At 32.2% G+C, this 72,089-nt stretch overlaps 5 protein-coding genes and 1 long non-coding RNA gene across 6 annotated transcripts in view; 4 read left to right on the forward strand and 2 right to left on the reverse strand.

The window, feature by feature from the left end:
* LOC146940148 (ethylene-responsive transcription factor RAP2-4-like) overlaps positions 1 to 284 on the forward strand; it is a 1,824-nt gene extending 1,540 nt beyond the window's left edge. The window contains exon 1 of the mRNA XM_085753769.1: positions 1 to 284. This exon is cut by the window's left edge and continues 1,540 nt beyond it. The gene's annotated coding sequence lies outside the window, so the exon portion shown is untranslated.
* Positions 285 to 16,632: 16,348 nt separating this feature from the next.
* Positions 16,633 to 26,554, forward strand: LOC146940149 (uncharacterized). Its single transcript, XR_015031898.1, has 2 exons — positions 16,633 to 16,782; positions 22,181 to 26,554. It is a non-coding gene; the product is annotated as an uncharacterized LOC146940149 (long non-coding RNA).
* On the forward strand, positions 19,404 to 20,383 carry LOC146940150 (NDR1/HIN1-like protein 13). The gene has a single exon (XM_085753770.1). The coding sequence runs from the start codon at positions 19,518 to 19,520 to the stop codon at positions 20,286 to 20,288; it is 771 nt and encodes a 256-aa protein (XP_085609896.1). The 5' UTR covers positions 19,404 to 19,517; the 3' UTR covers positions 20,289 to 20,383.
* A 3,037-nt stretch (positions 26,555 to 29,591) lies between the features above and the next one.
* Positions 29,592 to 32,125, reverse strand: LOC146940151 (putative trehalose-phosphate phosphatase J). The gene is made up of 10 exons (XM_085753771.1): positions 31,751 to 32,125; positions 31,508 to 31,648; positions 31,334 to 31,405; positions 31,127 to 31,219; positions 30,968 to 31,030; positions 30,767 to 30,868; positions 30,510 to 30,657; positions 30,090 to 30,160; positions 29,898 to 29,990; positions 29,592 to 29,786 (listed from the first exon to the last, which is right to left on the reverse strand). Exons 1-10 carry the CDS (start codon positions 32,003 to 32,005, stop codon positions 29,718 to 29,720), a joined length of 1,107 nt encoding a protein of 368 aa, XP_085609897.1. The 5' UTR covers positions 32,006 to 32,125; the 3' UTR covers positions 29,592 to 29,717.
* Positions 32,126 to 61,919: 29,794 nt separating this feature from the next.
* On the forward strand, positions 61,920 to 63,505 carry LOC146940152 (nucleolar GTP-binding protein). Its single transcript, XM_085753772.1, has one exon. The coding sequence runs from the start codon at positions 62,077 to 62,079 to the stop codon at positions 63,151 to 63,153; it is 1,077 nt and encodes a 358-aa protein (XP_085609898.1). The 5' UTR covers positions 61,920 to 62,076; the 3' UTR covers positions 63,154 to 63,505.
* Positions 63,506 to 69,955: 6,450 nt separating this feature from the next.
* Positions 69,956 to 72,089, reverse strand: part of LOC146940153 (inactive TPR repeat-containing thioredoxin TTL3-like) — a 3,537-nt gene continuing 1,403 nt past the window's right edge. Inside the window, exons 3-7 of the mRNA XM_085753773.1 lie at positions 71,758 to 71,930; positions 71,118 to 71,451; positions 70,816 to 71,020; positions 70,627 to 70,727; positions 69,956 to 70,518 (exon numbers count right to left, since the gene is read on the reverse strand). Coding sequence (XP_085609899.1) covers positions 70,366 to 70,518; positions 70,627 to 70,727; positions 70,816 to 71,020; positions 71,118 to 71,451; positions 71,758 to 71,930 — 966 coding nt within the window. The 3' untranslated portion in view covers positions 69,956 to 70,365. The remainder of the gene's footprint in view (positions 70,519 to 70,626; positions 70,728 to 70,815; positions 71,021 to 71,117; positions 71,452 to 71,757; positions 71,931 to 72,089) is intronic.

The raw sequence follows: 72,089 nt of genomic DNA on the forward strand, positions 1-72,089 counted from the left end.
AGTGAAGGGTCTCATCTCATGCATAATTATTATATTATATAATATGATTAGGTTTTAGTTTCTTAGGTTGGTGGCTACTGCAATGGAATTTTTGACAATTGTAGTGCTACTCTTGTAGGATATTATTGTATGATAATATCTTCTTACCTTGGTTCAAAGCTGAGTTTTTTCTTGCTTTGCCTTGGAGGAGAATCTTAGTTATGTCTGTTCATATTATTAGTAGAGATGTAATCTACATGCATTTTATATTATGGAATATAAATATTGTAGTATCATTTTGTGTACATAGTTTTTAGTTATGTTGCAGTTCTATTTTGTTTATGCAAAAACTAAATGTTAAGATCAAATATAAATCAGATCCATCAGTGAGTGATCGGTGAACACCCATATGGTATTATAAGCCTTAATCTAAGAAATTGACAACCTGTATAACTATCAGGAATTAAAAGCTGTTCAATCAAATCCGTAGAGAATTGATGAGAAAAAGTAATTATTAACAGAAATTTTGTCTTCAAAGAAGTAATCTGTAATCTTGGGTTTATATATGTAGGAGGTTGGAGTTCAATCCAATCCAAAGTAGTTTCGAACAACAACAGCGGACCTTAGCCTAAGCAAAACAAATTCACAAGCAAAGCAATAGCAAAGGATAAACCGAGTGGAGAGACAAAGATTTGGTTACTCACTTCGAGTTTTAGTCTGACTGAGTAACCAAATCCTTTTTAATTTTTTTTTGTGTGTTAACCATTTGAATTATTGTTGTGCATGATATGTGTAACTTAATTATTTATTTACCATGGAAAAGGCTAATCATTTCCCATCATGGAAAATGTGATTTATTGACCACACCTAGATTCAATAATAAAAATTTGAATGGTTGAGATTTAAGACTTGCTGCCCTTTGTAAATTTTTTGTTTTGTATCAGCCACAAAAATGAAGACCCCACACACAAATTCAATATAGTTTATTTGTTTAGGCTGTTTTTTATTTTATTGAATGGGGAGTGAATCATCAACTTCGTCCCTGAATTTTCACTGGTCGGCCAACTTCGTCCCTCAATTATGCGAAATATCAATTTAATCCCTGAATTTGTTAAATGTCAATCAAGTTAGTCCTTCTGTTCAGACGGAGCGTTAACAGGGCTGACGTGGCCGTTAACCTCTCAAATGTAAGACGCCACATAGGCAGGGACTAATTTGGCCGATAATAACAAACATTTTGAAGAACTAAATTGATTGATTTGCAGAAAATGTTTTGGCTTTCTTCTCAAATGGCTCTTTTCTTCCCCAACGGCTCTTTCTTCCCCAATTGTATAAAATTGGAACCCTAATTACACAATCTGCACTCTACACTCTAAAATCACCAAAATTTTCTCCAATAATAAGTGGTTCAAACCCTAATTTTTTTCGTATTGAATCTGAAAGCCAAATTTCTCAAAATTTCTTGAAGCAAAACTATTGAAATTGAATCTTAAATGATTGGCCGGGCGGGGGGGGGGGGGGGGGGGGGGGGGGATATGGGAAAAAACAATTATGAAAGTCGAGCTTCATCTTCAAGCTTCAAGTTTAATGGTGTTGTGAGAGTGCTTGAATGTTGGTGTCCTAGAATTTGTGTTGTTAGAAAATCCAATACTTAAAAAAATCAAGAAAGGTCATTCTATGCTTGCCCTCTGCCAAAGGTTTGTTTAACTAATGAAAAGAGATTGAAGATGATTGAGAAATGTAATCTTTCTCTAATAATATTACCATCAATTTGTTTTGTTTTACGTTATTTCAGAAATTGCAATTCATTCTCTGTAATATTTTTAGTGGTAATGGAGATCATTTGTTAATAATTTCAATTGTATCTTAAAAAAAAAAATCTAATCCCTTTGTGATTTCCTGCACCTCTTCTGTTAATGATTTCAATTGTATATGAAGAAATTCATGTTTCCAGTTAATGAAATAATATCATTAGCTAATACAATCCAATCTATCCCAACAATATTATATTCCGGCTAAAATGCAAATAGATATTAAATTAATAAGCAAAATTAAATTTCACTAATAAGTTACGGGTATAGCAAGTGAAACATAAGCAAAATTAAATTTCAAATATAGAAATTGACTAGAAAGCATAGGAGGTGTAGATAGTAGTGTTGTTGGGAGGTGTAATTCAAAGTTTAATTTAATATTCCATTATTTATTTTTTGTCAAAACTATCAAACCAAAAAAAACCTTTTCAACCTGTTGAATGGCATTTGTAGGTTAAAAATTACATTTCCCATGCTGGAAAAAGATTAGCCTTTCTCGTGGTAAATGCCACCTAAACAATATGGTTGTTTGTGATATTTGTTTTAGGATTGGTTCTCGTAATACTCAATATACCTAGTTGAAGATATTTTGTAGATTCTGATAAGTTTATTTATTTTAGGCAAAACTCGATGATAAATTAAAAAATTTAGACAAATATTAACAAATGCGTTTAAGGTAAATGTTAACAAATTAAAGATAAAGTTTGCATGCACCAAAAAAAAAAAAGATAAAGTTTGCTATGCGTCAATAAAATACATGTTAGCAATACATAAAATCAAAATCACAACAACGAGCATGTTTGGCAGTTGAACAAAATTGTGGTGGTACATTTTTTTTTTTAATCAAAGGAAGATAAAATTAAATAAAAAGAAAGAGATATTGTGGTGGTACATACACCGTGATTTTGTTGAAATAACAAAACAACAAGGTATATATCTTTTGAAGAAAAAAAAAATGACTAGTCACACTTCTTCCAAATTCAAACCAGTAGCAAACACACAACTTTTTTTTAATTGTTTTTACCGTAAAAATCAATAGACACCAACTTCAAGCTAAATACAAGTATGGTGATAAACACGTCTACATGATTTTTCAAACACACACACACACACACACACATATATATATATATATATATATATATATGGGTTATGATAGAAGACACCTTTTATGAAGGTGTCTTTTATCAAGTTACTCTATGAACATTTGCGAAAAGACACCAACTTACTTTTAAGAAGGTGTCTTTTATCAAAGTTATAACTAAAAAGTGAAAATCACACCTTAAGGTGTGACTTGATAAAAGACACCACCAAAGGGTGGCTTGTAACATAACCTTATATATATATATATATATATATATATATATATATATATATATATATATGGCAAATGATACATTGACCCAACCTGTTTTCCATGTCATATGGAATTTAATTAAACTTTCGTGCTTTCTGTGCAATTTTTTTTTAAAGAAACTAAAATGAATTATATTAACACAACCAAATGGCCTTCCTAGCACTAGATGTGGTAAGGAAGAAACACCAAAGTTCACACAAAGTCTGTACAATAATTACAAATCACCACAAGTCAAACCAGAAAGAATAACTATTAACCAATGCCGCAAATCGCAAACGGGCTAAGCCACCAACCATGGTAATTGGAAGGGAGAGTAACAAATTTCCCTTTCAACCACGAAAAAGTCGACGACTTTATTTTGTCCACCACTTGCAATATAGATGAATTTTTATTCTTGAAAATTCTGTTATTTCTTTCTTTCCAAATTTCTCACACTGTTGCACACCATATTACCTAAAGGATGAACCGCCTTGACTTGGCCACTCCCCCAACGTAAATAAACTGATGAAAAAAACTTGATGCATCATTAGGCATAACAGTTGCAACATTAATCCACCTGTAAATAAGGTTCCAAACAAACTAATCACGTTATATATAGCATTACAGTTTTTTTTATTAATGAATTAAAGTTACTTGTATGTCATAAGTTGCTACATAAATTTACAATTTGATTTTTGTTGCAAGAATTGATTTTGAAACCTAAGTTTATATATAATTTTTTGAGTTGTGATATTTGTACAATTATTTTGTGATTTTTCTCTTGTTATTAGTCAAAAACAATAGAAAGAATAAAAAAAAGAGAGTAAAAGCATAATAAGAATATGAGATAAAGTTGTCTAAAAATTATCATAAAACAATTTTACAACAAGAGTAGTTTAATTAATTTGAACACGGGAAAAGCACTCAAAATACTCAAAGGATTACTTTATTTATTGTGTCAAATAAAAATTCAAACGCGTCCTCTTTGTGCATATATACGTTAATTTTTTTTGAAGGAACGCTAATTCTTTGTTGGAGTATACCTTAGCTTATCTCTTCTTATCTCCCCTCTTTGATAGATGTGTGGAATAGGTTAAAGTATTTTTTTTTTATTAATGAAGCAGGGCTAATGCAATATCCAATCTAAAGATAAGAAGATAGCGTTATTTATTATTAAAAAAATGATAGCGTTATTTAGCAGGGAAAGTTTACATCAAGTTTCTCCCAAAGGTTTTTTTTTTTTTGGAGAAATGATATTTGTACAACCACTTTATAACAACTTTTTGATAACTTTTTCTCTTATACTCACATTATATTTTTATTTTTTTTTCTTATCCCAAATGGTTGTATATATATCACTACTCTTTTTTCTGTGTGTTTACAAGTTCTCCGGTAGATATCTGTCAAACGTTTTATAGGATGTCACATAGGATGTAAAAACTATCACTCATTTATACTTTAGTGTAAGGAACCATATTTGTGTTCATTTATTACTTTTTAGAGTATCACAATTCATAATTTCTGCTTTCCCTTTTTAACTTGTCTTTTTATAGTCCCCAGAATGTCTGCTTTCCCTTGTTCTTGGGTGTTTTCTAAGGAGAACTGTTCTCCAAAGTGGCATTCACATCATTCCTCTCCAATGGACTATAAAGTAGGAACACATTTTTATTCCATCAAGAAATGTGCATGGAACATCGCTGGAGATGCTCTTATGATATACTCTCTATATAAAAAGTAGAGTAATTATTGGTTGACACCTTTTTTTAGTGTACCACTTATGTACACCCCTATGTGGCATGGGCATCTTGGTAATTTCACCTCAAAACCACAACCTCTCTTTCATCCACTACTTCTCTCTCTCATATCCTTAAGGGTGGTACAAAGGTGATATGTCACCTAAAGATGTCAACCTATCATCACTCAAAAATACTATGTAGTAGAAATGAAAGAAAAAAATTGTCACCTTAAATTAGTGTAAAATGATTTTTTTTAACAGTAAATTGGGAGTATTGTTATTTGAACATTGATTACGTTTGACCCTTTTTAACCTTTGATATCTCATTTTTTCTTGGGAAGGGAAAAAAATAAGCAAAACCCTTGAGAATCGAGGTCCGGAAGTTGTTTTCGCTACGGGAAGGTGTTAGGCACCCATAACAACTATAGTAACCTATAAGAATCGTCTTTACTTTCTACGCGCGCGATTTATTTTTAAATGCTATTTAAGAAATGATATTTACACCTAAGAGTTTTCTAAGTGAAGAATTGGAGGGAGAAGGAAGCGTTTGAATTTTTATTTTATTTGAATTGAAGGAATTTTGATTCCTTGCCTACGTACCCGTTTAAGGGATCAAATCCACCGTAGTTCTCTTCAAAAATGTTTTTGTTTTTGTTGGTTGATTTTAAGTTTGAAAATTGGAATTTGAAGAATGAGAGAGAGACAGAGGCCTCAAGGGCATAAGATTGTGAAATTGTGAAGTTGAATTAGTTATTTTGCAAAAGAAAGTCAAAGTATGATTAAAATTCATTAAAATTTTGTAAAAGGAAAATCAATGGGATTTTGATCCCAAAGTTTATTTAGAAAATGATTTGAGTGATATTGTTCATATTTTTTTGGAAAAAAGATTTTTGGCTAAGTTTTAAAGCTCCTAGACATACATCTAAACATACATTCCCTAAACATACATCTAAGGCATCCATGTGATGTGTGTGCATGTGTCGGTGCTTGTGTCGGTGTACATCATTAGAGTCCATTGTCCTTTTACATCATGCCCTAGATACATGCTATGGTCTTGCAAGAATTTTAAAGGCATAAAGTAAAATACAAAAATTCCTAAGTGTTACATACTAAGTCTTGTATGAATTAAAGTGCAAGAAATTAAAGTGAAGGAGGAGATGAGATATGGAATGCTTATGGTATATAAAGCATGAAACAAAAAGGGTTGGTAGCACATGATAACATCAAGAAATAAAAGCAAGGAAACATCACTATAACAAAAGTAAGAAAAATACTACAAAACATGGCAAAAATAGTGCAAAATAGGCCTAAAGATTCATCAACAATGCAAGGCTTGAACAAGACCTATAATCCTCATATTTTAACAAATTCCCAAAGAGTGTCAAATCAGTTTTCACAAGGAGGATTAAAGGAGTGTAACATGTCAAACATTTAGGACAAAATTAGGCTTATTTCACATTATTTATTCACACACAAAACTTGTAAAACAAGTAATAAAGCACGAAAATATTCACATGCAGTAGCATACACATTTAAACAGTAAAAAAAATATCACAAAGTCACACATCATGGATCACAAACACATATCAAGCATGGGAATTGAAATCAAACAATTTTCGCAATTTTTTAACATAAAACTTCAAAATTAACGCAAGAAACTAACACATTATTTTTTTTATCAAGTTTTTCAGTACAAGATTATCATGAAAACATCATAAAATTAATAAGAAAAAAAACTATGAATCTTTATGGAATTTCCTAAAACGTTTTAGGCATGGCAGGGGTGGAAATAGCAAAACAGCATGAAACGCAGGAAAGGGGGGGGGGGGGGGGGGGTGTGCATAGTACTGAGGCGCATAGGCATGGAAATTGGGCCTAAGAAAGTTGGATCGGTTAGATCCATGGGTTAGGGTCAAAGAAAAATGGATCATGTATAAAACCAGGATCAGCAAGCATTGTTACACACAATAGAAGTCCACTTCTGTTATCTCTGTAAAAACAGCGCCCAAGGACTTTCTTCTCCGACGGGATAACATTTTCCGGCACGGTGACCGGCGGTGGATCACCGTACCGGAGTTTTAAAACTCCGCCAAATCAAAGAGTTTTCACAGAATCGGAAGCAAACGTCTTAAATCTAAGGTTTAAAATTCGGTTTCACGCAACATCTTCAAACCAGAAACATCAATCACATCAGAAACAGTTTACAAATCGGAGAAGAGATGAGGAAGACGGCTCACCTTGGTCTAAGATCGGAGGTATGTCCGAGGAGGGAAAACTTCAAGCTATTCGCTCTAAATTCCTCATTCCTTGCGGTTATGATCTGGATCCTCCCTTTCTTCTTTTCAACGATTCTGTTTCGTTCTTCTTCTTTGAATTGGATCAGCTTCAATTTGTACAGCACGAACTCCTGCTCTTGATTCGTTTTCGGGAAACGATTGCTTATGATGTTCAAATCCGAAAATGGTTGATTCTCGAAAATGAAATTTGAGTGCTGGATTTGTGTTGTATGTGTGTTTATGAGTGCCGATTTGAAAATGCAAGGCTATTGTGATGGATGATGACGATGATGATTGAGGTAAGATGAAGGTGATGATGAAGGTTTTGGTTATGGAGATTTTTGTGGTGGTTGAAGGTTAGTTAGGGTGGTTTAGGGTGGAGGAAGTTAGTTAGAGGTGAGAGAAAATTGAGAGGTTGAAGATGAGTTAGTTAGATGAGAGAGACAGAGGGAGAGAAATGAGAGAAAACGTTTGTGATTTTTTGTGGAATTTGTGAAAAAATGATTGGGTGTTGACCCTTTGACCTATGGGAACCCATTTATAGGATGCCATGTGTGATGCTTGCCCAATGATGTGATGCCATGTGGCACTTGGACTCTAACTAACTTTGACCAACTTTGACCTGCAAAATAACAAACTACAAAGGACCAAAATGCAAATAACAAGACTTTGAGGACTAAAATGCAAAATAACAAAGGGACTAAAATGTAATTAAAATAAAATTGGTAAAAAATGTAATTTGAAAATAACGTAAAGTGAGACGATTAAAAATAACAAAACGGACTAAAATGAACCAATTACTTAAATGAGGCACTTCAAAGTAACCTCTCTCTGCCAAAATTTTATGTGAAATGACCAAAATGCCCCTAGGGATTAAAACGACTCAAAATAACTCTGATGCAATTTTAAAATGGATTTTACCATGAAATTAAAGCAAGAGTTTATTCAAACCACTTGAAAAGACTCAGAGACAATTTTTAGAAATTGAACAGAGTATTTAACACATGAAAAGACTAAAATGCCCCTAGGGGCTAAACTGACTCAAAATGACTTCAAATGCAATTTTTGAGATGGATTTTGACACGGAATTGAAATAAAGACTTATTCAAACCAATTGAAAAGACTCAAACAATTTTTCAGAGATTGAAAGAAATTTTATCATAGGAAATGACTAAAATACCCTTTTTCATGAATTTTGCAAATAATATAGAAATAAGATGCAGAGAAAGATGCAATTGATCAGAAACATATCAAATGACTTAAAATGCAAGAAAGATGTTTTTGGATGACTTGAAATGCAAGAAAACATGGACAAACGCACAGTTGAAAAGATATGTAAAACTAAATTGAGAGATAAAGCAGAGTGAAATGTCAGTGTAAACAATAACAAATTGGCAATTCTTCAAAAGTAATAGGCATATATATCTAAGATGAAAGAGAATTTTGAACAAGTGTTTTTAGGTCCAAAATTAGGGTATAACAACAACGTATTCTGACACCATATAAAAATAAATTATTTATAACTATTAATGTGACTTAAAGAAAAAGAAAATAATAAGGTGTGTGTGTGTGTGTGTGTGGGCTGCTAACTTACACCCACCTAAAAACACTAAGGTGTAAGTTAGCAAGCTGCACCCACTTATAATTTACTAAAACACCCTTTTGTTTATATTCTAATTAATTTTGAATAGAAGGGCAATTTTGTAACTAGCTTAAAAAAGATCCTTAAAAAAAGAAACAAAAAAGACAACGACATGCTTAAGGTATAAAATATGTAATAAAGACAAACTTTTAAGGAAACAATATTTGGAATGATGAAAGTGGGTGTAAATTAGTGAAGGTTGCTAACTTGCACCTTAATAATACTTTTTTTTTGAACAAACAAAAATGAAATATATTAACACCAAAAACGGAATTGCTGCAGCACAAGGTGTGCTGTAACAATCACGGAGAGAGTCACATAGTAGTCAAAGATACAAAACAATTAGTCGATACCCATACAAATGAGCGGGTTCGACCACCAATTATGGATCCCAAAACTAAAAACAACGTTACTAGCTTTCAGCCACCACAGGGAATATGATTTTACTTTGTCTAACAAATGCGGTAAAGTGCTTTGTTTATTTCTGAAAACTCTATCATTCCGCTCATTCCACAATATCCAAACACATAGAAGCCAAATAAGATGGAAAAAAGAACGTCGTGCTCTCAAACCACCTGCATAATTAATAAATTGCAAACCATGGTCTGTTATGAACTGAGTTTCGACCCCAACAACACCAAGCCAAGCTCGCACCATCGGCCACAATGCACCAAAGTACGGACAAGCAAGAAAAAGATGATTCAGGTCCTCGACATGCCCACACTCATCAATGCATGACCGCGCCTCCAAAGATAAGACCCCACGACTTGCCAAATTTTGTTTTGTAGGTAACCGGTCCCTCAGCAAACGCCAAGCAAGTTAGACACTTTCAAAGGTACCTGTTTGTGCCAAATCAACTCCATATTTTGATGTAACATGGGTTGTTCCTGCGATGTCAACATATCATACACACCACGAACCGTATACCCACCAGTCTAATCCGGTAACCAAAGCCACCTGTCAGAAGAGGATTCCTGCAAAGTAACTATAAGTAATAATTCCCTACACTCCGCTACCAACTCTTCCTCCCCAACCCACAAATGGCGACGCCACTGCCACGCCCCCCACCAACCTCCAAACCCAACTGAAACATGTTCCTAACCGTGACAACTTTGTTGACAGTCAAATCAAAAAGCCGTCTAAAGCGCACACAAAGCGGAACATTACCACACCAACAATCACGCCAAAAATCAGTCTCAGCACCGTCACCCACCTGTCTCCTAACACTCGATGCAAACCAACCCTCTCCGCCCTCTCCTAGCCCATCTCTAATCCTCACTACCTCCCGCCACCAATAAGAACAACTCCGGCCCCCATCCTCCAAACCACCATCCTCCGCACCATACCTAGCCACCAACACCCTACGCCACAACCCATCTCTCTCTACTAACAACCTCCAACACCATTTTCCTAACAAAGCAGTATTAAACTCCCTCAACCTCCTAACACCCATCCCTCCATACTCCTTCCTCAAACATAAAGAATTCCAACTAATCCACGAAATTTTTCTTTTATCCTCACTTCCCCCCAAAAAAATTTATTTAGTAAAGATTCAATGGAAGAGATTATACCTGACGGAGCTTTGAAAAAGGAAAAAGCATAGACAGGAAGTGCAGTCAGGACAGATTTGAGAAGGATCAACCGGCCACCAAAAGAAAGGAACCGACTATGCCAACCAGACAATCTAGCTTTAATTCGATTAACAACAGGCTCCCAAAACAATAACCGGCGCGGATCGCCCCCAATCGGAAGACCCAAATAGAGGAAAAGCACTTTACCCACTTTGCAACCTAACACAGAAGCCGCTTCAGCCAACCAAGAGGCATTGATAATACTTATAAAAATGAGTGTAAATAATCAAGTGGGTGTAGGTTGCTAACTTGCACCTTAATAATTTTAGGTGGGTGTAACTTGCTAACTTGCGTGTTTTTAGGTGGATGTAAGTTAGCTGCCCCTTATATATATATATATATATATATATATATATATATATATGGGGTTTGCTAGAATACACCCACTAGTTTTTATTAAGGTGTGTTTTAACAAAGATATAACTAAAAAGTTGTTAAATACACCTTAAGGTGAATGTTGGTAAAACACTCCTTCTAAAAAATAAGTGGGTGTATGTTAGCAACTCCTATAGGCATTTGCTAGAATACATCCACTTATTTTTTAGAAGGTGTGTTTTAGCAAGTTATAACTAAAAAGTAGTTAAATACACCCTAAGGTGTGGCTTGCTAACACACTCCCACATAAAAACTAGTGGGTGTGTTCTAGCAAATCCATATATATATATATATATATATATATATATATACACGTGGCCCAATTTATTTTGAAATATCTCCTAATCTGAACTTATCTTTAACTGACAAGCATTTATTTAATGCCTTGCAAATGAATATTCATACAGATGGGTATGATTTTAAAAAGGGGAGTGAGGTTATGGCTGTTTGTTACAGGGTTTATTATAAGATCTTAAATACTTTAAACCCTAAGGCTAAACAAATTGATTTTCAAGGATCTACTACTCTTGTTCAAACTAATTTGTTGACATCCAATATTGCTACCAATAAATTGATAAAATGGAATGAAATAACTTTTCCTGAAACGTGGACTTTGCCACATGCGACTGAACCTGAACCTATTATTAATAGAGAAATAGGTCAAATAATCCAGACAACTGAAGGGGAAGTTGAGATTAAATTTAATTCTCAAAGAAGTTTTAGGATACCTAGAAGTATATCTTCTCAGTATTCTTCTATCGAATTTTATTCAGCTACTAGTAATCTATCTAGACCTTCGACTTCTAGATCTTCCATATCGGAACCAATATCTAAAATTAGAGAGGATTTAGAATCCGTAGAGCACATAATAATAAGCGAAAATAAAATTCCCCAGGGAATATATTCTGGTTCAAGTGAAAGTGGGAAATCTCCTACAGAATCTGAAATGAGTTTTCATGGATTTAAGTCCAGGGAGTGAATGGAGAAAACTCATCAATGATGAGTTTATGACCAATAGATATTCTGAATTTCGAAAATGGTATTTCAATAAATTTGCTGAATGGGAATTAGCCCAGTTCAAAGAGGATTATTATAATAATCTTGTTATTACGCAAAATTATATTCCTTTTGTTAATTGGTTTACCGAATATTTTCTTGAAAAAACTAAATCTGAAATTATGGTTTTAAAATCCAAACCTTGGACTTTCTTAGGAGGAGAAACTGCTAATGCTCTTTTCCCCCCTGAAGCTAGAATCATAAATCTAGGAAAAAATACTGAGGCTGTTTCATATAATCATACTTATCTAGGTCAAAAAGTAAATGATGCTCACGTTACTATTCAAGAGTTAAACTCAATTGTTAGATCTCAAAATTTTAATAATGTCTTTTTAACTTGTATAGGAGATCATTTTGTTTCTCTTGAAAAAGAGATCATCGATTTAAAAACCTTGATGGATAAGCAAACTGCTAATCAAAAATTGATTTTAGAAAAAATTGAGAAAAATACTTCTCAAAGCATTGAAGATGTCTCTATTCCTATTATTAAAGATACTCCCATAATTCAACCTCCTATTAATATAGAAGGATTTAGACTTGATAGTGATTCCAACGAGTTCATCTCTATCCTTGAAGAAAAACTTAAGAAAATGAATCTTAATGTTCTTTCACACAAAGATAACTCTGATAATTCTGAAAATTCAGATAATTATGACAGCGATAGGGAAATTGATCAATTAACTGCCATGTTTGCTAATCAGGACATTAATAGAAATAATGCTGAAATAAATCCTGTTTATACTAAAAGGTCTGTTGATAAATATTATTATGAAAGACCTTCACCTCAAGATTTACTTTATGAAGAAAATGATTTTTATCAAAACTCCTATTCTTGAAGATCCATTTATGAATGGAACATAGATGGTTTAAATGAAAAACAAATTGTTGATGTTACTCAAAAAATGCTTATGTATTCTACTATCTGTAAACAACGTGGTAATTCTGATAGCAATATAGCTGCTTTCATTACAACTGGATTTGTGGGCCAACTTAGAGGATGGTGGGATTACTACCTCAATGATGCCCAGAGGAAAGAAATTCTTTCCCATAAGAAACTTGTTAAAACCGAAACCTCCACTAGTGAGAACCCAGTTTATGTTGGTAATGAGGAAGATGCAGTTTATACGCTGTGTTTAGCCATTTTACAGAATTTTATGGGAACAGGTGTTCGGCCATTGCAAAGGCTGGTTTCGATAACAGCAGCAAGTGATTGTTGAAAATTATTACATCTACCATCTCTGACATATGCCATGAGGCTAGTATTTAGACCAAGTAAAGTTAAAGGTTTAATAGCAATTTGTATTAACCCAATATGAACAAACTTATATTTTTTAAAAGATTCTAAATCTTTTTATTTCAACAAATATATAGTCTGAGTATTATTAGAAACTTGAACAGTTTGTTCAATAGTCTTGACTGCAAATCTAGCCATTAAGTCGAACATTCCTTGTTTATAAATATGATTTGAGGGAACAGATGGGATAACCCATTTATTTAATTTTTCCAAATTTTTTGGATATTCGACTAATTCTTGATTTTTGATCAGACTATTCTGATCCTGTTCTTCATAATTTTCTTCCACAGAGAAGATAGGCAAACAGTGTTATGGTTAGTTAAATAACAAAGTAGAAACAGAGCATGTAATACTTTCTCATGATCTTATTACCAGGTAAATGAAACATTAAAAATCTTCTAAAAGCCTTTAAAACCTATCAACCCGAAGGGATAGAAGAGCAAAGTTCTTCTATCCCAAACGTGCTCTTCTATCCCAAACGTGAGTTATTTACTCTGCATATATAATTGCTTCCGCACTTACTCTCCTTATAGGGGCAGAGGAGGTCGTGGTCAATATGGCTGCGGTAGGGGATTTGGGAGTAGTAATATACTACCTCACTCAGAATCTAATGCTCCCCTAATAGGGGATTGGACTACAATTCCATATAATAAAGGAATGCAACCGTCTCAAAAGAAAAATGAAGCATCTTCTTCATCCTCAAGTAAGATAATATCTTACAAACAAATTGCTCTTGAAGAACCATCTCAAGAGAATATTTCTGAAGTCTTTGAAAATCCTGTCACAGAAGAAGTTATGCATATTGATAACAAGGATCTCTCTTTGACTAATAATGCTAGTTGGTCAATTAAGGAAAGGTATCTTGAATCTAGGGGATACCCTGGTCTTTTTGGAAAGGCTAGACCTAATTTAGAAATTCTTTTGTTAGCTACTGGATCAGTAACCATCACTCATAATTTTCATAACAAAAATCCAGCAAGCTTCATTAACTTCTCAAAATGTCATATCAATAAGATATTGCCTCCTAAAGATTGGGGTCTTAATCCTAATAATGAAAAGGCCATAAAAATTGATGAAAGTAAAAATATTTACTTCAACTACTGGGATTATATCCAAGCCTTTACACATGCATTTTATTACCAAAACCCAAAGAATAAACATTCATGGTTCTTTTCTATTAATCCTGATATTGTAGAAAAACCTATTCCAACTTGGTTTTTCAATTGGTGGCTAAAATTTGGTCCATCTTTGAAAATTCTTCCAGAAGAATTACAAAATTTATACACTAAATGGTGTGATAAAAGTCCTTTAATTGCAAAGGTAACATCTAGCAAGATGTTTTATATACAATGTCCATGCCTTTATCCTTATTTATTAATTTTGTTACGTCTGCAGCAACTTAACCTAATTTTTTCCCGCTATTTGCTTTATTAGGTTTGCAATTATTTAACCTAACAAATTCCATCTAAAAAAATGCATTGCACACCAATTTCATTCCTATCCTCTTGCCTTTTTTTTTTGAAGAAAATATTTTCTACCATATCAATGATCACGTATGATCCTTCTATTTTATACTTTTTTTTGGATTTTTTTTTAATTTCATGCATTTTGTTTTTGACATCCTTATTTATTAATTTTGTTATGTTTGCAACAACTTAACCTAATTTTTTTCCCACTCATTTGCTTTATTAGGTTTGCAATTATTTAACCTAACAAATTCCATCTAAAAAAATGCATTGCACACCAGTTTCATTACTATCCTCTTGCCTTTTTTTTTGAAGAAAATATTTTCTACCATATCAATGATCACGTATGATCCTTCTATTTTATACTTTTTTTTTGGTCAAGAATTTTACACTTTTTTTTTTTGGTTTTTTTTTAATTTCATGCCTTTTGTTTTTGACATCCTTATTTATTAATTTTGTTACGTCTGCAACAACTTAACCTAATTTTTTCCCGCTATTTGCTTTATTAGATTTGCAATTATTTAACCTAACAAATTCCATCTAAAAAAATGCATTGCACACCAATTTCATTCCTATCCTCTTGCCTTTTTTTTTTGAAAAAAATATTTTCTACCATATCAATGATCATTGATCACGTATGATCCTTCTATTTTATACTTTTTTTCTGGATTTTTTTTTAATTTCATGCATTTTGTTTTTGACATCCTTATTTATTAATTTTGTTATGTTTGCAGCAACTTAACCTAATTTTTTTCCCACTCATTTGCTTTATTAGGTTTGCAATTATTTAACCTAACAAATTCCATCTAAAAAAATGCATTGCACACCAATTTCATTACTATCCTCTTGCCTTTTTTTTTTAAAGAAAATATTTTCTACCATATCAATGATCACGTATGATCCTTCTATTTTATACTTTTTTTTTGGTCAAGAATTTTACACTTTTTTTTTTTTTGGTTTTTTTTTAATTTCATGCCTTTTGTTTTTGACATCCTTATTTATTAATTTTGTTACGTCTACAACAACTTAACCTAATTTTTCCCGCTATTTGCTTTATTAGGTTTGCAATTATTTAACCTAACAAATTCCATCTAAAAAAATGCATTGCACACCAATTTCATTCCTATCCTCTTGACTTTTTTTTTTGAAGAAAATATTTTCTACCATGTCAATGATCTTACGGGTTAAGGATTATTTATTGGTCTCTATTATAGTCGAGAAAACCCGTGCGACGCACGAGTCAAAAGTCTAGTTTTAGTAAATTCCAAATTCCATGGATTTGGAGATGGGATTTAACTATTTCAAGAGACAAGCATAATATGCCCATTATTCAAAGAAACTTCTTTTAGAAATGGTGGACAAATATGAGTCCTGAGGATATTAAAGCCATAGCTAATAATATTAGTCATTCTATCAAAATTGAAGAAACCAAAACTAATTCAGAACAAAGTTCGCAGAATTTTCATATTGAGGAAATAAAAAATTATTATCAAAAGAAATATCCTCAAGAAAAGGAAGAGCAGATCAAGAACCGTGTTCTTGATTATATGAAAAAACAATTTTTTAGCTCATTTCCAACTAAGAATGCCTCTACTGAAGATGGAATGTCCACTTCTTCCCTTGGATCAAAAGATTTTGATGAAGATTTGGCAGGAGAATCTCAGCCCGAAGATGAACCAATAATGGAAGAATTCTGGGATTCCTTGAAACACTAAGATCAGCACTGCGTCATTGCATGCGTCAGCATTCGCAATTATTTAAAATTTTGGGTGGTTGAATGAGTCACCGACAAGATTTTAGTGGAAAAGAATCTTTTCCTTTTTTCTTTTTGAATTCTTTGTTTTAATTTGTCGTGTTGTTATCATTGAAAAAGTGTCGATGGGGCCCAATGTGTACCCGGCTTTAGCAGTGGTTTGTCGTGTTGTAATAATTTAGTGTACCGGCTACTTATTTCTACAGTAGTCTTTTTTCCGGTTCAAATAGTTAACCTTATTTCCCTATATAAGGGAAGTTTGTGTTTGTTTTAGACACACTTTTCTTTTCTCAGTTTTAATATCTCTTTGTAACCTCTCCTTTTGTATAATAAAATCTTCTTATTTCCATACTTACTCTACATATATAATTGCTTCCGCACAAATAACTCACGTTTGGTATCAGAGCCTTTACCTTCTGACGATTCAGGTACCTCCCTTTCTTTTATTTTCTCTAATTGTTATGACAATTAGAGGCTAAACATTTGTTATGGTTTAGTTAAATACTTAGTTAAAACTAAGTATGTGAAAATTTGTCATGATCATATTACCTTTTAACTTAAACAAAAAGAATTTGGGACAAATCTGGTGTTCTTGTTCTTGACCACAAACTCTTTTTTTTCCGGAGAGGAAGTGTTAGATATATATATATATATATATATATATATATATATACACACACACTGCGTTGGACAACTAAAAAATTGTCAAACATTTCTCAAATTGTATAATGTAGTTTACAATGAAATAATGGAAAGTACTTTTGTTCACCATCGACTTCAAATCATTGTGAACATTTTTAATAACTTTAAGCTGTAAACTGTAATTTACGGTGAACGGATTTTTCATTATTTTCTTCACCATAAAATTTAGTTTATAATGTATAATCATTGACAAATGTTCATTGTAAACTAAAGTTTATAATTTAGAATGTGAGGGTGTAGGATGTGAAGAAAAAACATTTTGAGAGACAAATGTTCATTGTAAACTAAAGTTTATAATTTAGAATGTGAGGGTGTAGGATGTGAAGGAAAACATTTTGAGAGAATTTGAAAGTTAGAGTGAAGGACTTGTACAATGTGAAAATAGGTGATTGAGAAGGACATTCACATTCTCATCTACTATTGTTGAACCAGTTCAATATTAATTCAACTAGACTGCAATACAAGTATTAAGCAGGATCAAACCAACCGACAAATTGATTGGTGTTTTTGTTCAACTTTAAAAACATTGTTTCCCTCAGTTAGGTTTAGGTCAACGAGTCAATGATAAGTACTCCCTCCGTTCCTTTTTAAGTGTCACTTTTGGAGAAAATTTTTGTTCCTATTTAACTGTCACTTTCAAAGTTCAATGCAACAATAAATGTTGTTTTACCAACATTACCCTTAGTTATTTATTGTGGAGAGAGAAATATATGAAATAAGATATTAAATGACTAAGGCTATTATAGTAAAAGTATAGATTATTGTATAAGAAAAAGTAACATTTATTGAGTGTCTTGGTTTGTGTAAAATATTAAAAAGTGACACTTAAAAAGGAACGGAGGTAGTAACTTTCTAGTTGAATTATATACTTAAATTTAAAAATACATAATACATGTGTTTATTAAAAAAAGGCAAACAAATGAAATCTTTGAAATCATACTCCGACAAGATAGAATCCTCTTTGTTTGACTTGTTTTAAGTGTGCTTTCTTACTTTTAAGATATATTTTTTTAAAAAAAAATCCATAACCCATCCAAATACTGACTATATGGGGGTTTAACCACATCGTCTATTAACGAAAAGTCTAATTGAAGCCAGCACAATACTTTGTATAGATTAACCAACCTAGAAATTGTTAACCCCAAGAAAATTAAAACCTTAAACCTAGAAAAAAGCACACTCTTAAATCCCAAGTCTCACTTTCAAAAGTAAAAGAGATTTTTCCAAAATAATATAAACCGAAAAGCCTTTAACTTTCAAGTTGTTCAAATGTGGGGTGCGGATATCAACTCCTTTTTATTTTTATTACTGTGTGTCTTGTGGTGTAGAGAGTATTGGGCCTCTCCAACCCACTTTGAGTTGATAATTACTTTTTTGGCCCCTGAATGTCTTTCAGGCCTCCCAAAAATGCTAAAACTGTTTGATGGATAACTTTCAAAAGACATTTTTTTAAGTTTTAACCTATGAAATCTGGATACTCCATATATGAAGACGTATCTGTGTCGGATACGTATCGAATACAAATATTCTACAAATACATACCTATGGAGTATTAGAATTAATTATTTTGATTTTAAAAAAATATTGAATCGGATATTTATAAGATACTCGACGATTACGAATACACATATATTACATATACTTATAAAATAAGTCACAAATATGCATCTTAGAAAAATATTCAGTGTAGAAAAGCATTGCTCCTTTGACAGATAACTTATGAAGGATATTTTTCAGCCTAAGGAGCAATTGAGAGGCCAGAAAGCATAGCTCCTCTGAGTCTAGCAAACTAAACTTGGCCGATTTCTGAATGAAATGTATATAATGCCCAGGATGCTTGGGATGCCTTACCCTGTGCTTGGACAATGTTAGAAAATGCACTTAGAACATCATCGTTAGTATTAAAGGTTGTTAACATTATACTACCTAGTTACAAAGTGATTGATAAATGAAATATTATTCAAATTTCTATTATATACATATATAGTTTTGTGATTAATTTGTACGGTTTTCTTTTGATATTCATTATTATACTATCATACATACAATTGAAATACAAATGCAGAGTCATTTACCAAAAATAATAAATAGAGAGAGTCAAAAGATTAAATGAAAACGAATTTATTTAGATTTGAAAACCCCCCTATATTTTTTGCTATATATGGGAACTTTTTTTTAGAGGAAATGTATGGGAACTTTTATTTAGATGACATTGACCCGTTAAAGGAGCTCTAAATCTTCTAATTAATCTAATCTATTATTAGGATGTCTCCTCATTCTCTCACTTTTTCAACCAAAGCTTTACCCCTTTCTCTCTCAATCGCAAATTATCTCCTCTCATGCATAGTACGTACTTCCATTTCCCATGCAAACTACGCCCTCTCTTCTTTTCTAATACCACCCCTCTATTTCAAAACCATCACTTTCTACCCTATCTCCACCCACCGCTCCCCATACTCCCATGGAGGAGCGGGCCTCACCGCCGCCACCTCCTCCTCCACATGATTCTAATTCCAAACCCCAATTACCTAACATTAACCCCAACACCTACGTTGTCCAAGTCCCTAAGGACCAAATCTACCGCGTTCCACCACCTGAAAATGCGCGCCTTGCTGAGCAACGTCGAAGCTCTCCCCCGAAGGAGAAAAATCGGATGTGTTGTTGGTGTTTTGTGTTCATTTTCTTCATAGCGGTTGTAATATTGATTGGAGTTGTTCTTGGTAGCCTATTTTCCATGGTTCTTACGCCAAAGGACCCAAAATTTTCTATCCAAGGGTTTCTCTTACATACCAAACCCCACCCACAATACAAAATCACTTTACAAGCCCAAAATCCAAATTCAAATGTGGACATTTTGTATAAAGGAGGTGATATTTCCCTCTCTTTAAAAAGACAAAAAATTGCTTCAGGTGCTTATCCAACTTTCTCTCTATCCAATCAAAATTCAACCATGTTTGATGTAACTTTAAAAGGTTCAACAACCAAATTGCCTAAGGAGGTGGAAGAAAGCGCGACAAATGACCAAAGGAAAGTGCATGTTACATTTACCTTATTAATTCATCTCCAAGCCCAAATGAAAATGGGATTGTTGCATAGTGGATCAATGAAATACGACGTTTCATGCCAAGTAACGGTGGATACATTGGCAAAAACCAATCGTCAAATAACGGTGGATACAATGGCAAAAACCAATCGTGTAGTTTCTCAACAATGTCAAACTAAACGACACTAGTTATTGTAGCAATTGTATAGCTCGAAAAAAATTCAGGTGTTGTTAATTTTGAATGATTTATCTCTTCTATATTGATTCGCTTAATCTTGACACAAGATACATTTTTTGTTGGCGATTGTAATATTCTATACATAAGCTTTATACATAGCTCTTATCAACTAACATAACACAAAACGTAAAGTTGGGAACTATGAGGAAAGTTCTAAGCCTATTAGACCTATTCAACCTAAACATAGCAAAAACATTTGCAAATTTGTTTGCCTCACGATAGACGTGTTATATCACGTGTATAATGTTTATAATTTCCTTCATCGATATAATATCGTTTGGTATGTTATGGATCTTGAATACTAAACGGTTTCAAGTTAAAACAAAGAGTAGATAATAGGGCAGGTGGTTGGTTTTTCTGGATTACAGTGTGGGGGAGCTGGTTCAAGTCCTACTTCTTCTCCAATCGATCATTTTTGCGTGGTGGTTTTTCCGTCCGCTATAAGACAGTGAATCCCCATTATGTGCATATCCTAATTAAAATCATCCGACTTCTCTTATCATCAAGCAAATTGACCCCTGCTAATTATCACTTTTGGACACATTCGATGTGTAAACCTCTCATTGGTTAAAATAAATCCATGGTTGTTGATGGTTCAATGTGACTCGACCTACGACTCTTGGGAATCTTGCAAGAATATCGTCCATTCTTGGATTATCAGTTTAATTTCTCCTTCAATCATAAAACATTATCTATAAGGTCTTGCTTCTAAAGCGTGCAAAAATCTTAAAGAACAATTCACCCATTTGAAGCAAGATGCTCTCCGTTGGTTTTTACACTTGGATGAGTATTCTTTTCGAAATTGGAAAATTATTGTCCAATTTCTCAATGTCATGTATTTACACAAATGTCAAAATGACAATTTTGCAATGATAAAATATCAAATTCAATTGATTAATCATTTACCACTCCTATTACCACTCTTTAACATGAGAGAAAAAATGGTTAAATTCATGTTCAAGAGGAGTCCTCTTCTCTTATTAATCTTGTTGAGAGCAAGAAACCTCCTGGTAGAGGGAAAGGGAATTAGAACACAAAATGGTGTAGCTTTTGTGGAAAACATGATCATATCGTTGAAATATATATGCTACAAAAATTATGGTTTTATGTTTGGATTCAAGAAGGATGTTAAGCCAAGTATCAAATATTTTTCTAAGGATATTCAATTAGTTGCTCCTAGTATGCTTATGGGAAAAGGGACCGAAGAATTAAGTAAACTTACATTGAAATGAGAGGAATCTTGATGCATGCCTTCCAAGAAATGAGACCGTCTGGTCGAAGGAAAACTTATGATAATTAATTGATATTACTTATACTAACAAGATGCATATTCTTTTCGAAGGTCTATAACATAAGAGTTAATAAGGAACTAATGTTGAGAGATGTTTCCTACATGCCTGATATCAAGCTTAATCTTTGCTTAATCTTTTTATGTATTCTTAGATTAACTCAATAGTAAATGCAATGTTAAACACTTTGATGATCTCTCTGGGATCCAGGAAGACTCTCTTAAGCAAATATATTTAGGTAGCAAGGTCAGACCTCATAATTTAGAGACCCTGTTTTAATCTTAAAAATTGGTCTCTAATAAAAAGACGCAAAAAAATTCAAAAAGAGCCATTTTTTATTTATATTTAAATAATATAAAATACTTATAAATAGTATCAATAACATCTAAAAAAGCCAATGTTCTAAATAGGTTTAAATGTGTCATTGATCCCTGCACTTTCATCAGATTTTGGCATTGGTCCCTGTACTTTTTTTTGTTTGGCATTGGTCCCTGCACTTTGTAAAAATATTGGTATTGGTCCCTATGTTTACTTACATTTTGACCTAATTTCAGATTATCAAGACTCGTTTATCATGAGAATCAAAGAGATAATACCAAAAAATTATTTTTAAAATGGACATCTCCAACTTCTAAGTGCAAAACAGAGGAGAGGATTCTCCCAAGCTTTAATGCAGACTCTGGAAAAGAAGAAACCAAAGCATTAGAAAAGTTGCCAAATATCCAAAAAAAAACTTCCCTCTTAAGCAGTCAGTGACTCAGTGGTGGTCTCTATACTCTGTACGTGTTACAAATATAGTGCTACTCTACTCATTAAAAGTTGCTGCTTCTATATATAAGTAAAAGTTAAAACGCCAGCCATATAAGCATTTTCTTTGGCATTATTGTACACTCACCAAAGCTACTTTCTTACTCATTATGGTTACAAAACAATATCTGTCCCATACAATTTTTCAAGCGAAAAAAATATCTGTCCCATACGACTACAAAAGCTGGATGGATGCATGGTATAAGCCCAAAGCTAAGTAAGCCAAAAAAAAAAAAATGAATTGCCCTTCTCCCATCTGTTTTTGCTCATTTCCGCCATGTGAGTTAATTCACGTTGAAAATACACTTGCATAAGTTAACTCACACTCGACTATTTGACGAGAATGAGCAAAAACAGATGAGAGAAGAGCAATTACCAAAAAAAAAATACAACACCGGTATTTAGACATAATTTCGACAACGAATACCAAATATCGTATAAAGTATACCCAATTTTAGTGTGTTCAGATTCTAAAATGTGAGAAAGAATTAATATAAATCAGAAATCGTCTAGAATGTGTTTGGAATATAGTATTTGATGTCAACCCACTTGGGTTGGTCTGGTAGTATTGGGACCTGGGAGTGTGCTCCTCCTCGAGGTCTCATGTCATTTCTAACGTCGACGAAACATTTTTGTAAAAGATATAATGTTCACGTCATATTATATATATTTCTTCTTCTTTGTATATAATAACAATTTCACTACTAACTTTCAATTGTACTTATCCACCTAATTAACCAACCGTAAATGATGGAAACTTGAAAGTAACATACCCACTGTTTTGCTCCCTTCAACACTAGCAACTTGCTCATAAGAAACCATACTTATCAAATATACTTAATTCAATACTAGTGCTAACCAACAACTTACCTTAATTGACATATTGTACTATGTTTCTTGTAGTTTGGGGCAATGCATACATACGACAATCAAAATTTATGTATTGCTCGACCCTCAATGTGGGGACCAATCCTTAGGTACAAAGTAGACATGCCTATGGCTATGCTATGAAGATCCATTTTAGAGTCCTATCTCTTTTACAAACTATACTAGTACAAAAACAAAACATTGCATAGAACCACATGGTTGGTACATAGCTAACTTAATTGTTAATGTAAAATAACAGTGTAGTTGCCTAATATTTTAATTGATAACCATATATAGACTATAGTTGTTCAGGATGATTGAGTATTTTAATTAAGAGGCCAATGAAAAATTCTTAAACATATCCAAATAAGATTAGTCTGATCTGTCAAATTAGGACTGCAGAGTGTATCTGACAATTAAACTTTCCATGGGTCATTTTTTATTCCTAGGAGTGGTTTATTGGGACCATAAAGTTTATAACTTATATAACTGAAAGGTATACATGTATCTTATATTAATTTCATCAATATACCATCCCAAAACTACTCCCTCCGTCCCTTAATGTAACCCCCCTTTGCATTTTTCACATTTCTTAAGAAAAGTTGTCAGTGTAATTAATGTGTCTGTTTTGTGTATTAATATTACCAAATTGTCCTTTGTTTGTATGTGTATTAAATTTGACTATTCATATTTCAAGACAAGTTAGTAGTATTAATTAGGGGTATGTTTAGGAAAAAAGTAATAAATGCATCTAGTAATTTGAAAAGGGGGTTACATTTAGGGACAAAAATAAAATCAAATGGGTGGTTACATTAAGGGACGGAGGGAGTATATAACAATGTATTCCCTCCGTCCCGGAATATCTGACCCATTTTCTATAAAAAAATGTCCCAAAATAACTGAGTCATTTCAATTTTCAATACAACTTTCATCATTCCCAATACAATATAACTCTAATTAATACTACTTTCATCATTCCCAATACAATGGCTCTGTTTGGTAAAATTAGCTGATAGTAGCTGATAAGCTAGCTGATAGCTTTTAGCTGATAAGCTAGTTGAAGTGTTTGGTAAAATTAGCTGATAGCTTTTGCTTTGAATAATAAGGGTAAATATGGAAGAAAAAATGAGAAGCTAAAAGCTATAAGCTCAAAAGCTACTTGAAGTAGCTTCTGAAAAATAGCTTATAAGCTCTTCAAATAAGCTATAAGCTCGTTGTACCAAACAGAGCTAAAGTGTTACCAAACAGAGTTTTTTTTGTCAAATGAGCTTATAAGCTAAAAGCTAAGAGCTAAAAGCTCTTTTTTTGGGTTTACCAAACAGAGCCAATATATTCTACTTTCCCCTTTATTTATACATTTTTCTTAATCTGTGTGAAAAACCAAACTGCCTCAGATAAATCGGGACGGAGGTAGTATTAGTAATGTAGTATAACAAGTAGGCTTTATAACTGCTTCAAAAAAAAAAGTAGGCTTTATAATTTTGTCACACACCTATGTGTGACACACTGACACCCAAGTGAGTGAGAGCAATTTGACTTAAATAAAAGGGATGTGGGGGGTAGTGTCCGTTTTTGTAGCAATAATTGAAGGTTCCATGTCATTGTTTATTTCAATTTAAGGCATGGAATGATGAAATTGAATCTAGTGGCAACTTATATTTGTCAGGTCTTGTTAACGAGTGTTTCTGGAACATTATTTAAGCATTTTTAATAAAGAAATTATTTTTTTAAAAATGTAAAGACTTCAATTTCAATGCAATAGCTACATAAACTTTCATAAAATCTTACCATTTTGGATGTTTAAAAAGTGTTCCGGAAGCACTCGTTAATATTTATCATGTTTCTTTACATTAATGAAAATGAAGGCATGGGTTTCTTAAGGCTTTGAAGCATGTTTGGTGTCCCCATTAAGTAGTATCTCAATGTCTTATTCAAATCAAGCACTATGAGTGGATTCCAACTCCTCTTCAACCATTTTCTAAGATTCATAAAACTATAGTGGGTTTCCCTTTCATACACCTAACCTCTTGAAAAATAACACATTAAACTAAAAATTAGATCTCTTCATTCTATATAATTTCACTATTTTAAGGTTCCACTTTGATGATATTTAATTCAGGTGGCCTCAGTCAAATCTGTGTGCCCAATCTCTTTCTAAGCAATCATAGAACTTATGTTCAATTAGTTTCATTGTTATCCTAATTAAGCATAAGGGATGGGCTTTATATTTTTCAAAATAAGAAATGTTGCTAATTAGAATCAAACAATATATGCTCTTTGCTTCTGTTAGTTTATTATGCAGATATTTACTTTAGCTTTAGAAACTGTGTGCTAAATATATAATAATGACCATAATTAATATAATATGTTCAGGATTTAGTGTTCCTAATTCCTGTGATGATGCCAGCTGCCTGCTGCTCCAAGTCTCATACCATGTGTCCCATTAATTAAAGATTGTTGGAAGTTAAATCTTGTGCTGATGTCTTTTTCTAACTGTCTGACAAAAGATGACAGATACCTAGTATACAAGTTGGGAGGTACAAGAGGGGTTTCTCTATAAGTGAGAATTATTTTGAAACTATTGTCATGTTTTGTTTAATTTTAATTCCACGTGTTTGGTAACTATATTTGACTACTATGTTCTAAGCACCTTGACCACATGGAATAAGGTTGGGGGAAAGTGTAGAAGTGTATTTTATTCCATTTAGAGAATTTTTTAAACGGTTTTTTACGCCTAAAAATAAATCACATGTCAGCCGAAATTGGCTGACAGATGATTTAGAGTCAAGCGAGCTTCTCTTGTGCGATGATAAGTTTGGCGAACTCAAAGACAATAATACATAAGTTAGATAAATTTTTCTCGACACTACTATGGTATAGGAAGGTCGTGAAGACAAGGGATATGTTAAAGGTCGGTGAAACTGGACAGACAACTAGACAATCAATTTGTGCTCCATGTTTATATCACCACTAAGCAAAAATGACTTTGAGAACGAAGCCATGTTTTAAATAAGTTGTGCACATGTGGATGATATCAACGGTTTATATCGTGAAAGAAGACTGCAAGCCAAATGTGGGATGCCACATACCCTCACAGCCGGAAACTCACACATTACACGATAAATAGCCGAACAAGGCTAATTTCTATTCTTCACGTCGGTTTGGTCAACAAGACTAGTGTTTGCCTATATGTTTTAAATTTGTACATTCTATTCAACACACAATCAATCAAACAAGCTATTTTATGCATTTTAATTACTTTATCTTTATGTCTATATCTTTACTTTATTCATTCCTTAGTTTAGTAATTCGAACACCCAAAAACACCGTACATAATGCTTTTTAGAGTAGTTAAGAAACCACAGTCGAAAGATAAAGTTTCTTCTTTAGCATAATCACCGATATTTTAGCTAACTTTTAAGTTAAACAACAACATCGAAAAACAATATTAAATTTAAAACGAGTAAAGGCGTACTCTAACCTAAAACAAAGTTATAGGAGGATCTATCCAACTTTAGACAGCAACACTAAGTAAAGAGACAATGACCATACCACCAACTTTTATGATGGTTATACATAACGTATAGGATTAATCCATTGACATGTTAGTTGTCTTATTAGCTAGTTTATAGAAAAAAAAATGCAATGCATCATTCAGGTGAGGAATTAACAGTAGGCAGCCAAACTAGGAACATGGATAATTGACAACACTGAAGGGAGGAATCATCACATTTCCAATTTGGCATGATATCCATGATCCCACCTATGTTTTGAACATATACCCTTTGAACAATTATTACATGTCCATGTCGATTAAGAAAGACAAAACCTAAACCATTTTTGCTCGGATAATTTTCTTCTTGGCCAAGAAGAAAATTATTAATTGGTTAAAAATTGCTACCCCTCAGATTTTCTTCTTGGACCTCGTTACTAACTAATAAATTGATAATGGAAAGAACATTTCCTTCATTTATGTATTAATGGAGCTTCAATTTGAACAATGTTAAAAAATGTTGGAATACAGAAGCAAGTCCCACGACATAAAACAACGAGTCCCAAGTGTCTTTTCATTCTTGGACATATGGGCAACAACCCAACTACAAGGTTGCTGATAGAGCCATCACATATATATGTGCATGTGCCCTGAAAATCAATATGGTATTCGAGCCAATGCAATTAATTAACAGTTCAAAAAATGATCTAAACTAAAAAATTACTCTAGAAATTAACAAAGAAGAATGAGAAGATGAGTTCAACATTATTCTTTAGCTATCTCATTTACCACAAAAGTTGAACATGCAGATATCTAATATATTTCATTAATTATCTTTCTGCTACAAGAATTGAACATATATAACATACGTTTGTTTGGAAGAAGAACAAATCTAACACAATGTATATTCATGAAAGTCTAGTAGCAGATCTATATTGGATGAAATAATAGAGACCACACCCAAATGAGCCAAAGAGAGTGATCGAAGAAATAATATATGTGCTCATTTTGGATGAAATAGTTTGAATACATACGGGCTCTTATTTTAATTAATATTGCAAAAATGAGTTAAGGATCTCTCCATTTAGTACCATCTTCATTTCTTTCATTTGAAGAAATAAAAACAAAAAAAAGTTAAAAAGAGTATAAATATTTATGGGACACACTTGGTGGTGGGATCCACTATACTTTTTTGTATCTATTTTTTACTAAATGACATTCTCCATTTACTTTAAGCAAATATAGAGGATCTTTACACTGAAAAACAGTGTAATTATAATAAGTGACAAATAGTAGTATTAAATTAGATCCTAATGTGCTTACAAAATTGGAGCCCATGGTTTTTTGTTTTCTTTCTAAAACCCGATATTTGTTCTAAGGATCGATTAATCCGTGGGGTCAATCCCACACCGTCCACAACTCATCGAAATTGACAGCAAGTGAAATCAAACTTGAGACCTTGAGATGAACACATTTTAAGGTCTCAAACCAAGACCACTAGACCAACTCAAATGTGTTGTGGAGCTTGAAGTGTTAATTTTTATTGCAATAAGATTGAAATGGTGTACAATTTTTTTATCTCGACCCCTCTAATATTTTAGGAAAAAATGTGATATTGATAATTCGGGAATTTGTCTGAGAGATAAGTAAAATATGATCTCCTCCATAAAAAGGTAAAATCTAGTATATTGATTCAAACTCAAGTTCTCTCAAATAATTTGTTCTTAACAGAGATTCATTGATCCATTGAGTCTAACCTCTTGATTAGTTTACAACGTGCTAAGAAAGAATCTTGACTACAATCTATATATACTCCAAGTTCAAGACAGACGGTATCTCTATCTCTATTCTCCTGTGGTATGGGTCTGACTGTGGAAATGAGGGTAAGAGACACCAAGTTCAAGTCTCACATGGTAAGTTCATAAACAAATGTAGTTGGTAGAAATCCCGTATCCATAACTATGACTCAATCGAGGTCAAAATAATACACGTGACTGAACAATTACTATAATCGTAGCATTACATATAAGGAAAGTTACTATTCAGTAGTGGTATTATGTACTCCATACATGTTAGAATTTTTACATGATAATAACCATCGCAAAGTCAAGGAAATTCAACTATGGAGAGAGAGTGAATGAGTGAGAAATTCACTTTGTATAAGGATCATTATTAATTATTCTTTCCTGTATTATATTTGCTAAATTAAGTAATTAACTAATTTGGTATTTGTGATTGTCTAAATCAGGTTTTGGAGTGTATCTATTTGAGTATATAATGTCCAAATGTACGATAAGTACAAATTCAAGAGCAACAAATTTAATAAGTTGACAGCTGCGCATAAAAACATCTGTCTTTCACTATCCGCATGCGCATGCAAACGTGTGTTTGCCAATCAATATGTTTGGACTTTGTGATCATTTGTTCTCTTTTACATTTGGAGTAAAGTAATAAAATTGACCATATTGATCAATGAGTGGAGTAATTTCATAAAATTACTTTTATCTTTCTTGTATTTATAATATTTTCTTATTTTGTCTGAAATAATCAAGTGACACTCATATATATATGGCTGGAAACATGAGTACTAAAATCAACTTGACTGAATGTCTGTATTATTTCATTTAATTTATTAATTTTCTAATTATTTTGTTATGATTCAAAAATAGTATATATCATTTGCTTTTTACTCTTCATTTTTCATTATAGAATAGTTAAAATGAAAAATAATGTTCAACATTATTTAAATTTGTATTACTCTTCATTTCAACTCATTTAAACATAACTCAGAAAATAAATTTATGAAACAATGGAATTTTCCATTTTCAAAAAGAAAGTGATACAATTGAATCCACCCCTTTAAGCAAATTTGAGCTAAAGTGGTGTCAATTCCTTGAACTCATCATCATCTACAATCTACAACTCTATGCACTTGTGGGGTTCACATTACTCGATCTTTTCCACTCCACCAATCGCCGCAAAAAATGCTCAACCTGTATTCAATTACATAAAGTTAGTTTAATTATATTTTGCACCATTCATTTCATTAATGTATGTATATATCTAAATTACAAAATATGCTTGAAACAATGGAATATATTTACATCTGAAGGGTCTTGTAGTGTGTAGGAAGCATCTGTTTCTTTTGGCACACTAGAAACTAGAATACCAACCCCTTGTGCCCTTCTACGCAAAACCTGATTAAAAGTATATCCACATTGTTAAAAGTGAATATTTTTTTTACTAAGTATAGTTTATGGTAATGTAATTAAATTTAGGTAGTTAATTTTTTTTACCTTGAAAGCATCCTCATCGGTTCGATCGTCCCCGATATAGATTGGGAATACATCATTTGAGTTCTTGTATCCTATAGAATAGTAAATAAATAACATTATACTAATTAGGACACATCATGAAATAATCTTTAGTCAAAGTAATGCTAATTTTTCATGATTATGTACTCACTAGTACTTAGGGGCGGTTCTAAGGCCCGGCGAGCCCGGGCACTCGCCCGGGCTCCGGCCCAAATTTTTTGCAATTTCTTATGTAAATCCCCTTGAATTTCTTATATAAACCCCTATAAATTGGGCAATTTCTTTAAATTTTTTATTATTTGCTTGCAATTTCTTATGTAAACCCCTATAAATGTATTGCAATTTTTTTTTCGCCTAGGCTTTATAAAAATCCTGGCTCCGCCACTAGTTAGTACTACTTACCTAACGATTCCAACAAAAATTCAAGAGCCTTGCCCTTGTCCCATTTGATGGTGGGACGAATCTCAAGCACTTTTCTTCCTTGTGTTAGCTTAAGTTTTGGGTATTCATTAAGCACCAATCTAACTTTCTCAGCCAAAGGAGCCCAACTCTGAAAAAAATGGTTATTAAGATAAATTAATGGTACAATTTTTTTCAGCAAAAATAATATTATACTACTAATTGAGCAATTAGAAATTATGTTGAGTACAATTAAGTACCTTTTCATCAACACAACGAAAATGCACGGACAAGCAAAATTTGTTGTTCTCTACCTTAGCTCCTGAGACAGACTTTGTTTTTTCTAACAATATTTTGTACACCTGAAATTAATTATATATCATAAAGTACAAATTATTAATATCTTATATGTTGCATAAAATGCCAATTTTGTGGGAATAGAGAAGAAGAAAAAATCGAACCTCATCTATCATTGGTAGATATTGACTTGCAGGTTGGAACAACACAGCTTTGTCAACATTACTCTGAAACAAAGTAATAAATCACAAAGCTAAGCATAAAGAACAAAAATAAGATAAATTTTTCAACATAAAATTAATTAGTGAAAAAAGTTCTCTCACTTTCTCAGCACTTCGGTTTTTTGTTGGTCCCATAATGTCCATGCCATGGCTTGCTGCATAATACAGCTCAGCCAATTTTACAAAGTTAAACACCTGAAAAAAAATCATAAATTAAGAACCATAATTAATAATTATCATGATAATTTTTTTTATTATCATATGCTAAATAATCACTTCAAAGTTATTTTTACTTTGAATAAAATGTACCTTCTCTCTGCACCTTCCCGTCACTATGGCTGTTGGGAAATTTCTTGCTATATCTTTAAGTGTTGATCTCATCTAGTTTCATCAAAAATATCACAACCAAATTAATAAAAAGTAACAAAATATAAATGAAATTTTATGAATGAACATAACAATGGAAAAAATAAATAAAAATACCTTTCTAGTCATGAAAGCTTTTTCTGGATCCGCAACAATAGGTGAGAGAGTTCCATCATAGTCAAGAAAAAACACAATCTGTTTTCCTTTTGCACTATACAATATTTGATCAAACAATTTCAGTGCTGAAGGATGATAAAGCTGCAAGCACAAACAAGAACAAGTCAACTAAAAATTCAAGTGTGTTAAATTTTATATATGTTACAAAAAAAAAAACAAAAAAAAAGGTTCTTCTATGCTTACAATCCAAGAACTTTTTTCTTCATTTTCTGAAGATTTGACACGAGTTGGTGAAGCAGCTCTCATTGAATCAATCCAAGCATTAACTTTACTTTCTTCTAATCTCTTAGTAAAATTATTATGAGAAAAACCCAAAAACCCATTAATCAAAGCCATAGATTCTGGCACGGTAGCTGCACTTGGCAACACCACGGTAGAGATAAGATTGTTAATACATGACTTAAATTCTGGTGTTACTGCATTATTTTGTTTCGTCATTTTAGCAAAACAAAGGTTAGAGAAGAAAATAATATTGAGTTATGTTATGGCTAAATACTTTGATGAATGAAGAATTTATAGAGAGAAAAAAGTTGAGAAAAAAATCAGACCTGGTTACTTGGCTAGCTAAGAAACGAGGTTGTGGTCAATTTATAAAGAAAAAAGGTTCAACGGCACAAACCGACGAAAATAAAACAACTGCTACTTCTTTTCAAAATGGTTTATTGTACTTCTCAGCAGTTATACTAAATATGTAAATGGTAGGGCCCACCAAAACTATTTTATTGATTTTGTTTTTTCTGTGCTGTAAAAAAAAATGGTAATTTTAGTTTTGGATTGTTTGAGTTGTATAACTCTCTTTTTTACTAAAATAAAGACATGTATAATGTATTCATTTAAATTGATAAAATATATCGGAGCAAATCAAAATTTCATAAAACCAAAAGAGATGAATCTTAGAACAAATTCAAAACATTCATATTAGTATAATACAACGACAAAATACTTATAAATGTGACGAAATTTATAAATATGACGAAATTATAGTGTCTAGAATACTTATGTTTCTTAGTCTTTAACGTTGAAGACGTTAAAGATATTGTTAAATTTACATTCAATCGAAACTAGCATAACAATCTCATCGAATGAACACCATATAACAAAACGAGAAATCAAAATAATGTTGCACCAAGACGTTGAACAAAATAACGCGCCGCAATAAGACAGTAAAATCATAAAAGAAAAATCAAATATATGTGAAAACTACTTATTTAAATCATATAGCGAACACAAACAAATTAGATTTGGTTATTTAGGGCAAAAAATGGGCTCTAAACCACCCATTATAGGTGGATGAAAGAGGAGAAGAGAAAAAAAGTGTATGATTATTTGGAGGGCTTTATTTTTCCCACCCTCCTGTGCTCTCCTGCGCCCTGCAAAAATTCCAAAATTACCCCTGGTCCGGAAAATAAAATCCGAACCATATTGTTAGCGTTTCCGAAAACTAAATCTGGACAAAAACGATATGCAATTTTTGTGTCTTTCTTTGATGTCAAGGGTCTCTGTTGACCATTATATAAGCCCCACATAAGCTACAATGCAATTGCAGGGGTCATATGAACGGTCAACAATGACCATGACAAAACAGACACACCTAAAAAGCTACCTAAAAAACTAATTTTTTTTGAAGAAAATGTAAGAAACGAGGTGAAGTGAAGAATGAAGGAAATTGTTGAAGATCCAAGCATTTTTATAGCCTTAAACAAGTCCAAGGTCATAAGTTCAGTCAATAAAAACGTTTTTTAAATGCTAACCTCCAAAAATGCATTAATGGCTCCACTAACCGGCCAAACCTTTGGTGAAACGCCACCGGCCAAAATAAACTGGGGGGTTACAGATTTTATATTCCGGACTACATGAACGTTGTCCGAATTATAAAATTTGGAATGTCCCTCACTCCAGAGAAGGTGCGCAACTTCCTTCAGTTTGCCTCAATATCATAAAAATTTGGATTACATAATTCGGAAACCATTAAAGTTGTCCGGATTATGAAATCCGAACTGCATCAGATTGTTTTGGCCGGTGGTCTACACCACAACAAACACGTTTTCAAAGGTTTTTGCCAGCATTAATGGCTGGTAAAACTCCTTTGAACACGTTTTTTTGAACGTTTGTGACCAAAATTAATAGCTAGGCAATTTGTTTTTCAATAAATAGCATCCAAACTTTCACATTTCTTCACACCATCACACTCTCTCATCCTCTTCCTTCTTCACAATGTGTTTTCATCGTTGGCCTTTCATAAAACGAGGCTACTTTGGAAACTCAGGGTTTGTCTAGGTGTCATGTTGACCATCAAGGTCTCTTTCACCCCGAAAACAAACCTTACCTAAGTAGCCCCCCATTTGACCAACCTTCTTGGGGCAAAACTAGATTTAGTTTTACTCTAGGGGGGTAGGTTTTCTGGTGGTTTTTTTTTCTTTTCTACTTTTCGATTTATATTACTCCATTCGTTTCAAAATGAGTGTCGTTTTAGGTGTTTACACACATATTAAGAAATGCAATGATTAAAAGAAAGAGAATGATTATTTTACCAAATTATCCTTATTAACTATTGGTTAGTTTTAAAAATAATACTTTGAAAGTAGTGTGCAGAGTATTAATTGGAGGGTACAATTGAAAAGAAAAAGTTATTATTTGATTGGAAACTGAAAGTGACATTCATTTTGAAACAATTTTTTTTGGCTAAAACGACACTCATTTTAAAACGGATGGAGTAATAAAATGAGCTTGTTTTAGACTCTTAGGAGATTATAAATAGTTTTAGGTTCTTATATAATAAGCTTAAAAAGCTTCAACATTATTGTAATTATTATTCATATATTAATAAATGCTTTCTTTTTATCTTTGTGTTCTTTTTAATTCTGTTTTTTTATGTTTATTTGCATTTTATTTTACGAATTTGAAAGGCTAAAATCAAAAAATTGTTGAAAAAGAGCATTCCGGATTTTAATATCCTAACAATGTAATTCGGAAAACAAAATTCAGACAGGAATATTTTTAAAAAAATGGGGCGCGCGAGAAATCGATGGAAAAAATAGAACTCTTATTTGGAACCTTCACGCCGTAAGTGGATCCTGTAATTTCGTGATATTTGCCATTTAAGTTTGATTTGTCCTATATTCAAAGATGAATGGACTACCTAGTTTTGGAAAAGAGTACTGATGCTCTTGATTATTTTTCTCTGAAAAGATTCGATCTTTGGTTACTGGGGCCTAATTATAATGATTTATTAACCTCATCAATAATCTTGAGAATATGTCGTGTCCTGTGAACTTGACACGATAAATGAATTGAATAGGGTAAGAAGAGCATCTTCAATGGGTCCTTACTTAACAAGGACCACTCCTCGTTAAGGATTCTCCATTGGAGGAAGAAAAAATGAGTCCATGTTAAGGAACGTGCAACTATATAAGGATCATCTTTCTCCTGAGTAACTAACGGGTCTCATGTTAAAAAAATAATAAAATGTGTACTACTTGGTCCCACTTATAAAAAGAGTAGTAATATTTTAAGGAGTCACCAAAATTAATAGTTGTTTTCGATATTATTTTATCTATTTATCATCATTTTAAATAAAATGTAATTCATGCAAATTATTATTATTATTATTATTATTATTATTATTATTATTATTATTATTATTATTATTATTATTATTATTACTGTTATTTTTTTTAATGAAGGAATGTAAAATTTGTAATGTTAATTTTTCCATTTTCAAATTATTAGCAAATGTGGCAAAAATTTAAGTTCATACGAATAAATAAATATTTTATAATTTAATTTTTTTAAGGATTATAATTAAATATTATGAGGCAATTTATAATTTAATAAACAAATTATTTTTGTTTAATGATGTAAGTTAGTGGGGCCTATTTAAGTATTTTTCATTAGAGTCCTTATTAGTGTACTTTCATTGGAGTCATTGAGTCTTTAATAAGTACTTTTATTAAAATATTATAAATAAGTGATGTGTAACGTGAGGTCCATTTAAGAAGTCTCTATTAAGGAACTACCATTGTAGATGCTCTAAGAGAAATTTAGTTTTTTCTTTCTTATAGAAATTATTTCTCGAATGGATAATGTTAAATTTAAGATTAGTAACTCTTTTTCTTTTTTTATATTTTTTTAATATATTAAAATATATCAATATTTATATTTTAAAAGTGATGATATTCTTAAATCAAGATATTGAATTCAAATAGTTAACGAGTTGTATGAAAGAATCACTTTTAATATTTAGGTGGAACAATTTTTTTATGAGTCTTCATTTATCTCCCGATCATACAAATTATTAGGCGCCATATTCTCTAAAAATTTGAAAGATTAACAACATAAAAAAGTAATCATACTTTTAGTTTTTTCTTTTTCGAATACTTAATTTTGGTCTTTGTTTGGTTGAAGAGTAAGAGTGTGTTTGTTTCAAGTTCACTAAATTTAATCTTAGGAATAACATTCTTTAGAATATAAAGATGTGAATTTCATTCTAAAGTATTTAGAAAAAAAACATGTTTGGTTAATAATATAATATTCTCATGAACCTTAAAAATAGGGAGATTAATAGTTAGTTACACATTAATTTATTCCAATCTTCATTGGAAACTTTATTCTCACCCTTTTCTTAAGAATTTTTTTTATATTCTCATAAACATTTTGTACTCAGGAATAAAATTTAGTAAACTTGTAACAAATATAGACATGAATATTTATATCATTTTATTTCTAAGAATCTACGAATATAACTAAAACAAACACACCCTAAAACTAAAATAAGGTGATAAATACTAGGCAATTTTCTATATAATATAAAAGAGAAGCGGGATCAAAAAAAATCAAAATAACCATTTTTTTTATGGTGCCAGAGTTTGAACCTTGTACCTTGCATATATTATGCATTGTCCCTATCAACTGAGCTAATGAGCTAAACTCACGAGGACAAAAAAAAATTATAAGTTGTTGGTTGAAAGTGATCTATTATCGAATTAAAAGTGAGTTGATGCTTAGTTAACCGAATAAGAAATTAGTCGAATTAAGGACGGTAAAAAACATGTTTAAACAAATTTTTCTCAAGTCGAAAGAATCTCAAATGCATGTGGAACTAAAAATTTGACATCAAAGACTGGTGTTCCTATTTAGTATTGAAAAGTAACACAAACAATTAACATCTAGGAAGCATGTTCAGAGAGATGGAGAGAGAATTGTGTCGACAAGGTATCGGAAAAGGTTGTGAAATAGGATAAACAAGGCAAAATGTGGGATGTAACACCCCTATTTTATATTTTAATTAATTTGATGTGGTTTAATAGGTGCAGTAATAATTATTTTTATGATGATGCTATTTTGCCTGATTGTTATTGTGTTGTCGAGAAAATAGAATGATGATGATGATGAATGGAAAATGTTTTGAGAGTTGGAATAAAATGGAATAATATAGAATCGGGGTGTAGAAAATAAATTTTAAATAAGTCAAGAGGGAGGGAGTAAAAGGATAGTGGGTTGAGGAGAAAAAGGTTGTCAACGTGCGACTGACCCAATAAATAGAATCGTAGAAATTAGAGAAGTCGGTATTGCTTAACGTAGAAAGGAAAGAAGAGAAGAGCAGAGGAAGAGAGAAACCCTAAGTGCAACAAGGTTAAGCCAAATCGGAGATTTTCAAAGGATTCGAGGTAAGGGGGAGAATCTATTCATTTCAGGGTGTTATATTTTTGATTGGGGGACGGTACATTAGTCTGATTTTGTGAATGTTGTTGTAATGATTGTAAAGAAGGGGAACTTAAGGGCTGATTAAATGGGTAAACTTAAAATGAAGATTAGGGTCGAGTTTTGTGATAATAGGATCAAAATCGGAGTTTGAGGAGGTCCCCTAAAGCGAAATCGCAGAAAAACTGCGATTTCTTGTAACTGTCAGGCACGCACGGTTGTATGCCCAAGTGGCACGACCCGTGCATGCAATTCGGCCTTAGTTCCCAGTTTTAAGAATTTTGGGAGCACGACCGTGCTCCCAAGGCGCATGAATGTGCACCCTTCCCAGGCTTAGAAATACTCATTCTTATGCCTCAATAAGGTTCCTAAAATGTATAATAAGGTCCCAAACCAATAAACTTAATTGAGAGGAGTCTCCTAAGCCATGATGAATTTAACATATGACAAGAGCTAAGAGAATTAGAGGAGAACTAAGGAGAGACGTGAAGAGTTGAGTAGAATATTGATGACGAGAATACACATATTTATCATGTAGTGACGTTAATGAAGATGATGTTTATCTAGAACAAATATGAGAATGATGACGTTTAAATTATGGTGACGATGAGACTGATGGCGTTCACTTCTGATGGCGATGAGAAATGATGAGGATGAGTTGTCTTGATGTCATGCATATTAGGGAGACTCTTGCATTAATATGTGAATTGTTGATGATATGTAGACATGCATTACTTGTCGAGTATGTCTCCATGCATGCATATAGAGTTGAGTCTAGGGAAAAGATGAGACGAATGGCGTTTATTTCTGATGGCGTAAAGTCCAGTAACACAACTCTGGCAAAATGATGAGTAGGTGTGATGCCACTTTCATATAGGTCATAGGATGGGTCCATATGCATTTAAATGATGATACTTGCACTTGATGCTTAATTTGTGAAATAGTGTGTGATGTTGAAATGTGTGATTTGTTGAGAATAACATATTGGTTGATGTTCTTACGACAACGGAATGTTATCCTTATCTTTATTTTAATGATTGTGCGTGTTTTTCTTAATAATATGTTATGGTAGGATTTCTCACCTCTTTCTTGTTGTTGTGTTTTCATGTTGAGGAAGATTAGGTGCGGGACGATTCCTAAGGTGGAGATGGAATGACACTCTGCTCCCTTTCTTTATTTGTTTAGATGTTTAAGCATGTAGTCGCTACGAGCTCTGATTCTTGTAACGCCAGGGTTGGGGTTGACGTTGAATTTATTTGTTTATGTGTTGAATCTTGGAACTATTGTTATTTCCTTATGATGTTGAATAACATGAATAATTTTTTTAATGTCATCAGCGAATTGTTTTCCGTTGAGGAAATTATTATTTAAAAAAACGTTCATGTTATTATGTGATAAATTGTAGTTTTTTGTAACATCCTTTTTATTAAATATATTCTTATTATTTAATATTTATCGTCGGAGAATAGGATGTTACATGGGGTGCCATATACACGCAACAATGGTCACAAACTAGGCACTTATCCATGAATTTAGCCGAATAACGACAGTTAGGATGAGTTTTTGTTGGCCAAGTTTATGGTCAACATGATTTTATGTTATACCTAATTGTCTATAAATATCACATGTAAGTTTCATTTTAGACACACTCAATCAAATTATAATTTTTACTCACATTTAGCTTTGTATTTCTACTTTTCGATTACTTGTGTTTTTCTTAACTTAATAGTTCTAAAAAACCACAAAAATTTGTACTTAACACCCTTTTGGAGGGGTCAAATTTATAAATTGATCCTAATAATTTTCAAAAATTTACAAGTTGAGTTCCAGAAATTGTAATTTGGTTCCTAAAAACTTAAAAATTTCAAATTAGTCCGTATATTTTTGCTAATCAGACCTTATTTTTTATTTTGAAATATTAATATGTTATAAAAGTGTCTTGACAAAGTTTAAGAATGAAGAATTTTTTTATCTCTATCCAAACAAGATAAAAAAATATTGAAATGAAGGAAATTTAGTTGAAACATTTAAATTGCTTAGGGGGTGTATTGGATTAGGATTTTGAAGGACAATTTTTGCTTAAAAAAGTCTCAAAGATTTTAAAAGATTTTGTAGGATTTTAATGACTTTCATGATTTTAAAAGACAATCAAGATTTTCAATTTGGATTTCAATGGATTTACATCATAAGATTTTAAAGGATTTTAAAGAATTTTATGGATTTATAAGATTTCAAAAGATTTTATGAATTTTAAGTACTCATTGAAAAGAAATGATTACAACACACTCTCTATCATAATATTTTGAATAAATGCTCTTATTTTTTATTTTATTTTTATGAGAGATAGAGAAGGGGAAGAGAGGAATGAGAGAAGGGAGAAAATAGAGGAGATAGAGGGAGAAGAGAGAGAGAGAGAGAAGTGGGAGAGAGAGAGAGAGAGGGAGAGAGAGAGAAGGGAGAGAGAGGGGAGAAAAGAGAGGAGAGAGAGAGAGAGAGAGAGAGAGAGAGAGAGAGAGAGAGAAGGGAGAAGAGAGAGAGACTAAGAGAGAAGGGAGAGAGAGAAAGAGGAGGGAGAAAAGAGAGGAGAGAGGGAAGGGAGAAGAGAGAAGGAAGAAGGGATAAGAAAGAGATAGTAAAAACTTTTGAAGAAAAACAATCCCAAGAAATCTTATGTCTTCATGAAAGACTTTTTTTTGTTAAAATTTCACTAGACAATCTCACAAAATCCATCAAAATCTAATTTATTAAACAATCCTTTGAAATTTGAATGATTTTGAATACCATGAGACTTTTTTTAAGTGATGAAAAGTCTTGATTGAATACCTCAAGACTTTTTTAAAATGACAAAGAATCATGATTGAATACCACAAGACTTTTTTAAAATTGCAAAGAGTCTTGATTGAATACCACAAGACTTTTTCATAATTAAAAAGTCTTTTAAAATCCCTTAGAATCCTAATCCAATACATCCCCCTAAATTATAATTTTTCTAGAATTTTCAATTACTTTATCCAAATACCCTTTAAGGGAATAGATATCCTAATCTTCAAATTAAATTGTTCATAAATATATAGGATCTCAATCCATATATGATGATAAGACTTTTTTGTAGGGGATTATGGTCAAGACATGATCTATGCCTCCTTTATTTTAACTAGTCACTTTTTTTTTGGTGGTGGCCGGGGTTTGAACTCCGGACCTTGTATATATTATGCATTGTTCATACCAACTGAGTTAAACTGACGAGGACACTAGTCGCCTTTTAACATGTAGTATCGGTTTTAAGTTTTAACTAGTATATATCTGTGTGTGTGTCAATATAAATATTGATCTTTACACATAAAAATAATTAAGTTGTTAGCCGAGAAAGGAAAGCGGTCGAATTAAGGTTTAGATGATTCCCCAACAACTAAATGACGTATAATCAAATAAAAAATTGTCATATATGAGATGGATGAATCTTTCTCCAAGTCCACTAATGTTTATTCAAGTTGTGGGAGTGTCAGAACAAGTCAAAATCATGCGGAACTTTGCAATTTAGGCTGTGTTTGGTAATGACGAAAAGCTAGCTTATAGCTTCTTGAATTAGCTTATAAGCTTGTTGGATCAAAACATGACGTGTTTGGTAACAAGCTTTTCTCTCGAGCTTATAGTTTCTTTTGAGAAGCTATTTCAAGTAGCTTTTTAGCTTATAGCTTGTATCTTTTTATATTTTCTTCCAATTTTAACCTTCTTAATTTTATTTAATTATTTTTTAATAAAAAAACCACCCATGTTCATATGCAATGTAACTACCCACTTTTTATATCCTTAAAAAAAAAAATTACCCACTTTTTATATTTTGGGCAACCAGCCCCTTCCATGGATACCACTCATGTTGTAGTTTTTTTTTTTTTTTTTTTTTATATTTTCTTTGTTCACATTTTTTTTACGTTGCTTTTAATTTATATAATATAATATATAATTTTAAATCAGACCTACAATAAATAGTGAAGCCATTTTAGTTAAATAAAAAATATTAATAGAATTCATAAAACACATTTATCATTTTGGAGATGAAATTAATTTGATTTGAATTTAAATATTTCAAAAGAAATGAAAAAGTAAAAAAATTATATATAATTTATTAAAAAAAATAAAACATGTCCTTTTATGTCATTTTATATTAATCAGTCACTTCAACAGTTAATTTTACCAAACACATTATTTTTAATAAGCGAGCTTTTCAGCTATAAGCTATCAGCTACCAGTCATCAGCTATCAGCTAGCTATTCAGCTATCAGCTAGCTTATCAGCTATCAGCTAGCTTATAGCTTATTTTTACCAAACAGAGCCTTAGTGTTTTGCTTGTGTTCCATGTTTGTAGTGCTATTCACTGAAGAGACTATATACATGGAGGCACGACCTGAGGAAATGTTACTTTATCCTTCATCTTTATGTTTTACTTTTACTAATGTAATTATTAGTTTAATAGCTCACAAAAATCTCAAGTTCGTACTTAACTTTCTTGAGGAGTTAAAAATCTCTTAGACCAAAGACAGAGTTCTTTTCTAAGAATAATAGTTTGAAGCACAAGACAAATAACAAATGAGAGTTTTTTTTTTGTGAAGGAAATAACAAATGAGAGTTATTGACTGATCACTCAATTGACTTCCAAGTTCGACCACAACTGATATTAGTTCAAAATGAGTTGAAATGTTAGTAAACTTATTTGTAAATATTCACTTATAAATCAATAGAAACATGATTAATACTTACTATTTAGAAACATGTTAACAATTGAATAATATTAGATCGTTTGTTTAGACAATTTTTTAGTCAAATGAATGTTTATAAATTGTTTAGGACAAATTTTTTTTTTTTTGTCAAGTAGTATAGTGGCAAGATTCACACACATTATGTGTGGGGAATCTGGAGTTCGAACCCAGGCCCCTGCACAAATTATCCCTAGTAGCTACCAACTGAGCTACATTTGCGGGAATATGCGATTTTCAGGAGAAATTATGAATTCCAAATGGTGTTTTTCAATTATGGATCCTCACTCATTACTCATTTGTTTGTATATATTGTTTTTGTGTTTCCAATTGCATTAAGTCATGAACGAACACTATAAGTCAGCAATGAATATGAAAACAAAATATGAGTGGACCAAACAGCTATAACTGGAATGGACTTTGGAGCCTCTTTTGAATCAAATATTTGTCTCTGTTAATAAAGAATAACAAAAAAGTCAAATAATCTGACTAAGCAAACTTTACATGTTGCTTCAAACGGAAACCAAAGATAGAAAACTAATAGCAAAAGGTTTCAAAATGGACAAAGGAAATACAGCAACTAGTCGTATATGATGCTTTACCTAGTACGGGTACTGCTTTTCTTATGTGTAAAATTTTCAGCTGTTTCCCTTCAATTTTTCGGATTTCATTTAGATGAGATAGTTTTCGATGACATTAGTGTATTCTAGATGAGAGAATGGTGGATGAATTATTGAAATGAATTATTTAGATAAGAGAGAATTATTGATTAAAAGATAGATATGAACAATGTCACCGATATTATCAAGAACTATGTCACCTAAATGCTACCCTAATTTTTCACAATTTCCTTTATGAATGAATATTAATTTTTCGGCCAAATTACACTATTTATTTCTTAATTTAATTTCATATAATAATTTGGTTCTTTAACCTTCTATATTTTTATTTTTGTCATTTTGGCCCATTTATATATAAATTTTCAAGTTTTAAATTTATGATTTATATGCAAACATTAATGAAAGTCTATAAATTTAACGGTTAGGAGGTCATAAAAAAATAAAATCATAGATTTAAAATTCGTAATATATTTACAAATGAACCAACAATAAAATAAAGATAAATAACCAAACAATATTTTTCTTAAAAAAAAATCAAACTATTATTTAAAACTAAGTTAAATGATCGAGCATAGTTAAATGACGAAGCCTTTTTGTAAATTTTGATTAGATTGATTTGTGTGGGACCTATATAAAAGGGGTACATATTACTATTATGGTTACGTGTATCCATCGTGGCCATAATGCAATTGGGCTACTACTTTCGGTTGGCTTATTCCATTGGGTAGGAACTAGGCATGAAGATCTTATAACCTTAATAACACATCAACTCTTCTTTATTTTCTTTTATTTGGGACGATTATGTCTTTTATTAAGGTACAGGGAAGAGATATTTATGATAGATTGCTAAATTATTTGGGTCAACAACTCAACATGACCAACTTCCTTTTAAGATGGTCGTAAAATAATCATTAATATCACTTTAATTAATAAAAATTTATGCTACTCCAAATTAAAAAAACACAGTTTATATTAGTATATGAGAAGTGTGTGGCATAACCGACATCATGATTCCATTAAGATAAACAATGGGAAAATAATCATTTTCGTCTATAAATGTTTAATGAATAGTCATAATAGTATCTCAATTTAACAAAATTTTAAAATAATATTTGATTGTACATTCTATTAATCAAAATAGTAGGCATCTGCTTTTGAATGCACCAAAAGTATCACAGTTTGGCAGCGGACTGGCCTTTGGAATACTTTACTGCAAGTGCTTAATAACTTTGTCGAGTTTGCACATACAACTTTTGACATGATCCAACAGTTTGATACGCAAAAAAAAAAAGCAAGTTTTTGGGGTTACTCTCTGGAGCTTATGGAAGAACAAAACAACAAAGTTTGAAACGATACAATTGAATCAGCCCAAACAATTTGTGACAGAGCAAGCACTCTACTTAATAGTTGGAAAAATGCGCAAGCTATCAGAAGCCAAAATCATCGACAAAGTGCTGACCGAGATGAGATGAGCTGGAGGAAACCAAGCACTGGTAGGTACAAATGCAATGTTGATGCCTCGTTCTCTAAATCCTTGAATAAGGTAGGACTTGGTATGTGTATTCGAGACGACGAAGGGCGATATGTCTTAGCCAAAACAGAATGGATAACTCTGGTGCTAGATGTGGACATGGGTGAGGCGTTAGGTATGCTCTCGGCCCTACAATGGGATCGTGAACTCTAATTGGTTAATATGGATTTCGAGACGGACTTTAAAACTGTAGTTGACAGTATATACAATAACATGCAAGGCGTTTCTGATTATAGCGCAATTATCAGTGTCTGCAGACATCTTCTAGCTTCTGATATAAAGTTTATTAGGAGACTAGGGATGCTCCATACCATGCTAGTTTTAGCATCTTTATTAGAATTCCATTAAGAATTTCATTATGTATCTCTACCCTTATTATAAATGAAATGCATTAATTTTCCTTTTGTAAAAAAAAAAGGTTAAAATGTTTCGTTGATGCTAACATGGAGTCTGATGTATGGATTAACGTTAGGAACTATTTTGATTAACATAGTGCACATTGAATGATTATTTTAGAATTTCACTATGTTGAAGGACTACTGTAGATATCAATCACACATTCAAGAACGAAAATGATTATTTCTCCGATAAAAAATACTACAAGACAGGGTTTGACGGAGTGTTGAAATTCTGCCAGTTTTTAGTAGAGATATATGGCCACATAAAGAAAATTAGGGCACTATAAAAAGGTGAGTGCCAAAATTCGCGCAAGTAGTCAAAAATTTGTATTCACCGCAATTGCGATTAACTTGGGTCGTAGCAAATTATTTTACTTAGTAAAATGATAGTTTGATGTTGAATATTGGTTTTTTTTTTGGTGTACATGTTGAATATTGGTTTGAAACTTATAATTAAAACTCAATTAATTGATAATGATTAAAAATGATGAGGACTTCAAATCCCCTCTTTTTTCCCTACTTGACTATTTAATATAAATAGCAATTGCATTTCCTATGAAATCACTAGATTAGTAGGTATAATATCTAATCTTGAATCTCTAAAAAATATCGGTCAGGCTGGACTGAGGGCAAGCGAAAAACAAATGGGGTTTCGTGGGATAAAGTGTGTAGGCCTTTAAAGGAGGGTGGATCGGGGATTAAAAATTTAAGAGCCTTCAATATGACTCCTTTAGGAAAATTGATGTGGAAATTTAAATTAGAGAGTGTTGGATTATGGTATAGAGCTTTGGCTTGTAGATATAGGGTGGGAGAGGGTGTGGATTTAGGGAAAGGCGGTAGAGATTATTTTGTGAGGTGGTGTGAAATTAGTCATTTAGAGTTTGTCAATAGGGATCTACTAGATGAGTTTTCATTAAAAGTTGATTATCAATCAAATATGTCACTTCCGTGAGAGAAACATAGTTATTTATCGGTTTAATTTGATTCATATTGTGTGAGGAAAAAACTTTTTTTTGATTGAATTGATTTTTTTTTCCTCCTTAACTACAATACCAAGATAAACTAACCTAGTACACATCAAAGTGGTCAATGAGTTCATTCTAAAACGAATCGTTTGAAATAATTCGATTTTTGGCAGCATGTTGTGCCTCCTCAAACCAAATTCATAGCTGGTAAGCTCTAGAGTAGTGATGCGGTCATCTTATATCACACCTTCAAAAAGGTTGAATCTCCTCTTCTTTTTTAATTATTTTTTGTTAGGTCAATCTCCTCCTTCTCAAAGAACATTATCCCAAAATGGAAAAGGTATTCTAGGAGTACATATTATAATTTGGTAATCAACTGAATAAACTGCTAGAGCCAGGTACTATTCCTTGAGCTTATCACATACTCCATCCGTCCCATAATACTTGACACAGTTGACCTTTTTTTTTTGAAGAAGACACAGTTGACCTTATTATGCATGCCAATGCATAACTTTGAGCTTAAATATCTTGAATAATATATTATAAAAAATTATGAAAATTTGATATTTTGAAAATACTCATCGAGACGAATCTAACGACATCTTATATGATATTATTTATCTTTGTATATTAGTAGAAAAATACAGTCAAAGTGAGTTAGGTAAAAATTGCACTTTTTAAAATGGGTCATCTATTGTGGAACGGAGGGAGTAATTAATAATACTCCCTCCGTCCCGGAATATCTGACCCATTTACTAAAAAAAAGTGTCCCAAAATAATTGAGTCATTTCAATTTTCAATACAACTTTTATTATTCACAATACAATATAACTCTAATTAATACTGCCTCCGTTTCAAAATGAGTGTCGCTTTAGCCAAAAAAAATCTGTTTCAAAATGAATGTCACTTTCAGTTTCCAATGCAATAATAACTTTTTCTTTTCAATTGTACCCTCCAATTAATACTCTGCACACTACTTCCAAAGTATTACTTTTAAAACTAACCAATAGTTAATAAGGATAATTTGGTAAAATAACAATTCTATTTCTTTTAATCATTGCATTTATTAATATGTGTGTAAACACCTAAAACGACACTCATTTTGAAACGGATGGAGTACTACTTTCATTATTCCCAATTCAATATATTACACTTTCCCTTTTATTTATACATTTTTCTTAATCTGTCTGAAAAACCAAACTGGCACAGATATTCCGGGACGGAGGGAGTAACACCAAAGGTCCCCATCAACAAAGGAAACCCCAGATGCTACAGAGCATATGGCTCCACACCTTGTTGCCTTTTTGTGATGGTAATTGCAAGCCACGATTCAAGATAAATGATTCACAATGGACCCACAAATCATGGCCTAGTGCCAAGCCCACTTATGCCCACCGAGCCCACTCACCTTTCAATTCCACCCACAACTTTTAACTGAATATCTCCGCGCGCAACTTGCATAGATTAATCTCTCGACATTTATGAAACGTAAATGGACAGCAAACTCTTTTTAAAAGTTTTAACGTTGTTACGTGCCACTAAGTCGATCCACCATTATTAATTATTATTTTTTTAAATAAAAAAACACACTTTTTTGTATCTACCATTCTTTAAATAGGGTCGTCCATTTCTTGTAAGACATGAGCATAATCACAATCCATGTTTTTTAATAAGCAAATTCCGTCTTATATGATTCACATCCTCTTCATTTCTTAAAAGAAATAAAAACTTTATTTGAAGATAAATGAATACAAAAAGTAGATAATATGTTCCACCACCGTTAAATTCTACATTTTTTTATCTTATTTTATTTTTCAAACTTCTATAAGTATTTATCTCTCCAAATAGAGCTATTCATTTATTTTGAGAAATTGAGATTATCATATTCGACTTTTACATAGGATCCTAATATCTAGCATGCTCGATGGGTTAATTATTAATTTGGAAAATCTTGAATGGAATTCACGTGCCAAACCTTTAAAAGTTGGAATTTGCTATTAATAGGGCATTTTGAACAACTTGTGTACATTTTTTGTGTGAAACGTATATTCCCTACATGCAGATGCGGAAATTAATCGATCGAATTGTGTAGAACTACAATGAGTGACTCTCTCTCACACGAGATTTAACGCTATTACATTCTCAGACGTGGGTTTGAACTCATAACCTCTTTTTAAGCTAAAAGATAGCAATTATCATCTCATGCAAGTGCTCTTTGTTAACTTGCGAGCATTTTCGCTACAAGTTTCAAGGTTCGGTTTTTGGTAACTTGTTCTACTTTTTTTGAACTGCAATATATTGTTCTACTTGAATATGCAAAAGATTTGGTGCCTCAAATCGTTTTAGGCGCACAAAGGAATCAATACACTAGTGAGTGACACTAATAATATTGTCATAGAAGATTTGGAATTGGATGAAAAGAGTATTATATTTTGTGCGTATAATTATAATTTATTAACCCATTTGCCTAAAGTGAAACCAATCCACTTGATATATAGATCTTAGATTGCTTTGATCTTTCATTTTCAAATTATTTTATATAGCAAGAATTCATTTAAATGTACTGAGTGAGATGAATAAGAACATTCTACGAACAAAATTATTGTCATAATATATTTTATTCCATGAAGGTATATGCTAGGAAATTGATAAATAATAAATGGATGGTTCCCTGAAACTTTGTCAATATATTACGAAGTTTCCTTCCGTTATTTGTTTATCATTATTGTAGTGCATATAGAACACTAGCAAGAATGATCCCTTTGTCTAAACTACAATTGATTGTCCTACAATGCTACCCCATCAAGAAGAGAGATAGTCGTGGATGGTCACCACATTAAATCTACAGTGTTTAGACGTGCACATACAAATATAAATTTCTCCTAAAATGTTAAATCAAATTTTTTTAATTATTAAAAAATGTAGTATTTCATTGTTCGCGTGGCTAAACACTATAGATTTGATCTTATGACCACATGAAAATAACTCCATAAAAAACACATAGTAACATTTATATTATTGCAATATTGCTACTTTACTATTTTTATATATTTTTTAATTAATTAGTTATATTTTTATAGCACTAGCTAGGCCTCGGACAAGTCATGTGAATCATCAATGTGTTCCATTGCATATCAATGACAAACTGAAGTACTAGGTTTGATTAACCTCTCAAAAAAAAAGTTTAATTAAACCACTGCATCATTGCCAATGGCCCAAAAGTAGCTCATAATTGCACAATGCATTATGCATATATCCTGTTTGCAAGGGAAGATTCTGAGAAAAACAACAGGTAGTGTAGCAGTGTAAATGACCCTTGAACATGAGACAAACGACCCTTCCAGCTTATGAATATTTTGACGAATTAATTAGGCCAAGATTAAAGCAAAGTTAATTCTATGATTTTCAAGTAGCTTAGTGCCCCGAGCTCACATATTTTAAATGGTGGAGTGTTCGAGGTTCGAACCGGCCCTGCATATATTATGCAATGCCCTATCAATTGCGCTAAGCTCACGGAGACGCATCAAATTTTATAATCTATTATTTTTTTTTATTTTAAATATCTCTTATCCTTTAAAATATTTTCTATCTATGTTATAAAGATCAATTTAGACAGAGCAATAATGTGTGATCACGGCATCCTTAGCTAGTGCAATTTAGCTTCCCCTGATCTATACTTTGATGTTTGTGCTTGGAGGATTTCGTTTAATAAGGTACGAAAGATATTTGTATCTTGTCTTTTTTTTATCTAAAAAATAAATTTGTAGATGGTAAAAAGGAAAAGCAAATATATGCATTTATGGAGAAAGAAAATAAGGGGGGGCATCTATATTAATATCATTTACGTAAAGGAGGATATATGCGAGGCATTTTCGATGATCGTAGTTTGATGGACTAACTTGTCAAGAATACTTGTGAATGTGCCATGTTGTAGAATTTGAAACTTTGCCCCCACAAGTCTCATTAATAAAAAAGCTATAATATAACTGGCCTTGATCAATTTGATTTTGCTGTATGATTTTCCATATGATGTGATCTGATAATACATTTCATAAACGACAATATTGTACAATTTATAGCACCCATATTTGACTAGACTGGACCTTTGCTCACAGCCCAACAAATTTCAATTCCAATAGCGACGCATTTTCAGCAGTTCTAATCACATGCTTATAACATGCAAATATGCTGGAAATTCTACCTGAAAAAATCCTCAATTAAACGTTATTTACCTCCCGAATGAATAATGGGTTAATAGTGTTTTTCACCCCTGTAATATATGTCATTTTCGGTTTTCGCCCTCGTAAAATTTTTGGTTTGATTTGCACCCTCGTAAATTTTTTTTTTTCCGGAAAACACCCTTTTCAGGTCATTCAAAAAACTTTTTTTCAAGAATTTTGGGATTTTGAATGACCTAAAAAGGGTGTTTTCCGAATTTTTTTTTTTACGAGGGTGCAAATCAAACCAAAAATTTTACGAGGGTGAAAACCGGAAATGACATATATTACAAGGGTGAAAAACACTATTAACCCTTGAATAATTATGACCCTCTTTATGGAAAGAGTAATGCTAGTAACACTCTATTTTAAACACTTACTCTAATACTCATTTTCTTATTGATTTAAATCATTGCGTGTCTACATTTTAGAAATAGAACCAACAAAAAGTGGTAGGACATACATTGATTTCATCCAATAAATGAGTAAATGTTAGAGAAAGTGTTCAAAAGTAAGTGTTGATAGCATTCCTCCTATGGAAAATCACAAGACTAAGACAAAAAAAAAAAAAAAAATCCTCTCATGGTACATGTGAGCAAAAGGATCATATACCCCTTTGAATATGCCAATAAGCCAACACAATAAATTATTTTATTTAAATTTTGAACAATATATTCCATCAAAACAAACTGAAAAAACAGATAAAATAATTGAAGAAAATATTCTGCATTATAATATAGAATATTGAGCAAATAATAAAAATGTAAGAAGGGAAGATGCATATTTCCTTCTCCGATAGAAGCACAGGCAATGGGCTTGCGTGACACCATCTTATGGCTTGATCAATTGGAACTATTAAAGGTGCAAATTGAGCATGACTGTAAGTTAGTAGTGGATCATATTTGATAGGTTCAATAATCGGTCGAAATTTGATAATATTATGTCTCGGTATAAATCATTATTGTGTCATTCTAAACTTTAAGATAAGTTTTGTCCAGAGACGAGCAAATTGTGTCATCCATATCCTAACGAGGATATCAAAATTGTATGTTCGTCACCAAGTCTTTGTTTTGATTTCATCTTGTATTTATGCTATTGTGGTGAATGAAATAATATGAATTTTAGTTGGTAAAAAAAAAAAAAATTGTACACCTCAATGGAGTATCAAGCCAATCATTGAACGACAAGTTCAAATAGTTTGGTGCCCTGCCATGATATAAACCAACTCCAAGACAAATTTGTAATTAGATAAATCTGTGTTAATTGTGAGAATAATGTACACTCATAATTACTATGCTTCGTTGTTTGCTAGTGAATTATGTACTATACGTCAACCTTATTATTTCATAGTAATAATTACTTTACATCACGGAAAGTGAAAAGTAGTTAATGATATGCATGGTGCAACATTGAAATGAAATGATTATTTAGTTTTCACAGCTCCAAAACCTCCCAAGATGGTGTAAGAGTTGTTTCTAGTTAAGTAGTGTGTGTGAAGGTAGTTGGACAGTTCGCAGCTTGATTATTGTCTTGTAAAATTTACAGTAACGTGTTATTCAACAAAGTTAACATTCCATGGATTGCGATTTGGGATAAGGAAATTGGCCTATATTGTTTTGTTGTGAGACATGTTTTATAGCAGCTAAATGTGTCACGAGTTCATGGAAATGTTGATAGTAGCCTTACTCGAAGGTTGATGGGTTAACTCGGTCCGGATCAATTTTTTATGTGAACTAAATTGGTTAGGCTCAAATTGATCCGCTCAATTAAATTCGGACTTACTTCATTATCGTCCACTCCATACAATTTTGAGATGACAAGATTTTGCAGCAAAATGAAGTTAACGTTAAAAAGGAAAAAGAAAACGTGCCATAGTTAAAAAAAAAGTGTCATAGAAAATGTCCTCATGAACATTGTTCAGTTAGTGGGGACATCGCATATAATATAGAGGGTCAGAGTTCGAACCGCGGAAAAATTACCCGTAAACAGTTAATATTTCAATAAGGATAATTTTGGATTTCAACAAAAATACCGAAAGTAATTTTGTCAACGTAATGAGTTATTTTTTAATATTAATCTTGTCCCCTCTAAATTCCCTTAATTTGGAGGAACAAAAAATGGCTTCATATCCCCTATTCCCTTCCTTCTTGTCCTAAAAAAATTAAACCAAACAAGGTTCATTTAAAACATATCATTTGCTCCCCTCCCTTTTAAAAACTCCAAACTAAACTAACCCTAAATAAATGAATAAATTAAATAAAGCAAAAGCAAATAAAGGAAGGGGGGGAAGAACCTAGCTATTGTTCAGAACTTGAAATCGTACCATGCATTTCATTCATGGTGTCCATCACTAATGGCATACTGTTGTAGTGTACAAAGTTGGACAGTGACCTTTGGAATTCAGTGGTGAAGAAAAGATAATCCAATCTAATAGTATCGACTAGGCATGTACAAACATGCATCATTCATGCACACATTATTAATCTTACATAAGCATGTTCTCAGTAGATGAATGCTCCTTAGAAAGTACTTATAGAAAGTACTTTATCTTGAAACAATATCCAGAGATGTTAATCCCATCATTCAGTTTTACCCTCACATTAAAAGAGAATGCTCCTTTCATACCAAAATATTGAAAAAGAGAATGCTCTTTTTCAATTTTTCTTCTTCTCATAGTCTCATAGATCACCTCCATTGGAGTTGCTTCTGTTTAAAATGGGTCGAAATTCGAACGAACACTATTTGTTTTTCTTATCACGTGGTAGCGAATAATTGTTTTAAGTTTTATCATATCAAAATTTTGTTTCAATTCTTTGCTGATTTTTTATTAGTAAAGTTGAACTCGATACTTCATAGCTTACAATATTAACATACACGGTGCATCAACCATTTATACTAGACGACCCTTTTAAGCTTTCAAGCTCAACTATTTATAATTTATATATTTTTGATGATAAAGCTCAACTATTCTACTACTTATATCAATTGAGCAATACAATATACATGAATAATTAACTTTTTCATAATTTTACACTACTCATCATGCACTTTTATTTAGGTTTTTTTTTCTTCCTACAACTGTTTGTCATAATACATAAGGATTGATACTAAAGTGGAAAAATCAATTGATTCGTAATCATAGCTCTGATGAGTAACATAAACATTTGGTATGTAGGAGCGCATATTTGAAATCACAGTTCTTTACTTCTTACCCGTTAGTGTGTAAATTAGGACTCTTTCAAACCAAAAAGGAAATAAAAGTGAGAAGAACGTTGTTCACACTTCACTCAATGCTAGAAAACACTAGTAATTTACCAATATAACCTCATCGACAGTTAACTGCCGATGGGTATTTACGTCTTTTTCTGGTGTGTTTCAACATTGTTTGAAGTGTAAACAGCAATTATCTAAAAGTGAAAATCAACTGTTAACATTTTGATATGGGCCAAATCTCAAGGATCATGTTGATCCATGTTGATACGGGCCAAATATAAAGGGTTGCTAATGAAGTTGGGCCAAGTAGTGGCAGTCATGAAGCCCATTTCAGCAGGAGGTGTAGGATGAAATACTATAGATTTATGTAGAATAAAGGGAAAATTGATTCACCATTTAAAAAAAAAAAAACAGGGAAATCGATTCACAAACTACGGAAATGGTTTATCATCAATCCATACATAAATATGGCATATGAAAAACAATGAAAAATAGTGAAGTAAATTTGCAGAAATTTATTATTCTTTATTTGGATTTGATCCTCCTTGAAAGGATCCCCCTCTCTTGCAATTCATAAACCTTTCTTCTATTTGTGCATGACAGAAGTTTGTGCATGACAGAAGTTAAAGAGACAAATATGAGAGACCAGTTTTCAACTTTTTGATTTCTTTCTTGCACGATGAAGAAAAGGGATAAAGAGGTGACTAATCTCTATCTTAATAAAATTAGTTCCCTATTTTAAAATGAGTGTCGTTTTAGTTAAAAAAAAAATATTTCAAGATGAATGTCACTTTCAGTTTCCAATACAATAATAACTTTTTTTTTCTTTCAATTGTACCATTTAATTAATATTATATACACCACTTCCAATTTTTTTTTTTTAATGAAAACAAATCAATAGTTGATTAGGATAATTTGATAAAATAACATCTCTTTCTTTTAATCTATGCATTTCTTAATATGTGTCTAAAAACATAAACGACATTCATTTTAAAATGGAGGGAGTAAATGATAGATATATCCTTTAGCATGATTAATGAGTTATTCCTATCTTTGGCACTAATGATAGAGGTATCCTTCCTGGGTCGACTCTACCCATGATTTCTATCTATGGATGTCAATGGGTATCCGTGGGTACGGGTAGTATGGTATCCGTCCCCGCCCCGTTGGATAAATATGGTACCCGTACCCGTCCCCATACCCGTGCGGGTATCTCTATACGGGAAATCCACGGGTATTTAGATACCCACGGATATCCGCGGGTACCCATGAATTTTTGATTTTTTTTTTTGTACAAAGAAGAATTCAACTTTTAATTACCTACAAAATTCAACTTTTAAAGATCCATACATAACATATTCCATTCAAATTTCATAATCCATACCATAATCCAACAAAAATAAGGATTCTTACATAATCCCAACCAAATTCATCATACCAAAAAAGATTAAATCAATTCAAATCCATAAAACAATTAGAAAACCCTAAAATTAGTTTATTCCTCTAAAATTAGAAAGCCCTAAATTCTAAAATCATAAACAAGTAATCATTATAAGGAGAAGAAGAAAAGAGATAAAGAGAAATTTTTGATGCTCTTGAAACCACACTCATATATATATTTTAGTAATTTACGTAATTTATTAACGGGTACGGATACCCGCGGGCACGGGTATCATCAAATCCGTGTCCATAAAGTAACGGGTAGTTAAATACCCGTTTAATATACCCGCGGGTACCCGTTTAGCTACCCGCCCGTGCCCATGACGGATTTTATCAGCGGATACCCGCGGGCACGGATTTTTTTGCCACCCCTATTTCTATCCAATCTGCATTTTTATTGGCCAATAACTATTATTTCAGTTCATATTCTAAAAAAACTATTGTTCAGTTTTTTCATGAGTAAATTACACTCCCCTTCCCTCAAAGATGCTTGAATTACACTCCCCTCCCCTCAAAGATGCTTGAATTACACTCCCCTTCCCTTTTATGTTAAAATATATACTCTTCTCCCTTGAAAAATAAAATTTATACTCCCCTCCCTTATAAGATGCTTGAATTACAACCCCCTCGCTTAATAATTAAATATGCATTACACTGTAATCTATTTTAACATAAATAAATATTTTTATGATATATATATATATATATATATATATATATCAATTTTGAACCATCATTAAAGAAAAATTAATTCATTTCTTTATAATTTAAATGTCAATAATAATTAAATTTAAATATTTTGCCATTGATTTGATAATTTAGAGTATAAAATTAACTTTTAAATAACCATGCTTTATTGTCTTTAGTAATTTTTCACATATTTTAATTTTATTTTGGGTTGTTTCATATTTTATAATAGGGTTTAAAACTACATGTTAATGAAATTGTGAATAAAAAATAGCGAAAAATATGTATTCAATTTTTTTATTATATTAAAATAGACCCGCAATACTATTTTTTTCGAAGTGTGTTAGATTATTATTATTATTTTAGATTATTAGTAATAAAAAATAAATATTGAGGGAGTAAAGTGTAGATATTAACATAAAGGGGATGAGAATGTAATTCAAGCTTCTCTTAGAGGAGGGGAGTGAAAAGTTTGTTAATATGTTTTGAATAAGAGGGGAGAGGAGTGTATATTTTAACATAAGAAGGGAAATGAGTGTAATTCACGCATCTTTGAGGGGAGGGGAGTGTAATTTACTCTTTTTATAATATGTCTTCATGTTACTTCATAGAAAAAAGTTTGGTTAATTTATTTTATTTTATTTTTCTTTTACCTAATATTTGTTTTGGTCTTTTATCTATTACCTAAGTCTATATTTGATATCATGATGGATTGTGTAAATCAGAGTGATTTACTATGATTCTTACAAACTCACTATGATACTAATCATGCATTAGATTATCAATTAAAATTCATGTGATAATAGGAAAAATGTTAGTTCAACAAGTTTTTGTAGTCATTTCAGAGTTTTATTTTTGGCCATATGTTGACAGTCACACCATTTAAGATAATCATATGATTCATATCTAAAATACCATTGGACATCAAATGCACATGTACATCTTTTTCGGTCATGTTCGAATTATGATTTGTAGAGTTATGTTAAATATTTTAAGGGTCTTGTTAACGAGTGCCCCCGGGGCACTTTTTAAGCATGCTAAATAAAGTAACTATTCTTTCAAAATTTAATAGTTTTCAATTTCCAATGTATTGATTACACAAACATTTATAAAAAGTTACTACTTTAGGTCCTTAACCAATGCCCCGGGGGCACTAGTTAACATTTTCCATATTTTAAAGGTCTCTGTGAGGGTCTAATTTAGCCACAATTCAACCGTGACAAATATGTAAATCGTCCTGCATAGCCACACTTTAACCATGGCAAAATCTTAGACAATGTGTGGTAGACCAACTTGCACACGCAATGGACCAGCCGGTTGTTGGAGACTAGCTCTTGCTCTTTCAGCTAAACCTAACCTTGATTGATAATGTTTGCTTTGTTTAAATGCTTCATTATTAAATCATAAAGATGAATTTAGAAGAGTATTATACAATTCGTCCTACTAAAGTGTAAAAATCTAATCCTAGCTAGTGCTATTTGCATCATAGCTTTAGAGGGGACCATTTTTCCCATGCTCTCAAGTACTTCATTACCGTCTTCATTGGGGCATCCTCACTTTAATTAGTCCCCGTTTCACACCCTATTAGCTTTAATTCGGCTACAATAATTTTATGATTGAAGAAATTGAAAAGAGGGAGAAAAAATAAAGGAAAAATTCACAATTTTCTACGAATTTCATGTTTATATTTTTCTTAAAATATAAATCCACATGCTTTTGTTTTCAAATATTAGTCATCTCTTATCGGTTAATATTTATATTTTATGATAAAATAAGAGACAAATAGACAAAAAAAAAAAAGAATAACATAATCTCTATGCACATAATGCACTATTTTTTTTATTGACTCGTGTACGTCACAGATCATATTGATGATTTAATTTAGAGAAAAAGCATTGTTTGTTCATATGAGTTGAATGATGCTGCAGTTAGGGGAGTTTCCCTTAGCAAGCAATTATTAAATGTAAATTGAGTAAACTGATCCCTAAGTAATGATGTCTATTCTCTCCAAACACGGACCCTTTTTCCTTTCTTAAATTTTTTCTTCATAAAAAGTCGTGGGTTCCATGGTTGGTTGTGGTTGAGTGCATGTGTGTGTAGGGACTTACTTGCTAGGAAAACAACAAGAGGGCGTGAATCAACATCTGGCGGGGGCTCACCAAGGTGGTAATATGATTGGATTATGAAGCAAGCCTCGTGGGCTTTGGTTCCATATTACCTTTTTCTTTTTTAAATGTTTTTGCCAATCACTTCTAATAATATAAATTTGAGTTTTTGTGAACTTCCTAGTTTTCTTTTGATAGTCGTTTTGTAGTCACCTCAAAATTGTTCATTTTGTTGAAAAAAAATAGGTTTTACTAACCGATCAAATTTTACATATAAAAATAGTTGATCGGAAGTTACGACTTGATCAAGAGTGAATTTAACGTGTCTAAAAAGTCAATCTTTCTTTTCTATAATGATATTTTTAGGCTGGCATGTTTAAAAATATCTTTATTTTTTCTTTTCTTTCATCTTTTGGCTCTTTGGCCGTTTTTGTACAAAAAAAAAAATTAGATTCGAGTGGAGTTATTTTACTTACATTATACTCAGGAGTAAAAAAAATAAAATTATATATAGGAGGATGTATTTTATCCATTTTTTTCTTTAATGTTCTTTCTCGTGTTTCAAATATCATCCTTAATCTTCTTCTCTCCTCTAACCAAAAAAAAATCTTTCTTCTATCCTATTTCATATATGAAAAATCCTATCATATATTGTTTATTCAACAATCTTGATTTCACTAGTATCTCTTGTCAATATCATAGAAATAATCTACTTCACTGATATAGTTTCGTTAAACAATGGCTAATTTGCTTGAGGAAACAATTTAGTTTAAAGAGTAAACATCACTAAATTAATGTTGAGCAACCAAGTTTATTAACATAAATTAGTAATTAATCAGTGAAATTGACAAACGCTTTACATATATTTTTTGAAGAGGCATAGAGAAAAAAAGAGACCAAATTAAGCACAACATGCGCCTAAAAAGAGCTCAAAACAAAGTATCAGACAACAAATACGAAATGCGAGAAAACCAAATGCCAACAACAACATTATAAAGTGGACAATCCTATACATGCGGGAATTCATCGACCAAGAATGAAAGTCGAAACAAAATTAGGCCTATGAGCATTCAACCACCACCATGAATGAAGTTTTACTCTATCAAGCATATGACCAATGGATGATTGTTTGTTTTGAAAATTTTGTATGTTTCGCACTTTCCAAATGATCCACATACAAGCCAACTAGATAACTTGAATATAATGATGAATTTCCTTTCTGAAAAGATGAGCCCCCTAAACTAAATACTCTCTCTATCCCACAGTAGATGACCTATTTGACAATGAGTATTATTGACTTAACATATTTTGCCCTCATTTTTCTACTAATATACAAAGATAAATAATATCATATAAGATGTTGTTGGATTCGTCTCGATGAATATTTTTAGAATATTAAATTTTCATAATTTTTTTAATAGAGAATTGAAGATATTAAAGATACAAAATATGCATTGGTATGTGTGACAGAGTCAACTGCGTCACTTAATATGGAATATAGGGAGTAAGATGCATGCATATGCCAGAGGGAAGCACACTAAATATCCCCTACCAGTGCAAAATAGATGACCATACACACCCAAAAAGATCGCACTCCAAAAATAGATGATTATCTGTTTCCTGTTTGACGCAACCTCTAAAATAGTCCATAGTCCTTGAATGCAAAGCGCCACGATAAACAAAATTGTATTTTCTCAAAATTCTTTTATTAAGCAACCGCCACACAAATAAAGAAACTTTGAGAGGCACCGCTTTGTTCTAAACAATATCCGTGAAAGGAGGATGAACATGTTGCTCTTCACCAGGCAACATATTATATACTCTTTTTACCATGTAGCCATGTTCTGGAACATATTTCCAAAACCAAGCATGCAATATAGAAGTCTTCAAAATAATATTAGCTAGCAAAGAACAACACTACGCTAAAAGATCCTCCTCCTAAACAAAAAGTCTCCACCTCCAACTCCATCCCCGACCCTCGACCACCCAACCCTAGCCTCCTCATTTCAGCAAATTAGATATTCTTATCAACATGGAAATCAAACAACCTACTGAACCTTAAATGTAATAGACCTTCATCTAACCAAGGATCGTTCCAAAAGGAGGAACTTTCACCATCTGCAAATTAGGTACCCTCCTTAAACCAGCCACCCTCAAGAACCCCTAACACCCTCTCTCAAATCACATTAATCTTTCCACCCCCCAAACGCCTTCGATCCACCCCGCCTAACACTACCTTCTTCTTCCCCATACTTGGCTGCCATCACTTCATACCTAAAACGTTCATTATCAATAAGTAATCTCCAACACTACTTTCCCAACAACACCATAATAAATTCCCTAATTTTGTGAACCCCAAGTCCTAACTCCTTCTCATAATACACCTTACCCCAGTGAATCCCACTAATTTCAAGAGTTCCACCCCACCCCACCACCAACAAAAAAATGATTTAAAAAAGGGATTCAATCAGAGAAATGATGCATGTGGATGCCACGGAGAAGGAATGAGAATAAACGAGAAGCAGACAAATTACATATTTAAGCATGACAAGTCGACCGTCCATGAGATTTTTTTTTTACTCTTTCAATTAGATAACCTTTTTCTAATGTTCTCATTCAACGGGAGCCAAAACGACAAACAACGAAAATTGCCACCAATAGGAAGACCCAAGTAGACAAACAAAATTCGACCCACTTTACAGTTTAAAAGAGTATTACCAAAAGAAAAATAATAATGAAAAATGAAAAAAAAATTATAATTGGATCAATGAATCATTTTTTCAATCATTCATTGATTGATAAACCACTACAAATGACGGAGATACACAATTTTAACTAGCGAAAAGACGGGCACTCACGTGTCCATCTTTCCGCTCTTTTTATTGTGTTAACGTCTGAGACCACCATAATACTCATATAGTTTGTTACACTTTTTAAATGATAAAGGAAAAAAAACAAAAAATATATATATTCATATTGTGTTTGTTACATTTGTTTTAATATTTAAATTTATTCTTATATATTTGTTACATGTGTTATATGTATTGAAATTTGAGGGTATTTTTGGAAAGAAAAGTCCAACCCAAAAGTGTGTTGAAAGGGGTAGTTTTCTTTATATATAGTATAGATAATAGAAAATCTAGTATTTTAAAGTTATATATCTAAAATGTTGAATTGAATCACTCATCGGTCTCCGTTCGGGGTTTATTTCTCATGTTTGTAATTGCTATTTTTATTTGGGAAATTCTAACAAGTGCCTTTAGGACACTTGTTAAGAAGTTTACAATGGAAACTTTAACATGAAAATTGTGCATTCAACACATTAAAACAACAAAAAGTAACTTTTTCTACCTAAATTTCATCGATCATTTCTAATTTTAAATCCTAAACAAGTGCTGACACTTGTTAGCATGACCCTTTTTATTTTTAGATTTTTGTTTCAATTAATAGAAGAAAGTGGTCGCTATTTGTTCGGGATCTCTTCGTGAGGATTTTGTTCGCTATGTATAGCAATTCTCATCCAAGAATCACTATGCTCAACTCCATTTGAATGTATTCAAGAATTGATTTTCAGACTTAAATTTATTATTCAACTCTTTTTTACATGAATACATTCAGTGGCGGATCTCTTTGGAGACCCACAGGTGTCACGACATCCCACAGTTTTCCTATAAGTACTATATTAGACATGTTATTTCACATAAGGTATGCTTGGCGCGTTGGAAAGACAACATGCCATTCTCGTTGTGGATGTGAGTTTGATCCCCCCTACTCACTTTTTTTATATTTCTAGTGTATTAATAATGTTTTAATAAAAAAAATTTCTCATAATTGTTCTCATCCGGACTCGACTCATCTGGACTCGAACTACCATGCCCTATGTTGTAATCAAACAGTTGAACCACTACACCTGTTTATAATTTTACAAAGCTTTTGAAACTGTTTGATATATATTCCACAAATATTTGGCACCTCCAACTAAAAATTTCAAGATCCGCCATTGAATACATTTAATAAACTAGATTTTTATTTTTATTAAAAGATGAAATATTATTTGGAACTGTCAAAAGTTCATAGTTCACAACCTTATCACATTTTAGATGAGATGCAATAGGATAAACTGAAATAGATAGTATTTTCTAAATACTTTATAATCTTGACTATCTTTCTTTTTTTTGCACTAATCTTGACTATCTTCGATCACTACTTTTGAACGATTTAATGTTGTTATTCATAATATACCTTATATTTAATTAAAAAAAATCAGTATGGATAGTTGAGTGAGTTTTTCTGCTAAATACAAAAATGATAATTTAGTAAATTTGATTTTTTTTGACTAAATTTGATTTATTCATTAAAAAAATTGTTTTATATTCAACATAAAATCTTGAAAGTTAATTACACTTAACTAAATTTCTTAATCATCCTAAAAGAAGTTTTTTTCTTACAAAAATGACCGATGTATTTATTTATTTTCTGATCGTCTCGCATGAACAAAATAATAATCTTTTTAATTCTTTACTTAATAATAATTTTTTTACTTAAACAATTACTATAAAAAAGAATAATGAAAGTTGTTCCGTGAACCCCCATACTCAAAGGGGGACCAAAAAGTAGTGCAATGAGAATTAATCGAAGAAAGGCCTAGTTAAAGATAACAACTAGATAAAGGCTAAAGCATACCTGTATTATAAGCTGTCATTATTTCCCTCCTTTATCTTTACAAAAACCTAAACAATAATAACACATTTCAATATTTCATACTCATTAAGCGCAAGATCTAAGGTGCCACTATACAAGTGCAATTTGCAAAGCAACATATACGTACTATACACAAAAACCAAAACAAAATTAATTAGAAGAGAAGTTAAGAAGAATCATGATGAATAAGGGAAGAGAAGGCAAAAGAATAGCACCCTCTACTGATTTGTTAGTATGTTTTCCATCTCGAACTCATCTTCGTCTAATGCCTAAGCCCATTTGCAGCCCAGTTAGGCCTTCGGAGCCCAACAAACACCACCACCACAAAACTTACCATCAGCGTAAGAGATCAATCTCCAGAGCTGGTGGAAGTATTAGTGGTGGTGGTGGCCAAGCCGGTAGTCCTATGTTATGGACTAAAAACAAGTCAATGGGCTCCGAAAATTCGGAACCAACCTCTCCAAAAGTTACATGTGCCGGACAAATCAAAATGAGGCCTAAAAATTCTGCTTGTAGGAGCTGGCAATCGGTGATGGAAGAGATAGAAAAAATTCATAACGACAAGAAACAAAAGAAGCGTCTCAATTGGGCCGAATCTCTCGGCTTCAAGAAAGAGATCATGCAATTCTTCACTTGTTTACGAGCCATACGCTTTGACCTTCGTTGCTTTGGATCCTTCTCTGGAACCGATATCACAACGGAAGATGAAGATGAAGAAGATGATGATGGTGAAGATGAAGATAAAGATGAAGTGTATTATAATGATCATGTTGGTGTAGAAGAGAGTCATGGCGACAGCGAATCATCGAGAGCTGTGTTCTCAAAATGGTTCATGGTGATGCAAGAAGAACAAAATAAAGTTGTTCACAAAGAAGAAGAAAAGAAAGATGAAAACTGTGGTGATGGAGAAATCACTGTGCCTCCTCCAAATGCATTATTGCTCATGAGATGTAGGTCTGCTCCGGCGAAAAGTTGGTTGAGAGAAAGTGAAGAAGAAGGTGGAAACAATAATGAAAAAGAAAACAATTCACAGAAAGAGAAAGAAAAGGAAAAAGAATTAGCACAAGCACATGTAAAGAAAGGGCAAAGTTTAAAGTCATTGATGGAGGAAGAGAATAACAGTAAGAAAGAGAATCAGGTGGTGATGAGATATCACTCTGATTATTATGGCATTTCAACTGATATTGCTAGAGAGACATGGATTGTTGGTGGTTTAACAGATCCAATGTCGAGGAGTCGAAGTTGGAAAAGATGAATTAATCTTATCATTTTCCAATATTAATTACTCTTATAATTTTGTTTTGTTTTGATTTCAAGCTTTAACTTTTTTCTCTGAGCATTGCCAAGGTTGTTTTGTGCTGAAGTCTCACAAGAATAGTTTCGTGTGACACTGGGAAATTCAATATTAAATTCCCAGGTTTAGAATCTTTTATGATCATTTTGGTTTCTCTGTTGTACAGCTTTTTGGTTTCTTTACATAAGTACCTTGGAAAGCTTTTTACAGGTATGAATATGTACTATATATGTACTTGTATGAATTTGTGTACTCTGTTCTCTAGATTCTTAAATTACTGTATAGTTAAAGGAATGTGTATTTTTCCCCCAAATTTGCATAATTGAGAAGTTTTCTGAGTTCTTATTAGAACCGATGCAAAAAGATTGTTCATGTGTGTATAAGGTGCACAAATATGATAATATTTGATAAAGATGTTTCTCAAAGTTATGAAAAGTCTTGTAATATTCAAAAAATATTGACGATCATAGGTCCAAGACCTAAGTCCCAGTGGTTAAACAATGTTACCGATCCATTTTTTGTTGTTGGAAACGTTGGATGTACCTAAATAATTAGACGATTATTACATTAAGCTTATAGAAATCACACAAGCGGTTTAGAACGTTGAGATATTAATTACATAAGACACTTCTGTTATTGTTCAAGAACTAAGCTACAGAAGTTTATTCATAAAAAAAAGAACAAGCTAAATAATGTTTTTGGAACTCTTGTGACACATTTCTCAAATGGTCCCTGTTCCTGACTGGCATGTTTGGTTCTAGAGCTCAAAGACAAGAGAGTAAACTAGATTTAACTCTTTGTTCTTTTTATGGTTTGATCCAGGGACATACTGACATACACAGAATTTTGTTTCAACAGTGAACACTTTTTTCCCTTCTGGTGTTGTACTATTCCTGTTTGTCAGCCCCTTCTGACCATGTACCATGAAAGCTTCAACGCTTTATTAACTTTGGGGTCTCCAGTGTTTTTAAAAAGGATAATAAGGCAAAAGGCTAGAATTTGTTGATGTTTTGTATCCATTTCTCTGTAAATCAGAATTCAGAACAACAACCTCTGAGCTAAAGAAAGAAAAAAAAAAAGAAAAAAAAAGAATTCAGAACAACATTATTCCGATAAAAGAAAGAGATGGAAGAGTGGCTATACATTGTTAATGGATATATTGTATGAAAAATAAGTTGGAAAATTAATATGAAATTGCATTTTAAAATCTATATATTAATAAACAAGTAAATGACCAACAATGGATAATCTAAGCAATGAAAAATTTGAGTCTCTTGAGTGAATGATTAGGGGATTCAATTTCCGACTCTTACTTATAGAGAAAATTTGATTGCAGGAGAGTTCTGTGTGTTCAACAAGGATGAGAATAGGCTAGATCGGTTATATGGGCATTTGACCTCACTCGTTAACATTTTCCTTTACTTAAATAGAGAAAGTTTAGAGTTTTTTAGAAACTTATTTAGTTTCAAAGGTTAAACCACAAACCATTAAAAAAAGCTTCTTAAGTCTATTAGGTCGGTCTACTTAAGAAAATATGAATAATATTATTTATTATTATATTATATTATATGAATAATTTAAGTTTATTAGTATATATTAATTTTTCACATATTTAAAAGTATTATTATAAACTAGAATTGAAATATGATATAATATTTAGTTAGGTTCTCTAAAAAATCGTGCTAAGTACCAAAAGAGATTTTAATTTCATTGATCTATTAGTTCGTTAATCTATTTAAACTTGGATTACATTACTAATTTAAAGATGTTCATATGAAATAAGGATTTTCAGACTGTATCAAACTTTTAGAAGGTGCCTAAAAAGCAGCGATGGATCCAGAATTTTTGAATAGTGAGGGCACTATATATAAAAATTTGTAACATTAGTAATTGTCCTCTACGATTATTCATATTATGGAAACTTTGAATGGTTTTCTTTGTATAAATAACTAAACAATCATTTAACCGGTCATCCCCAACTTGATTTCGTATCCAATTTTTCGTAATAGTTTGAGATATATGATGATAAGTGTTGGCCAAGAGAGAAATGATTTGTGATAAGTGTGGTTCATGTGATTAAAATGTCAACTATTAGTACACCGTATAAGCCCACAAACTTTACACCATGCATCCGTCCCTGCTAAAAAATAAGTCTATAACATATCACAAACCAAACTTAGGTCTTACAAAGACTAACTAGGCTTAATCTATTCTCATCACTAGTGTCCAATCGATTCTCCAACGGAAAAATGGATTGTCTCAATTGTTTTCTGCCATACTTTCTCATATTTCATGATCTACACCACCATTAAAACAATTTTTTTTCTTCTAAATTCTCTTTATCTCTCCTTTCAAATGGATGGTCAGGGAATGTCACGATACTACTTGGTTAGTTGACAATAGTGTGATAATAGGGTACTAACAGTAGCGATAATACACAAAGGAAATAATCACCGTTGGTTTAAATCATAACCAAAACCATCACTGTTGGTTTAAATCATAACCAAAACAAATCATAACCAAAACCATCACTGTTGGTTTAAATCATAACCAAAACCTCCTACTAGAGTATGCTAAGCCGGCAGTACACGTAAAAATTTAGATGTAAGCAGCACACGCAAATATTTTGAAAAAAAAATTAGTAGAGTTGGTTTAGCCTACAATGTGGTTGATGCTACATTTTTTTTGTTTTTTTGTTTTGTGAACATTTATTTATGTTTTAGTTTATTTTAAATGTGAAAAATTCATATTATATTTTCTGTTCAGAATATTTTAATACTCACTTCTATCTGGGAAATTTCACAATGCTAAAGAAAGGCTCGGAAAATTTAAGAGAAATATTTGTTTGTGAAAAGCATGTGTAGCAAAATTGGATTTTATTGAAATTGTGGGGGTGTGGGAACTAAGTGTTGGGTGGGTTGTAGAGTAAAATAGCAGTCAACTATGTTACTGGAGTTGACAGCGTCTCTTATGCCACCCTGCTCTTCACACTGGACTTTTCACTCGCACCTAGGCATTTCGAAAATGCCTTTGCGTTAGTTAACTAACACAATTGTTAAACACTGCGTTACTTAACTAACGCTACGTGCTGTCTTAAACTAGGCAGAACACCTCATTTTCTCATTTCTCATCTAAAATCTCAAAAAATCTAAAAAATCTCTCTCAAATCACCAAAATCCAAAATTCCTTCAAGTTCAAATCAAACAACACTCAAGTTTTCATAAGCAAACACCATTAACCTTTTATGTTTATATGTTATATTTTTTCTCTTAAATTAGAAATTTTTTAGATTTAGAGTTTGTTTAAATTTTGGTGTTTTTGGCAGGAAATCATACAATGTTTACATGTGAATGACTTGTGTTGCTTAAATGTTTAGATGTTTGCATGTTTATGTTGAAGTTATCATTTTTAGGGTTTATGTATAATTTGCACTCCAAGTGTTTGATGAAATGTTTGAATAAGTTTTTCAATGATTGTGTTTAATTTCTTATTGTGTAGATTTGAAGCAATGGCGGGGTGGATCGACGTTCATGCCGAATTCAACGGCGAAGAACCTCAGAGGTTGAAGGTCTGGTGCCTTGATGTAACTTTAAGAGGTCTCAAGGATCAACTGAATGAATTCAACCAAGGAGTCAACCCCAGAGACACAAGGAGGGTGGAATACGTTCGGTATAAACGTCCAACGCTCGACGAGGGGAGGGTATCATTCACTTAGGTGGAGTTAAAGAACAACGAAAACGCGACGAGCATGTTTTGGGAGCACAACATGTTACAGTGGATCGATATGCGGGTGACGTTGCTGAGATCAACTGAAGTTATTATCAAGAGTCTGATTCCGCCAAAGATCGTGATTAGGTAGGCAATGCACCTTCCAACTTCAACAACTGTCTTACCTTTGAATGGGGTAATTCAAACTCGCCAAACGCCAGGTCCTCAGCATTCGCCCAACATTCATGTTTTTCCTTTGAAAAGATTAAATTCTTGTTAGGCTGGTTTAGATGAAGGTATTGAAGTGTCAAGGAATGAACCTCATTTTTGGCACTTGAATACCATCATCTGAAGCAAGCCTAACAAAAATTTATTCTTTTCAAAGGAAAAACATGAATGTCGGGCGAATGCTGAGGACCTGTTGTTTGGCGAGTTTGAATTTACCCCATTCAAAGGTAAGACAATTGTTGTAGTTGGTATGCACATTCCAACTACAACAATTGTCTTACTCTGGATGGGGCAATTCAAACTTGTTAATCGGCAGGACTCCAGCATTCGATGAGCATTTTGAATGATGGTATTCAAGTGTCAAGAAATGGACCTCATTCTTTTGACACTTGAATACCTTCATTTAAAATGTTGATCCCATGCTGGAGTCTTGCTCCTTAGCTAGTTTGAATTTGCCCCATTCAGGGGCAAGACAATTGTTGTAGTTGGAAGGTGCATTCCCGAATGTAATGTAATGTAATTATAGGACATATTTATGAACATATATAGTTGACATACATGTTGTTTATGTAATGTAACGTAACCTTTATTCGAATTTATTCAATACGCAATTTTTATTCTAATTCACGCTGAATTTATTCGAATTCATTTATTTACTTTATTGGAATTTATTAATTCAATGCGCACTTGTAAAATAAATGCAACAATTAACAAAAATAAAGAAACAAAAATAATAGATATAAAATATCATTTTATTAATATAATTCTTATTACATTTACAACGGGGTAAAACTAAATCTGCGAAAAAATAAAAACCACCAGAAAACCGACCTCCCTGGCGTAAAACTAAAAGAAAACCACCAGAAAACCGACATTCCTGGGGTAAAACTAAATCTGCACATTTAGTTTTACCCAATCTGGTTTTTTTCCCAAGAAAGCTGCTCACTACTCATCTTTTCCCTAGCATTCCCACTACCTATCATTCTTTCTCTTTTTACACCAAAATAAAGAAGGAAAAAAAAAAGGAAAGGAAGAAGATTCATAGTGGGAGAGAGTGAGGAGGAGAGTGAGAATGAGAGATGGTGTGAGGAAATGGGGAAGTTTAAAGGTGTATTTATAGGCGGAGATTGTAACATAGGTTATATCTACCATAAATAGGGTCAAAAAACGTGTAAAAACTTAACAAAAACGTGTAAAATCAATTAAAATGCATTGAACAAAGTCAAAAAAACGTGTGTTCTTGAGCCCAGGATTAACACTAGCGTGAGTTAACTCACGCCAGTTTGGCCGGTGGTCACAACTCAAGAACACGTTTTTTGGACTTTGGTCGGTTATTCAACCATGGTTTTATTGAGTTTTACACGTTTTATTGAGTTAACTTTATTCTATATTATTTTGTTAATCTATATTATTTTGTTTACATTAACCTAAATTATTTTGTTTACATTAATCTAAATTATTTTATTTACTATAATCTAAATTATTTTATTTACATTAATCTAAATTATTTTATTTACTATATTCAAATTTATTTATGCACTTAAAATAAATATTGATTCGATATTATTCATACAATACAATATTGATTCAATATTTTATTTACAACATTAGAAAATAAAAGCAAATATAAAATAAAAAGGAATGAACAAAATTGAGGCATATAACAATATCTCATTTTATTAATAATTCATACAATACAATAATTCATACAATAATTTATTCAAATTCACTACTTATTTTCTCCTTCTTGGGGTAAAATAGTGAGCAGCCTTCTTGGGGAAAATACATCATCAACCCTTGGGCTAAATTTTAATCTGGTTTTTTTTTACCCCAAGAAATTCTTTTTACCCACGGTAAAAAGTTTCTGCGGTTAAAAAAAGCAGATTTAAACTTATCGCAAGGGTCGATCACTTCCCCAAGTCGGTTACTCACTATTTTACCCCGAAGAAGTTTGATCACTTTTTCCCCCCAAAGAGAATATTGAAAAAAGAAAGAAAGAAGAGAAATAGAGGGAGAGAGTGAGGAGGGGGAGAAAGTGATATCGTGTGAGGAATTAGGGAAGTATGAGGGTGTATTTATAGGTGAGAATGGTAGTATAGGTTGTAAACACCATTAATCTGGTCAAAAAACGTGTAAAATTTGGTAAAAAACGTGTGGAATGAATGTTGAAAAACTGACCAAAGACCAAAAAACGTTTGTTCTTCAGCTCTAACCACCGGCCAAAGTACGTGAGTTAACTAGCGCATAGGCCAGTGGTACGTGACTTAAGTCACGCAGAGCTTATAAGGTGCGTTAGTTAAGTCACGCTGCGTGACTTAACTAACGCAAGGGCATATTAGGAATGGCTGCAGGGCGCGTGCGAAATGTGCTGGGTGAATAACAAAATTCTAACCATTTTGAACCAATATTCTCTTGATATTCAAAGTGACTTAAATGTAAACAATATATTTGTTTGAACCATGAAGCTTGTGTTGGAATCAAATATAATGTATATAGACAATACTAAATATTAACACAAGTGATGGAAATTTTTGAGTGATGTTTTAAGAGGTGAAAGGATAAACTTAAATTCTTGGAGAAATAAAATGAATTTATTTTTAGTTGATTCATATCAACTATGCTATATTCATGCCTCTTGAATGAAAATCACTTCCCTCCCAAACACTCTTAACATAACTCTCTTGATAATTTTATGATGAGGCCTAGGCTACATTTGAATAACCTGAGATTAAGAGAGATAGAGAGTTAGGAGAGAAATGTAGAGAAACAGTGAAGGAGAAGATCCAAATCCAAACATAAATTCTCCCAGTGCACAAAGATCACGTAATTTCCAGCAATTATGTTCCTTTGATTACATTAATAATTTAAAATGGCAAACTATGACAAACCACTCCTCTAAAATATAACTTATACATATAAAAAAAAGTGTTCAGGTTTCCCAAACCAATGTGCAATACATGAAAGATGGTGTATAAAGAATTACAGCCTAATCAAACATTCAAAGGATTAAAAGAATCAATTATTATCACACAAAATTTTCCTTTTCCTATAAACTTCCCTAAAAGCTACAGCAATGCTATACATTCTCTTTGGTTTCAACTTTCCATGGCCTTGTAAGCATGTTTACCTTGGTTTATTTTGGGTTTTCTTCATTTCCCTTTCATTCTGAAAAATCTAACATTCTTTCTTGTTTCTTGTAGTGTATGTTTTCATTTGTAGAAATAAATGTTAATATCTTCAGCTGCTATATAATTTAACTAATCTTTCTAACATCTCATGGTTTTTGCCAGGAATTTCTTTAACCCTTGATCCATTCTTGTATATTTTGAAAGCTGGTACAGAGTTCACACTTTCTGATTTTGCCAAGTAAGGATGGTCCTCAATCTCCACCTAAAAATAAAATTATAAATCCATTATAAGAAACAGTATTTTTTGCAAATGCACATTGCACAGTCACATTTTTTTAGACTAAAGCAAAGACATTAAAAATTTACCAACCTTAAGAAAATTAACTGATGGAAATCTCTTGCAAGTTTGCTCCAATACCAATACTACTTGCTTATGAGTTGCCTTGTTGCAAAAGAGCACCACAGACATGCCTGTTCATTTATCCACAACTGATAAGTCTTTGTTGTGTCATAATGTTCAAATTCAATTGCATAGAATATGGAATCAAACATGACTTACCAGGTGAAGTTACATAATGTCTAAACCTATCATTACTTGAGATGCAAACCAAATTTGAACCAAATTTCAAGTCCTTAACATCTTCGCCACGTAGCATTTTGAGTTTTAGTTGGATTTCAAACAAAGCCCTAGCAACCTCCTCATCCCCTGGCTTTTCTCTTATTAACATTTCGTAGTCTTGAATTGCAGCTTCCCATCTTTCCAACTATTATATGCGAAATACAAGAGAAAATAACGAGTTATTAAATCAACCAAAACCAAGTATATAGTAAAGTTTAATATTAATTTAGAAATTAAAGCACCTTGGCATTGCAATCAGCTCGCCGTAGCATTGCCTTGCTATAATTAGGCTGAATGGTAAGAGCTACATTGCAGTCTTCAATTGCTTTCTCAAATTGGCCGAGCTTAGAACGACAAGCTGCTCTGTTACATAACAGAACTGAATTGAATGGATCATACTCTAGCCCTTCATTGTATACCGCACATGCTTCCGTGAACTTTGATGCCTTGAAGAGCAAGTTACCACTCAATCTGGCAGATGTTGCGGCTCTTGCCCTTCTTACCACTACATCCACATCGGTGTTGCTTGGATCAAGTTTAGCCGCTTTCTGTGATGCTGTCCCGGCATCCTCAAACCTGTCGCCACATAAAAATGCAAAACAACTTAGGGTCATTCTTAATTAGATCACTCCAAATGAGTTTCAATTATTTGTATTAGTCAATATGCAACATTATCACAATTAAATTAATAAAATAAATGAATTTGTTGCCAAAAAAGGGAAAGCCTGATTTTCAGCACTTAGCATCAACTAGTAGTATATGCTTTTTAACATTTCAATGTGGTCCCTTATTTCCTAAATTGGTGTTCTTTTTTTGTTTGCATATGATTCCTAACATTTAAATAATTTATTAAACACATCAAAATAAAACATTTTCACCAACCTGCCGGCTGCCAAGTAAACTTGTGCTCCTATCATCAGAAGGTAAGCACTAGAAACTGGTCCAAATAATTTGTTACACCAATCAAGGTCAAATTTTGGCATTCTCTCATAAATTATATATGCTTCTTGATGCCTTAGGAGCTTCAACAAGGCTTCAGTTTGTAAAGCATAGACCTGGTAGACATAAGTCATAACCATTTATTTAATCAGCATAAGAGGGTTATTGGTCAATGAGTTGAGTAACTTTTTTAAGCTAAATTTGGATACAAAAGTACAAAACCCATATGATTAAAAAATGTAGGAGTGCTAAAATAAAACATTTGACCAAGGAAA

This window comes from Medicago sativa, chromosome 3, assembly GCF_051527215.1.
Source record: "Medicago sativa cultivar Bolivia chromosome 3, Bolivia_mono, whole genome shotgun sequence".
Lineage (NCBI taxonomy): Eukaryota > Viridiplantae > Streptophyta > Magnoliopsida > Fabales > Fabaceae > Medicago > Medicago sativa.

Excerpts from the sequence above, each read along its gene's own strand:
- LOC146940152 (XM_085753772.1), top strand. The coding sequence starts at position 62,077 with ATGATGAATAAGGGAAGAGAAGGCAAAAGAATAGCACCCTCTACTGAT.
- LOC146940151 (XM_085753771.1), bottom strand. The coding sequence starts at position 32,005 with ATGACGAAACAAAATAATGCAGTAACACCAGAATTTAAGTCATGTATT. Across the intron at positions 31,220-31,333 it reads CGGGAAGGTGCAGAGAGAAG|GTGTTTAACTTTGTAAAATT; the intron begins GTACATTTTATT and ends ATTTTTTTTCAG. Across the intron at positions 30,869-30,967 it reads ATCTACCAATGATAGATGAG|GTGTACAAAATATTGTTAGA; the intron begins GTTCGATTTTTT and ends AATTAATTTCAG.
- LOC146940150 (XM_085753770.1), top strand. The coding sequence starts at position 19,518 with ATGGAGGAGCGGGCCTCACCGCCGCCACCTCCTCCTCCACATGATTCT.